We start from the raw sequence: 72,089 nt of genomic DNA, 5'->3' as shown, positions 1-72,089 counted from the left end.
TGTACTCCAATGTCTAGGATATATTCATTCCAGAAAATTATTTCTCAGACTCCCCTCTTCTTAGCTATTTTCACGTTATTTACATCATATTAAAATTTTGATTTTAGAGAAAGAGAGGAAAGGAGAGAGATTGGGAGAGAGATATGGACTTGTTGTTCCACTTATTTATGCATTCATTGGTTGAATTTTTTTAAATATATCTTTATTGATTTCAGAGAGAGGAAGGGACAGGGAGAGAGAGAGATAGAAACATCAATGATGAGAGTTGTTATTGATCAGCTGCCTCCTGCACACTCCCGATTGGGGATCGAGCCCGCAACCCAGGCATGTACCCTGACCAGGAATCGAACCCCGATTGCCTGGATCCTAGGTCGATGCTCAACCGCTGAGCCATGGCAGCCGGGCCATTGGTTGAATCTTGTATGTGCCTTGACCAGGGGTCAGATGACGTTCTAACCAACTGACCTACCGAGCCAGGGCCCTTCATCATATCTTAGTGAAACTATATCCTAAAATGAGATATCTCTGAAACACTTGCAGACTTAGCCTCATCCCTTAGCACAACATGAGAGTTACAAAAATGACCAGGTTCTAGTCCAAGGTACATTCCTTTCTTCTCAGTTTTTTTCCTTCATTTACATGAATTAATTTTCTTGTTAAATTATTCATTACTTAGTCATCTTAGCAAATCCTCCAAAGCATAACTTTATCACATTACTATATAGAACTGCACTTTGATCAATTCATTCTACAAATATCTTCATCCCCAATTTTGAACTTGAATAATCCTAGAACAAGCACTGGCTTTATTTCAAAAATAGGCTAAAAAATCCTATAGATTTTGTTGTAATTTTAAAAAAGCAAGATATTAAGAATAAAAACAGTTTCCTGATGTCTGGGATTCATATTTCTGTGCATTTTAATTTCAGCTAATAGAAACACTCATGTTCATCTGAAGTGTTATAAGTGCTTCAGTAGGGATTTCTTTTAAGTATTTTCATGAAAATTAAATCTGAAGCACTTTTATAACAAACAACATAATAGAGAGCAGGACATTTTGTTCATGCTTGATTAGCTAACACAAATACAGAGAAACCTCCCAAGATACCCACCCCTACAACCCTGTTCAGCTTTTTCCCTCTTTCTCTTTATATGAAAAACCTTCTAAAAATAGCTTGTGGAAGTTTTTTTTATTACTTACATAAAAATTTATCTATTCATCTTATCATTGTTTTACATATAATAATGCCACAGATTAGCAAATTTTCACAACTTTTTAAGAACAACAGTGACTTAAATTGAAAAACAAACAAATAAATAAAAAACACCTTGTATCAAGGATGACAGTCACTAAGGATGCTTTAAAATAGTTGTGGTAACATTGTGTTTTGAGTTAGGAGACTATCACAATTCTTTTCTTTAAAACCCCAACCCCCAAATCTGGAAAACTCTTTAACAATAAAGTAGCTAAAACGATTTTTTAGCAAGTATAAACAAATAGCATTAATCAATGTTAGCCATGAATATTGCTCATAATTTCCCTTAGCCCCTAGCTAAGGCCCTAAAATCACCAATGGTTTTGTACTGTGGGCCATTTATCATGATCTGTACTGCTTTCCTCTAATGTAAATCATTCTAAGGAAGCTAACTTCTTTTTGGACCTCTGTAGAAAGGCTTTCCACTTAGAAACCCCTCTCCCGATACAGCTGCACCCACTTTTCTTACCCTCCATTTTTTCTCACACATTCCACAAGTGTTACCAATAGGCCCTTACTTATTTGGCCTCTTCACTTTGCAGCCCGTAGGGCAGCAATTTCACAGTATAAAAAGATTTTTAAGATAAGACAAACCATATGAATGCTGGTCCTATTCAACTATGCTGAGCAAATAACTAAGCTCAAAGTTTTGATTGTTTTCATCACCAGAAGTTTGTAATGAGGAATGAATCAAGATAACATATGATCACGTGGCCTGCAGGAAGTAGATAAACACTATCTCAACATTTATTAAATTATAAATTGTTACGACCTGATTTATAAGTTTATACTCATTATCTCCTTGGTAACGGTGCAAATTGTCATAAAACATACTTTATCAAAGAGTATAACTCTTACTTTTATTAGACATTGTCTGGGGATAATATTCATTGACATTAATACCATGGTTGCCACAGCCTCCAAATTAGTCCCTCTGTCTGAAGTTAGTTTTCCCCAGAAATAGACTGTGAATGAAATTTGTGTGCAGGTTAATTACTGGAGAGTTCTTTCTGGGACATTACGTGTAATGTTGTGAGGGAAGCTGCATTAGTGCAGGGAAAAGGTAAACTGTGATTCATTTGCAAGACACAATTTCAACAGAGGTCATGACTGACCCTAAGAAGGACTCTGAGGCAGGGATGGACCTTCTTAGTAGTTCTCAGTCAAGGCAAGGAAGCCAGGCCTTTGTACCCTAATATGGACAAGTTGTTGGGTGCAAGCTGCTCTTGGGAATGGGCATGGTCTTGGGTAAGGCAGCTCCTTTCAGGTCAGCCTAATTTAATTCAGCTGTGATCTTTCAGTAGCTAATATGCCTGGTAAATAGAGGAATGAGTGTTTGGGTTCTGAATGGGAAATCCAGGTCTTATGCCAGAGTATACACTGTACCTGCCAAATTGACACATTTCATAGATCCATAATATTTTTAAATGAGACTAAAAAAGACCCCAAAAAACCAAAGCAATCTTGAGAAAGAAGAACTAAGTAAATATATATATAGTGGAGAATGACAGCCTCTTCAATAAATGGTGCTGGGAAAACTGGACGGCCACATGCCAAAGAAAGAAACTAGACTAGTGCCTTACACCATACAAAAATTAACTCAAAATGGATTAAAGATTCAAACATAAAACCTGAAACCATAAAACTCCTAGAAGAAAACACAGGTGTAAGCTCCTTGACATCAGTCTTGGTGATCATTTTTTTTTTTTTTTTTTTTGATTTGACACCAAAAACAAAAGCAACAAAAGCAAAAATAAATAAATGGACTAAATCAAACTAAAAAGCTCTGCACAGCAAAAAAATTATTGACATTATGTTAAGTAAACTATATCTGATATAGAAAGACAAATACCATATCATCTCACTTAGATGTGGAGTTTAAAAGCAAAATGAAACTAAACTAGAAAACCAAGCTCAGAGGCAGAGAGAACAGATTGGTGGTTACCCAAAGGGAGGAGTGGGGTGGAGGCGGGCAAATGGGTGAAGGAAGTCAAAAGGTACAAACTTCCAGTTATGAAATAAATATGTCATGGCCATGTAATATACAGTATGGTGACTATAGTTAAGAATACAGTACTGTACATGTAAACATTGCTAGAAGAGTAAATATTAAAATTGTTCATCACAACAAAAAAAATTTGTCATTATGTATGGTAAAATATGGTAGCTGGACTTATTGTGGTAATCATTTCACACACAAATATCAAATCCTGAAACTAATATGTTATATGTCAATTATACCTCAATTAAATAAAAAGAAGTTGAGAATCTAGAAACTGGTTCTCCTAAAACACTTTTGAATCTTCATTTTTGATTTAAAAATATAAATGAATTTCACATTTGCGTGGCTGTCTGTCTCTATTTATAGAAATGAAGGGGCCATTGCTTATCTTGTTCTGCATTTTGCTGAGCTAATATAAGTATGCACTCTCTTTGAAATCTGTGGGTTCTCACTCCATTTTGAGTTTATTCTTGTATATAATGTAAGAAGGTGGTCTAGTTTGATTTTATGCATGTATCTGTGCAGTTTTCCCAATGCCATTTATTGAATAGACTCTTTATTTCATTGTATGTTCTTGCCTCCTTTTTCAAATACAGGGGTGAGCAAAAGTTGATTTACAGTTGTGAGTATGCAAAACACAGTTTATTCTTGTATTGATATTTATTAATTATTGTATTATTTTTCATAGAAACAATTGTAAATCTACTTTTGCCAACTCCTGCATTAATTGACTACATAGGCTTGGGTTTATTCCTGGGCTCCCTATTCTGTTCTGTTAATGTATATGTCTGTTTTTATGCCAGTATCACGCTGTTTTGAATACTATGACCTTGTTGTATAGTTTGACATCAGGCAGTGTAATTCCTCCAACTTTGTTTTTCTTTCTCAAGATTGCTGTGACTATTTGGGGTATTTTGTGCTTCCATATACATTTTTGGATTATTTGTTCTAGTTCTGTTAAATATGTCGTTGGTATTTTGATAGGAATTGCATTGAATCTATAGATTGCTTTGGGTAGGATGGAATTTTAATGATGTAATTCTTCCTATTCATGGCACGATATATGCTTCCAATTATGTGTACCTTCTTCAATGTCTTGTAATTTTCTGAGTATAGGTCTTTTACCTCATTGCTTACATTTATTCCTAGGTATTTATTAATGCAATTTTCAATGGGATTGTTTTCTTAGTTTCACTTTCTGATAGTTCATTATTGGGGTATAAAAATGAAACTAATATCTGGACATTTATTTTGTATCCTGTTACTTTAGTAAATTTATTTACCAGTTCTACTAATTTTATAGTTCAATTATTTTTAAATTGCTTTTTCTCTTTGATTTTACACTTAATGCTCAATAATATATTAAACGTTAATTGAGTAGATGTTATATTTCAAGAACCATGAAAACTATATGAAAATAGAGTAGTATAGTAGGGGGATAAAGTCACGTGATGATGCCATCGGAATAATTTCCAAACATATGCAGAATTCCTAAAATTTCTAGAGGGTGAAATATTTGAATTCAGTCCTAAAAGTGTGTAAGTTTTAAAGAAGGCAAAAACTGAAAGCAAAAAGAGAAACCAAAGCAAAGACACCATGGCAAGAAATATATAACATGCTTATGCAATGGCAACAGTTTTAGACTGGCTCAATAAGAGGTGAGTTGCACTTACTGTGACACCTAAAAATCTTATGATTCAGGGATCTTCACTGGCACAGGCTCCTTCCAAGGACACAGGAGATAAAACATGTTCCTGTGGTCCTATATTTTAAAAAATTCATATGTTTGATATGTTTTGAGTATAACTGGTTAAGACCAATTTGATTTCTACTGTTACAGTTTATTTCATGACAGGTGGCATTGGAGGGGCTATTATCACCATTTTTGCTATTTGACTAATGGAAACTAGAATGGGAATATATTCTGTTTGTCCATAGTGGGACATATTTATTTGATTTAAAATTATTTCTGCATGTTGTTAAGTTATTGCCTGTCACCTGGGTGTAGGAATGATTTCCAAGGGTCTTTATGCCTAATGCATAAACTCTTATTTAGCCATAACATAAAAGTATGGCATAGATGTTTGGTTATTTTCTGGATTTTGTAATGGCTACAAGAGTACTATGTAAGTACAAATTAACCTACTGTTAATTTTGCTTTTGTCTTGGCAAAATATTTTTACTATTTTGTTTCACTCCTTCTTGAACTAGGATATCTGCTTTGTTCTGGATATACTTGTATTGGGCTAAATGCCTGATGTAGATCAAACTAATAGCAACATTCACTCTTCTTATCAACTATTATTTCCAATAGTTGACAAGAACATAAATGTTCTCTCAAATTTTTAAAATCAGCTCGACCTGGTCCTGAACTGGCAAACCCATTTCCATAGAAACTTACCCAAAATGCATCACTTGTTCAGAGTTCCTTAAGGATTTACCCTGACTAATGTTTAAGAAATAAGAATGATTTTGCATCAGGAAAGTCATCATGGTTAAATAAATTCTATAATGATATCATGTATTCTTTTTTTTGCATTTTAATCATTTTTCAATTATAGTTGACATACGATATTATATTAGTTTTCAGTGTACACCCCAGTGATTAGACATTATATAACTTAATGATCATCTTGATAAATCTCGTACCCATCTGACACCATATATAGTTACTAGAATATTATTGTCTATATTCCCTATGCTGTACTTTACATCCCAATGACTATTCTGTAACTACTAATTTGTATTTAATCCCTTCACATTTTACATCCATTCCCCAGACTGCTTCCATCTGGAAACTGCCAAAATATTCTCTGTATTTATGTCTGTTTTTGTTCTGCTCGTTTGTTTATTTTGTTTTTTTAGATTCATTGACAGATATATACTTATTGCTATTTTATTGGTCATATTTTTTATCTGTCTTTTCTTCGTCTTCTTACAGATACCCTTTACCATTTCATGTAATACTGGTTTGGTAGTGATGAACTCTTTTAGCTTTTCCTTGTCTGGGAAGCTCTTTTTATGTCCTTCAATTCTAAATGATAGGTTTGCTGGGTAGAGCAATCTTGGTTGTAGGACATCACTGAATATTTCTTGCCACTGACTTCTGGTCTGCAAAGTTTCTGTTTAAAAATCAATTGACAGTCTTATAGGAGCTCCCTTGCAGGTAACTAATTGCTTTTCTCTTGTTGCTTTTAAGATTCTCTCTTTGTCTTTAACCTTTAGCATTTTAATTATGATGAATCTTGGTGTGGGCTCTTTGCATTCATCTTGTTTGGAATTCTCTGCACTTCCTGGTCTTGTAGGTCTATATCCTTCATCAGGTTATGGATATTTTATGTCATTATTTTTTCAAACAGGTTTTTGATTTCTAGCTTTCTCTTCTCTTCTGGCATCCCTATGATGTGAATATTGGTAATCTTGAAGTTGTCCCAGAAGCTCCTTACACTATATTTTCTTAGATTTTTTTTCTTTTTGCTGTTCTGATTGGGGTTTTTTGTTTGTTTGTTTGTTTGTTATTGCTTCCTTAAAACAAAATCACTGATTTGGTTCTCCACTTCATCTACTCTACTATATTCCCTGTAAATTATTTTCCATTTCAGTTAGTGTATCCTTCATTTCTGACTGATTCTTTTTTATGGTTTCCATGTACTTTCTCATGCTTTTGAAGTTCTCACTAAGTTTCTTGTGCATCCTTATACCTATTGTTTTGAATTCTATACCTGGTTGGTTGCTTGCTTCCATTTCATTTAGTTCTTTTTCTGGAGATTTCTCCTGTTCTATTATTTAGGAACTGTTTCTTTGTCTCTGCATTTGGGCTGCTTCCCTATGTTTGTTTCTATGTACATTATTAGGATAGGGATTCTATGTCTCCAAGACTAGGTAGAGTGGTTTTTTATAGTAGGTGTCCTGTAGGGTCCAGTGATGAAGCCTCCCCAGCCACCCAAGCGGGGCGCTCCAGGTTTGCCCCTGTGTGGGCAGTGCACATTGTCCTGTTATAGTTAAGCCTTGATTGCTGTTAGTGTCACTGGGATGAACTGACTCCCAGGTTCATTGGCTGCAAGGACCAGCTATGACTACAGCAGAGGATATGCTGTGCAGGAGTCAACCCTGCAGAGATGGACTTACTTCAGTGGGGCTTTGTTATTCACTGAGTCCACCCCTTGAGGGTGTTGCTTGTGGAGATGGTAGGGTAGTAATCTGGCATGGTCTAAAGCTGTTCTTAATTATTTACTTTAAATTGGTTACTAGTTGCATTGTTGCTATGTGGATTTTGCCTCATTGGACTATCACTGAACATTTGGCTGATCAGTATGTGTTACCTGAAGTGCTGCCCTCTTTCAGAAATTCACAGGGGACTGGGAGCTTTGCTTCTTCTTGTTCCCGACTCACATGTAATTCAAGCTGAGTAGAACATTTTTATTGGTAAGAACATTTTCCAAAATTTAATTATCAGCACAGATTCTGTGCCATGCTTCTAAGTATTTATCAACTGCAGAAGACAAGCATATAAGCATATAATTCAAATAAAATTTGACAAATGTCATAATAGTGGAAGGTAGACATGCTAAGTGAAAGCTCAGAGAATGGAATATCTTCCTGAACTGGGACTGCAATGAAAATAGGCTGGTCTCTAGAGATGAATAACTTTGATCAGATAAAGAGTTTGGGAAGGAGCATTCTAGGCTTATGGAACATGGAAAGTGTGGTGAGTCAGAAGAGTCTAAATTTGGAAACAGTTATTTGGTGCACTTAAATATAGAGATGGTGTGGCATATGGAGATTGGAGAGAGGTGAGGGGAAGGATTTGGAATCAATTCATATTATAAAGAGACTCAAGCCTACTAAGGGATATCTTTTTTTTTTTTTAATGCTAGTACAAGCCATTAAAAATTTTAAAATAGAGAAGTTACATAATGATATGTGTGTTTGACGAAGTTCACTCTGGTGACAATGAGGAATATACATCAAAGTGAAAAAAGCTGGAATTACAGAGACCAGTTGAGTCTATTTCTGTAGTCCATGTTTATAAACAAGGGCCTCTCCTAGGCAAAAAAAAAGTGAAAAAAGAAACAAATATATCTAGTGTTCTAATTGGTCTTCTAATCTTATATTTTTACTTTCTTTAACCCAAACTGGTAGGTACTAGATTAATCTTTTCCAAGCAGAACTTGAATTTTGTCATAGCCATGTACAAAAGCATTCATTGATGTTGGAATACTTATCAAGTTAGGTCTTTGCCTTCACAGCAAGTCTTATATCCTGGCTTTTATTTTATTTTTAAGTTTTTGTTTCTTTCTTCCACAGTCAGAAATCTAGTCAAGCAAGTTCTTTTTCTGTGCCCCAAAAATGTATTCACATAAACTTCAGCAAGTTACTTGTTTTCAATTGCTTCATGTTTACAGGGAAATTAGACATACTTATAGAACTGTTATGAAGATTAAATTAGATAATCACTTGTTTATGCCATGAGGGTACTAATCTAATAGCATCCAAAAGAAGTTTTCTATGAGACCTTGCAATGGCCACTACTAAAGCCTAAAAGATTTCATTCTATTTTCTAGGTGATCACAGTTCAAATGCTCATTTTGAAGTAAATTTCTTTTCTTAACATGCTAATACCATGTACAACTTGGGATGTCAGAATGTCAGAAATGATAAGAAGGTCTCCTAAATATCTATTTTGATTGAGTTTATTTTCTGGTAAACTGTGCATAAGAACCCAATTTTATAACCCTTGAGGAAAAGCACTCTGTCCTGTTGAAGGAGGAAAATGAAATTTGTGAATCTGTAGCTCAAGTTAGTAGATGAGGTTGGATGACTAGGATGCTCATGCATTATAAGAGAAAGAAAAAATAAGGATCAGGATATGGCATGGTTTATAGAGAAAATACTCAATGCACACAGCTGCAAATTCAGAAGCAGGGGCAGTAAATCATGTCTTATACCCTGCTGACTCATTAAAGAAGGACTTCTGCTGGAGAAGTGGGTAGAATGCCTAAGGCAAACCACTCCATGTATAAAAATTAAAAGTATTAATTACTTGAACACCATGCTGTGACAAGAAAGTCTCTCTGAAGTAGAATCTGCTCAATGTCTCTATTATTTTTTTAGGACTCCTATAACAAAGTAACACTAACTGGGTAGTTTAAAACAATAGAAATTTACTACCTCACAGTTTTGGAGCTCAGAAGCCCAAAATCAAAGCATAGGTAGGGCTTTGTTCCCTCCAAATCCAATAAGAAAGAATCCTTCCTCGCATCTTCCAGTTTTTTATTGCCCCAAGTGTTCTTTGGCTTGTAGATGCATCACTCCAATTTCTGCTTCCATGTTCACATGACATTCTCCTAGTGTGTCTGTCTTTTTATTTTCCCTGTTCATATAACTGTCATTTTGGATTAAGAGCCCACCCAACTTCAGTATGGCCTCATCTAAACTAATTACATCTGCAATGATGCTATTTCCTAATAAGGTCACATCCTGAGGCATGAGGGGTTAAAATAACATAACTTTTGAGGTTCATGATTCAAGCCATAACAGAGTCCAATCATATAATTTAATTCACAAATTAATACCTGTGTTTTAATTAAATATCTTAAGTTTTTTCTTCAGATATTATTCCTTAATAAGTCCAAGAGAGTCTTTCTTCATTGTGATGAGAGTCCATGAGTATTACCTCATCAGGGTCTCTTTTGGGTAAAGTGAATCCCTCTGAAGTGAAGACTGACCTACCTAATAGCCTAGTAGTTTTCTTTCTTCAGAACCTTGAACTCCCATGAAGGAGGTAAACGGTCATGAAGATTTTTTTTTAAGAACTGAAGTCAGAAATGTGTTAATCAATGTAATGAAATGTATTACCAATTTACAGTGTTTCAAACCACTGAAATTCCAGATCATCACCTAAGAAATGTAAATTAGCACATATGAACCTAAAACTATAATTTTTGGTTAATAAAAATTTGGTTAGTGAAATTTACAATTCCTGAAAAGCTATCTTAAAACAACTGTACTATAGCAAATTGGATAAGTGAATTACTGATTGCTAAATGACTATTGCTTAGGAACTGAATATTTATTTTTAAAACCTGAGAAGAGACAATTATTGCAATTAATTCACATTCAATAACACCTTGTCAACGAGGGTACCTCACTGTTTAATCAATACCATGTCATGGTTTTCATATGGACAGAGACATTTTAGAGCCTACCGAGAAGCAATAGTTGTTATCACTTGGATCATTATTTTAAGATATAAATGCTGTACTTTCCAATCTTAAATACTTAAAGATGTATTCATTGCAACCATTATTTATGACATTGTGTTTTGATTTGACCTTTGATAGACCCTATTTTACACCTTGCTAGCTAATGCAACATTCATCTGAATCTATCAAGTTTTCCTTCAGAAATTCAATATGAAAAGATGCTACTGATTTTGTATAAATATAATGGAGTGTGGTAGAGTTGAACAAGAAACAGGCTACAGTTGCAAAATAATTTTGAATCTTGTTTTAAAGAAAATTACATCATTTCAAAATGGTAGTGTAAATAATTTAAATTTTTATTTATTATATGATTAAGAAAAATGTATTAGTAAAAACATGTAGTCTACTACCCATTTATTGTTCTTCTTGTCCCCCTAACACATAAAACAGTTTTAGTTGTTACATGGTAGAGACTCGAAAAGAGTTTAATTGAATTGAATATCAATTGAAATGACTTTTAACTCTAAATGTGACAATGTCTAGAAATTTGAAAACACATTTTATCTCTAAAATCATTAAATAAAATTAGTTTCTAAGGTTTTTGTTGACTGATTACTTTCATAAAACATATTGCACTTATATAAAGAAGAGATTAGTAGTAAAGTAAAACATTTCTGCTGGTTATTGAATAAATTAGTCAGTTTTTACTCTTCCCCATAGAACACTTTTTGATAATGATTAGTATCTGATGGATAATAAATACAAATTCATAAAATGGCTTATCAAAATTTGTAATATAAAAAAGTTGATAAAAGCCCTAGTGGGAAATCAATAAGGTGTCAGCATAATAAATTTCATTTAGAGTAAAACATTAAACTATGATTATTGAGACTAAATAAATATTTTATTTCCAGAGGAAGAAACAAAAAGACCAGGAGCATTTTTATAAACAGTTAAGAAAAAAACAATTTCAGAAGTCGATATTTAGTTTTAGAAGGGGGTGAAACAAACAACATAATTCTAAACAAATGGGTATCCTGAATAAAAGCTGTAAATGACATACACAGCTTTCTATATTATATTTCACTATTATATTTAACTTTTAAGTTATGTAATGCTTAATATAACTAACATCAGCTTTCACTGGAAAATACATTTATTTCTGTCATTAAATTTCACATAAAACTATCTTTCAGCAATCTAATTTCACTTATAATTATGTAATTATCTAATTTTAATACATTTTGGAAATATTTTCTAAAATTGAACTGTTATAAGAAAGGAAAATAAATATAATATTCCAGCTTTATAACTTTCAATCCAATATTCCTTTGATGTTCTAGACAGAAGCAACCTTGCCGACACTTGCATGATGTTTTAGGTACTGGAAACAAGCAATTTGTTGGCTGGTAAAAAGACCCCTGAACCCATTTAAAACAGAAAAAGAAAGTATTGTAAGACTTACAAAGTGAGCCCATATGTTCTCATCCCAAACCCACTTTCACATCATTTAAAATATCGAGTTGGTTTTCATTTAAGACATGCTGAATAGAGAGTGAGTCAGACAAAAGGATCTCCATCTTTTCTCCACAATTCAACCCCTAATTATTCATATTTGAAATGCCAAAAGATGTTATAAAATGGATGAAACATAAAATTAAAGATAATAAAAGGTAAGGATTATATAATCACTCCCATATAGCCCCAGACTGGCCTGGTTTTGCCAAGATAAGAAATTCTATTAGCATCGTGAGAGGAGGGCACCAAAGTTCCCCAAACTTGAAATATACTGCTATGAGTTTACTAGAGGTTACCACCTATATTCATTCACTCCTTGATGAAAGCAAAAACAATTTTATTGATAAGAAATCATAAAGAAAGCAACGTCAGGCATAGAAATGTTCCCATTCTCATTATTTTATATAACATGATCTCTACCTTCACACAAAATCCTTCCAGATGCCCATCTCATCAAATATATTTCAAAAGCAACAAATAATAAATGAAGATTTATTGTTTATATTACAGGAAAAACTTAAACAGCTTTCTGCATATTGCTAATAATGTATTCATGTATTCCTCATATGTAAGGCAAATCCACTTTCTCAGCTCACACACAGAATGATATTTTGTTATTTATAAATGGATTTATTTAAAAAATATGTTGTCTGCCTAATATGTGTGGAGCACCACTGAATTCAATATATAAAAATCAAAATGTAGACCTTGACTTAAAGACCTTCTAGTCTAATAATTCTGACCTAGTGATTGTTATAGATTCAGATTATTACAATCCTTGATATTTAAGCATATCTTTATTATGGCATTAAAAAATCAGAATAATGTCAGTGCTACTGTGGAGAAGCTAAAAGAGAGAAAATATTATGGTCTTTTTATAAACCTGTCTATTTCTATATTTACAAAGAAGACGCTTGAGCTCTTTTTGCTATATTAAACTTTCATGCGCTTCTAATATAAACAATACTTTATAATAGATAGTACAATAAAAAAGAAACAAAAAAAGTTAAAAAAATATTAAAATCAGCAAAGAAAAATAACATTACCTTCAAAGCATAAGAGCATGATTTAAAGTTAACTTCACAATTTAGCAAGGTTGCAGGATACAAGTTAACTAGCCAAAAAGGGGAAACAATCTAAATATTCATCTAATATAAAATGGATTATAAAATATAATATATCCATACAATGGAAAGTGGCTTACTTAAAAAGAATGAGCTAGTGACATATAAAACAACATAGATGAACCTCAAAATAATTATGCTGAATAAAATAATCCAGACAAAAAGATTACAGGTAGTATAGTTTCTTTTGTATATATTCCTAGAAAATGCAAACCAATATATAGTGACAAGAAGTAAATTGATGGTTGCCTTGAAATGAGTGGGGTATAAAAGGGCAGGAAGGGGGACTGAGCAAACATTTTAGTCTGATAAATTTGTTCACTATCTGGACTGTACTGACAGTTTCCTGGGTGTATAGATACGCCAAGCTTAACAAAATGTGGTTTAATGTATATTATTTGTCAATTCTACCACAATTAAGATGTTCTTGCCTGGCCGGGCATGGCTCAGCGGTTGAGCGTCGACCTGGGATCCAGGTGATCGGGGTTTGATTCCCGGTCAGGGCACATGCCCAGGTTGTGGGCTCGATCAGTGACTCTCTCATCATTGATGTTTCTATCTCTCTCTCCCTCTCCTTTCCTTTCTCTGAAATCAATAAAGATATATTTAAAAAAAGAAAATAAAAAAGATGTTCTTACAAAAAGGTTGAGATCATTTCAAAATATTTTCAGCCCTTAAGGAAGAAAATAGTAAAAAGGAGTACATTTGCTTCTGTTCTAATGAAAGAAACATAAATATAAACAGTTGAATTGTCCCGTTGGGAAGTCCTGTGACAGAAGTGTGAACAAGAGTGCGGATCCCAAACGAAGGAACCTATGCCTGGGAGAGTTACAGAAGGAGCTAACTGTTTTAGTTGGAAATTAGTTATTATTTTGGTTTTACTTCCATATATACCATTCAAATTCTAAAAAATGGCAAGTTGAGGAGAAAGACAGACATAAAAGGCTGAGAATGTATTGCATCTTTTCCGGTAGGCGATGGCCCTTGGGCAATTGGTGCTGCTCCTAGGGGGAGTGTTTGAAATGTAATGGGCCAGGAGGTTTGGCTTTCACAGTGACTGGAGAAGCCCTGTTCACTTACAGTAGGGAGGACTAGAGTTGCCGGGTGTTTTGCAATGCTAGGAAGTGAAAATATTTATCTATCTACTGTTAGGTGATCAGAAACAAAATGCTTTATTTCTTTATCTTCTACATTCCTAATTTATTTAAAATCCTCCTCATAGGATTGCTGTGGAAATTAAATGAAACAATATGTAAAGATTTTAGCAAAATGCCAGATATATTGTTCACTAAATTTAGGCTATTCGTAGCTATCACACAAAATTTGGCTTATTGGAGAAAACAACATAAAAGGTAAAATGATATACACGTCTCACCATGTAACCACCTCTGGCTTGTGAGATGGTATATCATTTCAGACTTTCAAATAGCGATAACTTTGAAAAAAATCCATTCCTTTTCCTTTTTTTAAAGCACATCCGAGGGAAAATAACAACCTGTGATTATGCAAACAAAAAAAATTATTTCACAAATGGGGATGAATTAAAATTTTTCCACCTCCACAACTGTAATTTCAAACATACCTACTCTTACTGATGTATTGGAACATGGAAAATGAAGGTTTTTATGTAATATTCTCTGCTGACATATACATGAATGATTAAGGGAAGAGGGACATATGGTTTATATGCAACATTATAAAATTATCAAATAAGATAATTTATGTTTGCCAAAAAGTATTTTATATCAGTTTGTATGCTATAGGATAAGGAAGAATTTGGTTAACTTTGAAATGATTTATTTTATTTTTATTTTTTTGGGAAATGACTTATTTTATATCAAGAAATTTATGTTAAATGCAAGGGACTGATTCAATTCTAGCAATAGTATTGAAAAAGAAAATCCACAAGACACCGAGCACTGTATGTGGAAGCCGACCTATTGATACCATGATGTAAATTTAGGAAGCAAAATCACAAATCCGATTTTGTTCTATACTGTTAGGTTAGCTTGTCTGCCAGTTGAAACCCAGTACAATCTAAATAATACAGCCACGGGCTTAGATCTTCTAGGACTCTCTAGAGTTTAAAGATAATAGTAGTGCTGTTGAATTAAACAGTAGTAGCGCTGTTGAATTAAATATAGAGTTGCACCACATGCTTGTACAGTTCTATTAACTAATACTTAAGACCTGCCATGGGGTTTGTGCCTAATAGGCACAATATGAATTAAAGTTATCATGTTTATTTGAAAATTACTAAAGGACACTGCAGAATAAAGAATTATGTGTACTTTGAAAACAGAGCAAGACTTGGAAGAGTGTAGGAACACTTCAAAAAAGAGATCTTAAACTCTAGGGTAAAAGAGACTCATCAGTGTAATGCAAGAAAGGGTATGGAAAATGGACATTCTTCCCCTTGAAATTTTCATTTCTAATGTGGCAAAATGCATTAATTAATGTCTTTTTCTTTATATCTACAAACACACAAAGCTTATAAGCTTAAATAAATAAATAAATAATAAATAAATAAATAAATAATAAATAATAAATAATTAATAAATAAATAAAAAATAAACATCCTTTCTAGAGAATGGTCCATTTATTTGAAGTTATTTTTTGGACAGTATAACTGCAATATAACTGCTATACTGTCTTTAAGTTGAATTAGTTTAAGGGCTATCTATTGTCATGATTTAGGCATTTAATCAAACCTTAGGTGAATATTTAATCACATTTAATATAGATGTAATGGTTGATTTAAATTATTAAAAAATTGTAAGTTTATTTTATTTGACCACAAATTATATATTCAGAATATATGTCAACATATGGAGAATTCTGATACAAGTGCTCTGTAAGTTACATAAAAGTTAGCTTTTTACAGGTACAATTTAAATTAACATATTTTATGATTATGTTAAAATTGTATATTTTAATTAAAAGTAAAACAATAAAATAAAAAAAACTAAATAAATACAGGAGTAAAATATACTGATCATTTTAGCACATAGATGACAGTTACTTGAAAGTTTATTAAAATATATATCTCCTACTTTTGTATATAATTTGAAAAATTCTATAATAAGAACTGTGAAAGATTATCGATGGGCTCAAATGAGACAAGTAATATAACTGAAAAGGCTTTTAAATGTAAAGAGGTTTACAGTTAAATTACCGTAATACAGTTACTAGACTATATAAAATACTCTAATTTTTTCTCTGCAATATAAGGTAATGTATTTGTCTCCATACTTTAGCTGGTTTTTCCTGGTAAAATTAAATACTTTCTGTTTTAGATAACATGTGTGCCTTCAAATTATATTTCTAAAGAATAAAAAAGCCATTAATTCTTGATATACTGTATAGGAAAATTGAAAACACTTGTCATCCTTTTCTTTATTCTCAAATAATACTTTTCTAAATTGTCTTATGCATTTGGCAAGGTCATTACTAACATGGAGGGACTTTCAAGAAAAAAAACATTAAACAAATTTAAGTTTATTTTGACTCAGTCTCATTGTTGCTATATTTTCACACAGGAATATTTTTTGCTAATTTTTGTTCTACAATTAAATGATATAATTATTCTACAAATAGGTGACAGTTTTGTTCTGAGGGTATGTTGTATCAATTTAAACTATTAGGTTCATGAATGCATTCATACATACATTGACATCATCAAAAATACTTTGGGTAATTTGACAATGCTCCTAGGGAATGGATAAATTTTGACTTTGCTAGTACTATGAAAATTTAAATGATTTCTTTTTATATCCTAACTCCAAATTTGCTATTTGAGTCTCTGTTACCTCCATAACATTAATTAGATCATGGTCTATAAGACCCATAAAATATGCATAAGTTACCACAGCATATTTTAGAAAAGAAAAGAAGAAGAAGACTTAGATAGCTATAAATATTTATCTTGGACACAATTTCAAAATGTGATAAAACATGTTTGTAAAATATCTCTTAACAAAAAGAAATATAAAAGTAGATTAGTTAAACATGGCAGAAAGCTCATATTTTTTTGGTCAAAATTTAAGAAATAAAAAGTCTAGTAATTAGGTGTATAATTGAGAAAATATAATAACCTTTCTATGCCCAAAATCTGAGATAAAGTTTTTATACTTTTATTAATATTTTTCTTTTTTTTAAAATCTTTCTCCTTGAAAGTATTACAAATTCTCTCACCTTTTTTCCCCATTGCCCCCCTCCACCCAGTTCCCACGCCACTCCAGGCTTTCAGGGCATGTGACATATTATATTGAAATTATTTTAAAAATTGCCAGATTTGATTTTTAAGGATTGTAATTATAGTTACAATCTTAAAACATAGACATTGGTCATTTTTCTTTTCAAGAGAAAGAAAATAAGAAAATGCTATCTGTTGTAGAAACTGGTCAAATAATTTTTTGAAGTGTCAAGCTCTTCATCTAATAAATTTTGGGGCATCACTGTTACCCTTTTTAAAAGGAATAATTTATAGTTTTGCAACCACCATTGAATGAAATTTACCTTATATTGATTTTCCTAGAATATATAAAACTTTTCTTTATAGCATGATTCCATCTCATAACTCTTGAAACTTTTTTAATGTTCAATTTAAATTTCACTAATACAAACAAAATCTTCATGTTCAAATTTCACTGGAAAATAGCAGGCCATACTACACATATTTCTAGAAATATATAAATGTGGAGTAGAAGTAAATGAGAAAATTTAGTTCGGCTTGTTGAACTTTTTCCCTCAATAAAAATAATCTGACAATTGAGTATTACACCTTAAGAAACTCTGGTAAAAAGAATAAATAAGATGGTGAAGTGGAGGTTCTCATACAACAGTGTTGGATGAGTTGGACTGTACACCTTATTAAGAAGGCTATGGTAAGAGCAAAGAACTGTATAAATAAATATCCCAGTCTGTATATCTGGTTTATCTTTTTTTTCCTTCAAGAACAGATATATGAATTGCTCTTTATTCTTTTGCTCAGCAAATATTCATTGAGAGCATACTCTGCTTGGTTCCTTGGGGTAGAGGCCCTGGGAAGAAGGCTGGGAGAGTAGATGAGACAAGCTTGTGGTTGACACAGTGCCTGAGGATGTGTAGGCCTCATAGAATGGCTCTTTAATGAAATCAGACAACTCCAATAAAGGTGCTGTAAATAAACTATGAAAAGGTCAGAAACTCTTTCTTGGCCATTGGCTGCAGTGTTTGGGGAAGGAAGGTATCAAGCGGTTGGGTTGGCTTTGGAGGACCAGTATGCATATTCCCCGCCTGGTGAGGTGACAGGCATGTCATCTATAAATAGTAACTCCATAGGAAACAAAATATAATATTTTTTTGGTAGAATTCATGTATGTCAAGCAGCTCTCTCTCATTTCCCAAGTATATTAATTCAAGAAAGGGATGGCCTCACCAGTGTAAATATGTATTTTAGTCTTAAGAGTAGGCATGTTTTTACTGGATTTATGACACACTATCGTACTTTAGTTAACACTGATCAACTAAGAAATTGAAGTAAATTTAAACCAGCACTAATGATGCCAATCTCATTAAAATATCCAGGAAAAAACTGACAGCTATTTCTACTTAGCTAACCATCACATTCTTGGGAAATTTTGGTACTGACCAGGGAGGCACGACTAAATTACATGACTAAGCAGGTACTGAGATAAACCCACATATAATCTTTAGACTGAAATAGATTATAAATGGAGCAGATGTTCAAGTGAAAAATATCTGAATTAGAGAGTTGTAGAAAAAAGTAGGAAAGCCTAGTAAAATTACAGCCCTTTATCAAACATTTTTAGAATCTGGTAAGGTGACTAAGTAAAGGGAACCACATTCTTTGTGTGTTGGTTGGTAGACTAGGCCCCAGTGTATTTGGACACTTTAATTGTCAAATCACTATGATGTTATGAAAAGTTCTTCCTTTTAGGATATTTTTTTAATGATCCATGATAATGCCGCACTTTTTAAAAATTTCATTACTATAGTGTAATATTCAAAAGGTCAAGGTGAAAATCAGAGTGTGTGTTTTCACTTCTGACTATATTTAAAAACTAAATAAAATATAACTATAATAATCAGGTTTATATTATCTGTATTATTTCAGCCTTGCATTAGAATATAATTGAGAGTTAGTCATATAAGTTATTACAAGATAGAAGTGTGTCTTCATTTATCATTGTCTATTTTTTCTCTCCATGCATATATCTTTTTCCAGAAATTTATCAACCCTCTATTAGAAGCCCTTCAACCAAATTGAATTGAATAAGTCATCTATAAATTTGATGGAAAATGTCATGCAACTAACTGCCTTTTTGCTCTAATGTTGAAAACAATCTTATTTTTGTAACAGCAAGTATATTGGAAATGGTGGCAAAATGAAAGTTTTCTAATATACTGTGTATCTGCAGTGGCTCAAATGCCAATCCTGTATCTTTAGTAATGTGTTGGAATGCACATGTGACTTAAATTAAATATATATTATCAATTTTCATAAAAAGCAATGTTATAATTGCTTTTAGACTTAGATATAGTACTATGTGAGACATGACTCCATCTCAGTCCTCTTTTAATATGATAGTAGTAGTATTTTAATTTTAATTATCTGATATAAATTTTAATAAATTACTTAAATGTGTGAATGGAAAACTCTATGCAATTTTGAGTCACTGTAGTAAAATAATCATTTCAGAAAACAGGAAATAAATCTTAACAACTGTGTAGAAATCTCAACTGTAGAATGTAAAGAGAGAACTCATATCAGTTTTGTGTCCTGAAAAACATGGTTTTTATACCATGAATTTTAGGCAATTAAATGAATCAAACATTAAATGACTGTTCAGTAAGTATTTTACAATTGATTTAGGTTTAAAATTTTCAAGGAAAACATGTAGAAATTAGATGAATGTGTGACAATACATTTCTAGGTTTCAGGGAATTTGTTTGGTCAAAGTTGTATTGGATTTTCCAATTGTTCCTCCTGATATCCATGGTTGATATTGCAATAGATTATAGCATTCTTTCACAAAGAGTACCCATTTGACCTTAGAATCCTTTTCAATGTAGCACTTTGGTAAGGTATTGTGAAACACTGAGAATTGGCATTCAGTATGAAAACCATCTTCCATGCTTAGCCTGGTGCCAAAGAAATATGAATGATAAAGGAGAATACAGTATTCAAGTGTGACCAGAGGTCTTTCAAAGCCTGATTTCATAATGATACAACTTGCAGGCCAGCTTTCTAACTGTTAGTCCTGCTACCTAAGTATATTTCACAATGTGCATGCCACTAGTGAGCAGAGATATTCCTCTAAGAGAGATTAGTCATGGCCTTATTTGGATAGAACACAGAGCTCCCTTCCCATTGAGAGTAGGTATAACATTTGCAACAAATGCACAGGCACATATATGATCACACATACACATTTTTCTTTACTTTATTTCACATTTGCATATAACCTAAACCTTGAATATATTTTCCTTCCCTAATATGTATTAGGCGGAAGCCCCATCCATATTACTCAGAAATACAGTGAATACAATTGAGTCATATGAAATCCACAATAAGCTAGTTCTATGGATTTGGAGGCTGCTGACATTTTAGTTATAGTCACTTTTCAGATTAAAAAAAAGGAAGAAAAAACCTTAGAAAAATAGTTCATGTTTTAAAATAAATGACAAGTAGCTTCCAGGCAGTCTCTCAGGTGCTTATTTAAACAGCAATACTTCACCTTAACCCCACTTAAGAAAACTGGTTAAATGAGAAAGTAAAGGGTCAAATATAGAACTCCTAGGAGGAGAAAAAGAGTCACAAGGAATCAGAGAAGAGCATGTCAAAGGTGCATCAGAAAACACAGCAGAATAAAATATCATGTAATTCAAGGAGCACAGAGTGTTTCAAAAAATAAGGGTGGTCAAGGTAATGATAGAAATTACATGTTTCCTCTTGGAATGTGAAAACAGATTTAAAAATAAATACTTAATATTACTGGAAAATTTTAAAAAATGTCTAAAATTAATCAACAGCATTAAGAAATTCCCCCAAGTTAATAGAATATGGACTAAGGAGAGGAATAAAAAAGATTTTGGCAAAGGTTGTTGTAAAATATGAGTGGTTCCAAGGATACTGCACACTCAAGGCACCAAATATAGAGAAAAAATTAGGGAGGTGGGGTATTAGATATATAAAAGCAGCTATTACATCTGTGGTGTTTAATCTTATCTGTCAATTTAGAAGCCACCTTTGGATGAGATTAACATTTAAATCAGTGAACTTTGAGTAAATAGATGGTTTTCAGTAAGGTGAGTGGGCCTCATCCACTCAGTTGAAGACCTGAATATAATTAAAAGTCTGGTCTCCCCTGAGCAAGAGAAGATTCTCCAGCAGACAGCCTTTGAACTAGACTAAAGCATTGCTTTTCCTGTTTTGTTTTGTTTTTTTGTCTACTGTCCTTCAGACTGAAACTGTGCCAACAGCTCTCCTGATTATTTAGCCTAGCACCTCTCTCTCAGTCTCTGTCTCTGTCTTTCTGTCTCATATATATGTGTGTGTATACACACACACACACACACACACACACATACACACACTGATTTTGGTACCAAGAGGGGTTCTAGAAGAATAGAATCTTATTGATGAAGCTTCTGAATTGGTTCTAGGGATTCTGGAATTGGTTCTCTAATCTGATTGGATTTAAAGACACTACTGTTTCCAGTAGTGACTATTAAAGAGAGCACTAATAGTTCATTACATCATCTGGCTATAGAGATATTCAGGATATCAACACTGAGTACTCCTAATTGACCACTTGCAAGAAGAAAAGATCTGGGTGACCTTCTATATGATACTTTCAAACACTTTTGTCAAACTTAAGAGTATTAAGATATAGGAGGGTTGCTCTTAATGTCACTGGACAAAGCAGAGGGGAAAAAAGAAAAAAAAAGATGAACTTAGGAATTTCAATTCCATTAAGTATTGCATAAATAACCTGAAATCTTCTGTGCCTGCCCTAAAAAAGATCTTTATCTCCTGTATCCACAGGGCTAATATTGATGAAAACCAAACCTAGAATCTCATCCTGCCAGTGGGAAAATTACAATGGAAAGTATATTTACAGTTTCACAGGATGTCTGTTAAAGTGAGAGCAATGATTGGGAAAGAATGAGATCCTGAAACTTGGAATGGGAAAATGTGGGAATAGCTTAATAAAACTGGGGACATTGAGCCCCTAAATTTTGATGATTCTTTGCCAGGAGAAACAATCTCAACTCTTAGTAAAAGCAGCCTCTCTTTTCCTGGTAGAAATAGCCCCTGCACTCTCTTCTGAAAAGATTAACCCTGCATTGCCTGAGGAAACTACAGTGGCCTCCCTGAGGTAGTTGCCTTGAAAGATGTTGATTGTTCTCAAGACTCACCCCATTACCTCTCTTTGCTTCTAGACTTAAGTCATAGCAGGGCCCTAAAGATGAGGGACATAGTGTGATCTATGAGAAAATTTTCTGCACCCCAAAAGAACTGCTTGAATTTTCAAATTTGTACAGACAGAAATCCAAGGAATCTGTTGCAAATGGCTACTAAGGGTGTGGGATAATGGTAAAAACTTAAAGATGAATATGGCGGAATTTATTGCTATGGGTTCACTAAGCAGAGATTCTGTCTTTAATATTATAATTCAGGGAATTAGAAAGGCCTCTACCTGTTTGGTTGGTTGGATGATTAAAACATGAATAAACAATAAACACCTTTTGTGACATAGAAATGTCCATTTTCCCTTGGTTTAATGTAGAGAAAGGGATTCAAAGGCTTATCGACCTTGTATTGTTTAAGTGTATTTATCATTTAAGATCTACTCAACTTCCATGGGTGGATACAGAAGACATACCTTTCACCATGACTATGAGAAATGAATTTGTGAAGAGAGCCACAGCATCACTATGATTGCTCTTCCCTACAAGCCAGAGCTTACAGTGGGAACTGCAGCCTGGACTTGGGAAACTTAAATATAATGGGTATAATTGATTCAAATACAATGGGTGTAACTGAATCCCAAGGTGGCATGGGCTAAGTGTCTACACTCAACTACCAAACTCAAGGTGGGTGTGCTTACCTCAGTGGACAGCAGAGCCAAAGTAGATATCAGAAGTCTGAATCAAACAGATATGTGGCATTGGCAACTTGATCATGCTGTTCAAAGGAATGAAATAGACAGGAAGTTTACTAAATTCTTACTCTATCTGTATAGAGAGAAATGTTCCAGGTCAAGTGAACACCAGTCTTACCTGAGTCATAGAAACAGAGTATTAGCCCCTCAATCAATTCCCAGACTTCAGTTTATAGACCAAGAACCCATTAAATAAAGGGGAGGCTAAGTCCCCTAAAGAATCCTGTTGCACTGTCAAAAATTTATACTGTTTCTCTTTCTCACAGCCTTCCCCAAAGGTATTTATAGCTGTTCACCAGGCTTACCGTTCATGAAGGAAAATAAATTAATCAGATTTTTCAGGGACTATGAGACATTTCCTTTGAACTGACACATTTCAGGAGACCCAAAATGTCACTGTGGTCCACTAGGTAAAAGTAGGGGCTGATGAAAGTCAGGTGATTGATGGAGTTTTAGCTCAGGTGAGTCTCACAGTGGGCCCATTGAGTCACCAAACCCTTCCCGAGGTTACTTCCCCAGTTTAGGAATGCATAATTTGGATAACTATACTCAGTAACTGGCAGAATTCACATGTTGGCTCACTGACCTGTGGAGTGAGGATTATTATGGAGGGAAAGGTCAAGTGGAAGTCACTAAAACTTCCTCTGCCTAGAGAAAATGGCAAATGAAAAACCACACCACATTCCTGGAGGTATTGTGGAGATTAGTGCTATCATCAAAGACTTTAAAAATGCAGAGTAGTGATTCTCACCACATCCCCATTGAACTCAACCATTTGGCTTGTGTGGAAGACAGATGGATCCTGAATAAGGACAGTGGATTAGCATAAACTTAGCCAGGTGTGATGACTTCCACTGCAGCTCCTGAACCAGACGTGGTTTTATTGCTTGAGCAAATTAACACATCCCCTGGTACCTGGTACACAGATAATAACCTGGAAAATGCCTTTTTCTCCACCTGTCAGTAAGGCTCACAAGAAACAGTTTGCTTTTGACTCAAAAGGTCAGCAATACACCTTCATTGTCCTACCTCACAGAGATCTGAATTGCCTTCCTCTACAAGATAACACACTGGTTCACTACATTGATGACATAAATTTAGAGACTTTGGCAAGTCTCTATAGGTGAATCACAATGCAAACCCTTAAGATTTTGGAAGAAATCCCTGCCATCCTCTGCAGAAAAACTACTTTCCCTTTGAGAAACAACTTTTGGCCTTCTATTGGGCCTTAGTAGAGATTACATGCTTAGCCATGGGCCACCAAGTTACTATGCAACCTGAGCTGCCCATCATAAACTGGGTGTTTATTGATCCACCACACCAAAAAGTTGAGTATGCACAGCAGCAGTCATCATCAAATGGAAGTGGTATATGTAGAAGATTGGGCTTGATCAGGCCCTGAACTCACAGTAATTCACTTGAAGAAGTGACCTAAATGTACACAGTCCCCACTTCTGCCACACTGTCTTTTCTTGCCCAACCTGCAACTGTGTCCACATAGGGAGTTTCTTACTATCATTTGACAAGGAGAAAATTTGGGTCCAGTTTATGGATGATTTTGCACAATAGGCCAGCACCACTTGCAAGTGGACAGCTGTGGCACTACAGCCCCTTTCTGGGATCGCTGGGACATCTTTGAAGGACAGGAGTGAAGAAAAGTCCTCCTAGGGGTAAGAACTCAAGAAATGCACTTAGTAGTTCTTTTTACTTGAAAGGAGATATGGTTAGGTGTGCAATTAATTATATACCAATTCATAGATGATGGACAATGGCTTGGTTGGAATGGTTAAGGGCTTGAAGGAATGTGATTAGAAAATAGTTGATGAGGAAGTCTGGGGAAAGGTATATGAATAGACCCCTCTGCATGGGTTAAAAACTGAAAGTATTTGTGTCTCATTTCAATTAACACCACAAGGTGACCTCATCAGAGAAAGGTTTTAATAATTAAATCGATAGGATGACCTATTTTGTAGATACTGATCAGCCTCTTTTCTCAGCCACCTTATCATTGCCCAATGAGCTCAGTAACAAATATGGTAGCTATTAAGCCAACTATATTAATACTTGCTTTGAATGCCAATGATCTAAATGAGCCAATTAAAAGGTAGATTGCCAGATCTACAAGAAACTCACTTTAAATATGATACATATAAATTAAAAGTAAATAAATAAAGAAAAATGCATACCACACTAACATGAATGAAAAGAAAATATCTGCAAGACAAAGAAAGTTATCAAGGACAAATAAAGGGCCTTATATAATGATAAAGGGGTCAATTTTCCAAAAAGGTAAAACAGTCTTTAATATGCATGCAATTAACAACAGAGGGTCAAACTATGGGAGGCAAAAAAACAAATAAAATTGCAAAGAAACATAGGTGAGTCCGTGATCATAGTTAGAGCATTCAACACCCCGCAATCACAAATACACATACTCAGCAGGGAGAATATTAGTAAGGACACAGTTGAACTCAATGCCAACATCAACAATTGGATATAATTGACATCTATAGACTACATCCAACAATAGCTACACATTCTTCTCCAGGTTACATAAACATTGACTAGAAGAGATCCCATTGAGGGCCATAAAACACACATTAACAAATTTAAAAGAACTGAAATCATACAATGTCTGTTCTCAGATGACAATGGAATTAAATAAGAAATCAATAACAGAAAGATAATTGGATAAGTCCCAAAAACATAAAGATTAAATAAACACTTCCAAATAATACATGGCTCAAACAAAAAAAGCTGAGAAACATTTAAAAATATTTTGAACTAAATGGAAATAAAAATTATACCTTATCAAAATTTGTGGGATGCAGCAAAAGCACTGAATTGCATGTATTAGAAAAAAAAATTACAAAATTAAAAATCTAAGTTTTTATCTTAGAAAACTAACAAAGAAGAACAAGTTAAAAGCAAAAGAAAAGAAATAATAAGTATTAGAGCTGATGACAGAAATTGAAAATAGTATCAATAGAGAAAATTGGTGAGGCCGAAAGCTGATTCATTGAAAAGATCAACAAAATCAATAATCCACTAGTCAATAAGCCATGGCTCCTTGTCTAAGTAAAAATAGGCAGGTTTTATATATATTAAAAACACTTTAAAAGTTGATGTAATTTAATATTTATTTTACTGGTTATACTTAATTTTTATTAAAGTTAATAATTCTGTATCTATGTATGTGTTTGAGTATATGTTTTTGTTGGCAAGTACACTTGGTTTTGGGACTGTGGTATTTCTGCAAATGTGTAGGGAGATAATTGAATTCATTATTAGCATTCAGAAGAAACATCATTCTAAATTCTAGCCAGGGGAAATATTTGTGTTATAACTACAAAATGCTAAAACACACTAGTTTTTTTTATGTTCAGGGTAATTCATATTTTTAAAATAGTGATTGTTATTGTCTAAGATAATTAAATTACAGTGTTATTATTAATTGGTGTTTTTAAATCACAATTTTTTTTTAGAAAGGCTGACTGGAATCTTGCTTGCTGACATAAAATGAAGGAAGGTACATGATATGGAAGCTAGCCAAAAAAAGGTTATAAAAAGTTATTCTCTATGGTTAAGTATTAGATTTTTAAGAAAATTTCCCCCTCTGGTGTCATTTTAGAATTTTGGTTTGAGACCATCACTTATTTTTTTTTCTTCTTTCTTCCTTTTTTGCATGTGGTAGTGATAATTTCAAATGAAATTTTTCATTAGTGGAGTATTAAATAATCAAAGATATCATTCTAAACCAGAGCTCAAAACATGTTTGATATGACTATATAATAGAAAAAAGGTAGCTGATATATATGTATATATTGGTAATTGGCAAACTTGTTCACCTAAAAGGGACAAAAGCTCCTATAAGAATATCTGGTTCTATGTATGTGTTAAGCTAGAAAAAGTATTTACAAACTAAACTCTTTGAGAATTGTCAGATACCAGATAATTACACAAACAATTGGGGTTACAAGGTGTAGTAGTACAAAGACAAAAATACAAATTATTTTGCAGATTATAAATAATATGACAGTCAATTAGATTAAATTGATTATATAAAAACAGCTGTCAATCAATGTTGATGACAAAAAGACAAAAGTAACATCAATTGTATTGAAGAGTATTTTAACATACATGAGTTCCTAGTTGTCAACAATAAATGCTATGTATTGATCAACCAAAATTATATAATATCCTGTTTCTGGTTAATATATAATTTATAAGTACTGCATAGAATTATGATTATATGATCAGATCATATTTTAAATATGTACATGTATGCATATAATTACTTATTTATTTATTTATTTAATTTTTAATACTCAACCCAGGATATTTTTTTCCATTGCTTTTTCAAAGAGAGTGGAAGGGAAAGAGACAGAGAGAGAGAGAGAAAGACAGAGAGACACAGAGAGAGAAACATTGATGTGAAGGAGATACATCAATTGGTTGCCTCCCTCACTCACCCTGACCTGGGCTAGGGGATCGAGCCTGCAACTGAGGTACGTGTCCTTGGCCAGAATTGAACCCAGGACCTTTCAGTCCACAGGCAGAGGCTCTAACCACTGAGCAAACAGACTAGGGCATGCATATCATTTTAAAAATAATTACATCTTGAAACACAATGTGTGGTACAAATTGGGCCTGAAAAATGTGGAGAATAGAAAATTAAGACTTTTTTCTAAAAGGAAAATAAGACATTTAGACAGATTTATAAAAATAGGAGAGCCCTAGCCGGGAGGCTCAGTTGGTTTGAGCGTTGTCCCTTACACCAAAAGGTCACAGTTCCTATTTCCTGTCAGGGCACAGACATTGTGGGTTCGATGCACCATCAGAGCACATAGCAGAGGCAATCAATCGATGTTTTTTTCTTTCACATCAATGTTTCTGCCTCTCCCTCTCTCTAACAAAATTAATCTTAAAAAATCAATCAATCAATCAACCAATGTTGAAAAGCAAGATTTTACTGATCTTGTTATGAAAGAGGAGAAATTGGTTTGGATTTTACTAATAAAAAATAGAGATTCTTAAACCACTGAATTCAGATTATATATCTAAGTTTCCCAAGCAAGATCTTGTAGAAAGCAGCCACCAAAACAAAGACTGAGAGTGAACTTTTCCAAAAACTAAAAGAGAATGAGTTAAACAAAAAATCAAGATGTACAAGGATTGACCTTTAGTTTTAATCCAAGAAAGAAATGGAACTAATTGTTCACATTGCTTTTTATTAAGAAAGTCAATTTCATATTTAAGTTTTGAAGGTGATCATTCTTAAAACTAATTCCTAGCACATTTAAATTAAGTTTCATTCTATTTTAAACTATTTTTTAAAATCTTAAATGCTTCATTACAATATTTAAAGTGTTTAACATGAATTGTTCATATCAACTAGTAGAATACATATGCTCCTTAACAATAAAACCTTAAAAAAATAATTGATTAACAACATGGAGATATATTTTTCTTCCACCTAGAAGCCCACAGAGAGGGGCAGCTGTGGAAGCTGGTAGAATGGCTACACAGTCCTTTGACTTTCTCTAGCCAACATAGAATTTATTTTCTGTTGCACTCTCCTGGAGCATGGCTTCCATCCTAAAGTGTAGTTGATAATTAAAGATGGGTGCAGAAGCTCCCATCATCACCTCTGCATTCCAGCTAAAAACACATCTGTGATGCAGTTAGTTGCAAGAGAGCCTGAAAAGAATGCAATACTTTTTAACTCAAGTTATTTCTGCTTCAAACAAAACCATGACTATGTTACTAAAGCTAAAGAGGGGAAGAAAGAGCATCAAGCGTGTTTGGTCATCTGCTGTGACATCAGAACAACTGACCTGAATCCCTTCCTATGTGCAAAATGTCTTCAAACTTTCAGACTTGTTTTCATTAATTCATAAATAAATTTTGAAGATGCTAGTATTTCACTTATGGAGAAATTCAGTTAATTTAAACTCCTTCTATAATAAACAACTATTTAAAAGATGAATGATTCTATTTTTAACATCATAAAGACAGGAATCCAAATTGTTAAAAGCAGATTAGTAGATATGTCAAGATTAAACAGTGATATGATGCTTTTAGTACTGTGTGGGTGTTCTAGCAATCATAATTCACATTTGTTTAAAAAAATTGAGCCCGTTATTGTAAAAATCTATATAACTTTAACAATGTTCTTGATTTAAATATGTACTTTTGAAAAAAAAAAGTTTCACATGGAAATGAACATGTGGGAAAAAATGAAAAAATAAATGAAAATATCGACTTATGAAGGCCAACAAACACAAATATGAAAATGCTTACAAAAACTTAGAAGAAAATTTGCTAAAAATAAGTAAAAGTAGTTAAGATAAATTTTATAAAAAATAAAGCCAAACAGAACATATGAAAACTACTTGAACACAAATATAACAAGAGAAATGCATATTAAGGTACATTAAAAACTATTTTTCACCTGTCAAACCGGCAAAAATCCAAGTTTGAAAATACAATTTGTTGAGGGGCTATGAAAAACTAGACCCTTTTGTACACGGAATTTTGCTTATGGCATTCCAAAACCCATATGGAAAGAGAGTCAACGATATCTAATAATACGATAAGTGCATTTACCCTGTAACCCAGTAATATTATTTATATAAATCTGTACTGAAAATACACCTCCACAAATATGAATAAACAAATAAACACTTTTTTATTTGAATAAATAGATTCAGTAAATTATAGAACAATGGTTTTACTACCCACTAAAAATATAAAACAGGTACCCACATAATAAATTAATTTCCTGAATGTACTATTAAATTCATATTGGAAAAGAAATGCCCAAACAGTGGAGAGATTAGCAATGGGGAATGTCTTCTTTTACAACAACTTTAATTATCCTGTTAACTTTGAAATATATAAATGTGTTAAATAGTTTTAGATCAAATCAAATAAAAAATTAAACCATAAAGGAAACAATGAAACTAAACAAACATAAAATTAATATAACTTGAAAATATAGTATTCTGTACACACTTGGTGTTAGTTTGTTTTCTTTGCTTCATTTTGTTTTTAATGACAAAAACACCTCAAAGAAATGTTTATTTTCACTCAGGGGATTTACATATAATAGAAATATTGATTTTAACATTTTGAAACTATATATTAAACTCTAATAATTAAAGAATAAAAAAAGAAGTAAATAAGTATTTAAGGTTGCTAGTAATTAATATTTTCAGTATAAAAGCCAAGAGCTATATTTTAAAATTGAGAGTAAACATAAATAATAAAAGAAGAAAACTCTATAATATTACATTTGAATTTAAAATATCAGTGCAAATTAACATTTTTATAAATACTGCAAGGACCTGGAAGCAATGACTTTCAGTAACTGTAAGATCTTGATTTCAATCCAAAAAGCAATAGGTATTCTTGGAAACGTGTGTCTTTAGGTCTGGGGCAGTGAGTGTATAGGTGAGCTTAGGCCACTGTGTTGTGTAAGAAAGTGAGAAAATCCTCAATGAATAAACAGTTGTCACTGTGTCTCTCTCCCTCAAAAAATGACCCCACATATTAAATAGCTAAAAGTGATGATTCCGTAGGATATACTCATGAAAGTAAGTCCTGCCTCTAGGCTTGCCAAGTTAGTTCATGATGAATCCTTCTTGCCAATTAAAATATTATTAATTCTGAACAAATACAAACAAAATAAAACAGAAAAAACAACAACAACCCCAAGGACCTGAGATTTCTGATATTAAACAAAGTGACATTCTGGAGGGTATCTGACATTCGTACAGGGAATGTGTTAGGCGGCATCCCTAGATTCTCTCTCTTGATATGCATGCCGTGTATAATCGCCTTCCCCTGAATGAGGCTGAGACCATGAATGCGACGGCATGTCTCTACTATGATAGGGTTATGTTACATAGCAAAGGGGAAGGAATTTTGCATCAGCCATCAAAGTCCTGAATCTGTTGATTTTGAGTTTATTAAGCAAGAGTTTGCCTGGATGGGTCTGGCTTAATCAGGTAAAACTCCTCCAAAAAGGACTAGACCCTCCTTAGAAGGAGTGAGTGATACTCCCCTGGTGGCCCTGAAGAAGCAATCAATGATAATTATTGAACTACGGCAACAAAGCCATGGTTAAATAATGCTGAGCTAAAATAGCCAGACACAAGAGAATAGACACTTATAATTTCATATACACATAATATTAAAATTGATTTATTTAATTAAGCAATTTTTATAGAAGTAAGGATAGTGTTACCTTCGGAGAAGAATGAGGGGTTAGTGATTGAGAAAGAACGTAAAGGAACTTCTGGGGTTTGGATATGTCATATTTCTTGACATGGCAGTATTTATTCAGATAATTCATTGAGCTGTGCTTATATGATTAGGGCATCTTTCTGTATGTGTGTCACATTGATTAAAATATAAGTCTCTCTCAATCATATATCCAGTTCTTTCTTTCCGTTAACATCCAAATTTAAGGAGAAAAAGCACATATTTTCTCTCTGCTTTCAGACCTCTAACTCCTTCACCTGATAATTTCTATTTTATATATTTCATTAACACATTTTTCAAGTTTCTCCTAATTATCTTAATGCATTTTAGAGTGGTTTGGGGAATGCATGAGCACTGGGCAGTGAGCTTAGACTTTTAATCTCAGACTATGTGCCTAGTCTGAGCAGTTTATACAATAAATGCAAATTAAAAAATGACTCTTAAAGGTGCCTATAGACCCAATTCCTCTCTTTCACAACCCATGTTGTTGTTTTTTTGTTGTTTTTTAATGGACATCAAATATGTTGCTATCTACTCTATTTTAGGACTTGCTTTTGCATTTCCTTTTCTAACTTTTCATTCTCACTGTGAGTCTCCAGGCACTAAATTCCTTTACGGCTCTAGTCCTTCCACTAGCTACATCATTTCAACCTGTCTGTTGATATTTTTAGGTCTAGGTAGTCCACCAAAAACTACGAAACTCCATTATAGGAGGAAGTTAAGACTTCAGACCTGACCTGGCTTTGTCAACTAACTATTCTTCCTTAGGTCAGCTGCTTTTAAAGAAGTACGTGTTACAGTCAGAAAGTCAGAAATAAGAGATTAGGTAAATGACACTAGCATGCTTGGGGAAATAGGCTAGCAGATACTTGGTGGGAACTAAAATATCTAGCCAGCAAAGAATTAATTTTGTGAACTCACATTTTTCATGCCTCAGTTAGGATCAATTAGACATAAGCACAGGAGTCAGGCAGAGATTAAAAATCAACGTTATCCCTCCGGTGGAGACCATGGCTTAGGGGAAGCAGTCTCAGTGGCCTTGCTAATATTTAACCTCTTAAATATATAGACTCACTGATGCAGATGGACAACTGCAGGCTTTCCTTATAGAAGCAGCTATCTTACTTAGCCCAGAAAAACAGATCAGGAAACAGCTATACTGAACATGGTTTTCTCTCAAATTCTAAATCACATAAATTATTCTTCTTTTCATCGGAGAAAAGTGAATGAGGGGTGAAAAGGGGGGCCAGGAGTGTTACTAGGTAGACTTTCCTGACACGAAGATGCGGACAAAAGATCCCCACTAACACAGACTGTGGTTCAAAAGGTATTGCTTGAGCCTCTCTGTTTAAGACACACCACAGAGCTTGACGTTTTTTGAGACCTCTGTCCTGTTTTGAAACTCCTTTTTTGCATTCCCTTTAACCCAGTTTCATGGTTCTTAATCTTCCTTTTTCATCCCATCTCTATGTGCTTATCTGGTTTATTTTTCACTTCCTGGATACCATGTGTTTGTGCTTTTCCAATGTGAATCCTAACTTCCTCCTCTCTCCTACCCTTCCCCTCTTTTCCTCTCTTTCTTTTCTTTTGTTCTCTACATGCCCCCATTTGTGACACTTTATTCTTCCTTTATGGCTTTATTTATCACCCCACATAGACCAATAAGGACTTCATCAAACATTTATTGTGCCATTCCAATGAACAAATATGCTAAGTGTCTCAAAGTGATACAAGACACATTTAGTTAAAGCATGTTCTCTTTAATGAGGAAATCTTTAACTTAACAGTTGATAACTTGAAAGCAAAAATATAGTAGTAATTTAGCGCATGTCCTCTGAAGCCTGACCTGCCGGAGTATCAACCCCAGGTCTACCATTCCTGAACTATGAAACTTCTGACATACTACTCATGTTTTTTGTGCCCCAAGTCCTTGATTTCTGAGTGTGTGTGCTCATTCTAGGAGCCCAATAATTATTTAAGGTTTATATTTTAATATTGCATTTTTAGATTACAAACCTTTCAATATACCATATATCATTCATTTTTGTAATAATAATCTGGAAGAAATTATGTTGGTTTTTTTTTTAAATGTAAATGAAATGGAGGTTTACTGAGACTTTTTAAAAGGTTAAGAAAATCATAAAACAAAATTTTATTTTAACTGCCGACTTCTAACTCTCATCCAGCTTTTTCCTCACAGCAGCTGCTCTAAATTTATCTTGAGCTCTGCTCTTTCTCCTATGCTCCAATGCCATCACTGTTACCTGAGCATCTCACTGCACCATGGAATCAATCTCAAGATAAGCAGGTTCTAAACTAAATCATCTACTCCCGAAATCTGTTTCTCTTTTTGAATTCCTCATTTTTGAGTGACAGAAATTTTCCCAGGCAAGACATTTCAAAAAATTGGTATTATTGCCTGTTCCTCTCCATAAATTCCATAGACATCTCCTCTTCTAGACAGCCTCCATCTATGGTTTATATAGTATTCCTTCTATCATATCCCACTTGCCAATCCTACTGCAATAATCTTAATCAGAGTTCTTAACTCTAGTTAATATTAATTAATTAATTTTTCCTGTGGAAAGTCTCTGTGGAGACTAATCTATTCCCCACAGTGCTGGCTTTCAGGCTAAGTACTATTGATCGACACTTAATATCTGTCCAGCTTGCACTTAGGTGCTTCACACACATTATTTTGTTCAATTTTCACAACAATCTCCAAAATATAATACACCAGTCAATCTACCAGATGAAGGAGTTGAAGCTAAGTTTCTTTCATTTAAACAGTAGGAACTGAAACACAGACATGCCTAATTCCAAATGTATGTGTTATCACTCTGATTTATTTTTCCTTTGATCATTTTAATCTCCTGCTCAAAATAACACTAAGGCTCCCTCCCACTGCTTCACAAATTATGCCCAAATTCATTAGAATTAGTTCAATGTTTCTTAATGGGGTTTCAATTTAGCATTTTAACTCCATTTTCTTTCTCTTAATGTTTTTTAATCTTTATCTAAGGGTATTTTTTCCATTGCTTTTCAAGGAGAGGGGGAGGGGGGGTTCTGGGGGAGGGAGAGAAACGTCAATGTGAGACACACATCGATTGGTTGCCCCCTCTTCTCCCATATGCTGGGGATCCAGGCTGCAACGGAGGTACGTATGTGCCCTTGATCAGAATCAAACCCAAAACCCTTTAGTCCTTGGACCAACCTTCTAACTAAGCCAGACTGGTTAGGATGCTTCTTTTTTCTTTTATATGTATTCCACTCATAATCAAACATTAGTCAATCGAAATGAACACATTTCACAATGTCCTGCTTCTAGTCTGGTATACCAACTAGTCCTTCTATTTAGATTGCCTTCCTAGCTGTGTCTTGCCATTCAATTGACTGTCCTTCTAAGGTCTTCCTAAATGTCTCTTTTATAATATAATTGTCCTTGAGTTTTTCCAAGAGAATTATTAATTCTTTCTCTGAACTTTCACAATTTTAATAACTTTCTAATTTGTATTTGAACTTAAAAAAATTATTTACCTTCCTAAAATAGCATATGTCTGTATTTAAATACCTTTGCATCTTCTAGGCTTCTGGATTGCAATCAAGATGAGAAGGACTGCTACCTAAATATTACTTTTAATTTTGTATTAAAATATTAGTAAAATATTATAGTCAGTAGTGATAAAAAAGAACCAAGTATATTCTATTCAGCACGGAGTGACAGGCACCAATGTTCAGTTCATTGATATAATAAACTATAAATGTTAACTCCTCTGACAGAGTATTAGAAAATTGAGCTAAAAGTAGTCAAATAGTTAGTGCTGCTGAAATGTTTTTACTTGCTCCTTAAAATTTCTGCATTTCGCCCAGCCGGGCCTGGCTCAGCAGTTGAGCATCGACCTAGGATCCAGGTGATCGGGGTTCGATTCCTGGTCAGGGCACATGCCCAGGTTGTGGGCTCGATCAATGACTCATCATTGATGTTTCTATCTCTCTCTCCCTCTCCTTTCCTCTCTCTGAAATCAATATATATTTAAAGAAAAAAAAATTTCTGCATTTCATTGTGTTTTATTGGAGGTCAATGGACTTTTTTCTTTTAAAATGCACTTCCACAGATAATTTTCTTTGTTATTGGGCTTCATATTATTTATGGAGGAAAAAAAATCTATAAAAAACAGTATTGAGCTCAGCCAATGTGGTTTAACGTTTGATTATTAACCTAGGATCCAAGAGATTGTGGTTCGATTCCTGGTCCACGTCCCCAACTGGGGATCGAGCCCACAACCCGGGCATGGGCCCTGACAGGGAATCGAACCATGATCTCCTGGATCCTAGGTCGATGCTCAACGGCTAAGACATGCCCAACCCGACCAGAACAAGTCTCTTAAATATTAAAATAAACTGTTTATTATTGCTACCATTTAAGCATTTAGCAAGAAAGCAGAATTTATTTGAGATGACACATGCAATGCTTTAATTAGTGAAAAGTCTAACCTCGCCCATTACTCCCATAATGAATATCTAAAGTTAGAAAGAATTCCTTCACAGTCTAATTTTAGACACAATAATACATTTTTATACTATTATCTTAAAGCATAAGCATCTTATGATTATTTCCTCAATCTATACTTAAACATAAATTTATATGTATGTGGTACTGAAAGAGTAGGAGAGGTCAAGAAGGATTTATCAAGATTCTTTTAAAAATATTTAAGGTATACGAGAAAAAAATATTTTCTTGTTTATTAAACTAATGCTTAGATTCAAATATTTGCTTAGTTTAGTTTGCTCAAATAGCTTAGTTAATTTAATTACCTCTCATATTTATATTGTTACAATATATTTTTGGGGGGTGATTGAGAGCTGGTCTATTCACTCTGGCTCATTTTTTATCAAAAAACTGATTTTTATCAAAAAACAGGTAGTGATAATAATATTCTATATAAGTTTTAATGTGTTTTAGAGTTTGCAAGATATAAGTTATGTGCTTACTTGGGGGTGTGCTGATGACATAGTTGAGGTATTTGAGATTTCAGGTCAGTGTTTACTATTATATAAAATATGCAAGTTCCAAACTAATAAAGAATCAAGAATGTAATATAAATCCTCTAGTACCTCCTGTAGTGCATGGTACATTCTACAAAAAAAAGAAAAAAGTCATATAAATTCATACACAAAGAAAATAAATCAGATGAAGAACCATGCAAAAACAAAGAAAACACACGCAATAAAAGGAAAGCTTTGCTTTTGAATGAATATTTACACAGTGCTCAATATATCAGGTTCCCTTTGAAGGATATACAATAATTAACTCAATTAGTCATTTTTTGAGGAAGGTACTATTAAGTGAAATGCAGATGTGCCCCAGAGAGTTTGTGTAATTAACTCAAGCCATCTACTCCCTCATTCAATGTATTAATGGAAACTTTCTGAGCAAGTAGGATGTTAGTTGAAACAAAATTTTAATTGGGAATTTTTTACTGAATATCAGACTTTTGAGCCTACAATACACCCAAACAGAAAAAAAGCAAAAAAAAAAATGTCTTGTTCAAACACCAGTATATATGAGTTACCCTTCCTTGATATGAGAATTCTTAGAGCAAGTGTAAGCTCAGAGCTCAGATCCAACTGACTGAGGTATATCTCTTTCATATTACCACTATTAATTTTAGAGACACATTTCTGTAAAGGCTCATATTTCTGTATTATAGTCTTCACCAACTGTAATTATATAGCTCTAGCATTTGGTTATTATTAACTATAGTAGTGGTACACTCTTCAAAATATGAAACATAGCTGCTGATAAGTTTTTTATTCTCTTATAATTGGTGATTCAAGTGCACAGATTTGGAGTAAGAAAAAAAATGTGCAAGTTTAACAATCCCTTGGTAAGTTCTTTTCTCCCCCTTTATTGAGTTATAATTTGTATACAAAAAGACAAAACAAAACCTGCACACAATTAGCACATTTAATTCGCTGAGTTTAGACATAGGTATATACTTGTGTTATCATTGACACAATCCAGGTTACAAACATATCCATCATCTCCAAAATTTCCCTTGTATCCCTTCCTTTTGTGTGTGTGGTAGGAACATGTAGCATGAGATCTATCCTCTTACATTTTTAAGCACACAATACCTTATTGTTGAATAGGGGCACTATGTTGTACTCCCAGGTTTCTAGAACTCACTTGTCTTGTATAACTAACTTTATATCCATTAGACAACTCCCCATATCATCCCTCTCCTCATCCATGGTGACCTTCCTTCTGCTATCTACTTCTATACTTTTGATTCTTTTAGATGCCTCATAAGAGGATTTATGTAGTATTTATCCTTTTGTGACTTACTTATTTCACTTATCTAATGTCTCCAGTTTCTTCCATGGTGTCACTAATGGTAGGGTTTACTTTTTTTATAAAGCTGAGTAACATTCCATTGTATGTGTATATTGGATTTTCTTTATCCCAGAAGTGGAAATTCTGAATCCTATGGTAGCTCTACTTAAGTTTCAGATGAAACTCTATATCGTTTTCATAGGGGCAGTACGACTTTACATTTCTACCAGCACTATGCAAGAGTTTCCATTCCTCAGAATTTACCACTTATCTAATAACCTAATGTGAGGTCATATCTTATTGTGGTTTTTCATTTGCATTTCATTGATGATTAGCGATGTTGAGTATCTTTTCATTTATCTCATGGCCATTTATATTTCTTCTCTGGAGAAATGTCTATTCAAGACTTTTGCCCAATTTTTAATTAGGTTATATATTTTTTGTTATTGAATTTTATGAGTTCCCTATGTATTTTGGAAATCAACCCCTTATCAGATAGATGGTTTGCAAATACTTTCTTCCATCCCATAGGTAGTCTTTTTAGCTCTGTTTGTTGTTTCTTTTTATTTCAGAACTTTTTAGTTTGATATAGTCCCACTAATCTATTTTTGTTTTGTTGCTTATGCTGTTGGTGTCATATTTGTGACTAATTTCAAGAGGTAACCCCTGTCTTCTTCCAGAATTTTCAGATCTTACATTCAAATATTTAGTTAATTTTAAGTTATTTTTTGGTTTATGGTGAATGATAAGGATCTAATATCCCTAACTCTTTTTTTTTCTCTCTCCTTGGTTACTTCCTGTATATTTCAACAGTATATTCTTTGGAGCAATCTGGGTTTTGTTATTAGAGCATTTCCTTCTGTTTTGTGTTATTACTTTAGTTAGTGTTCATTCCCATTCTGTGAGTTATAAATGTTTCACTATTTTTCAGAAGACAAAATTATGAAATATGGAGAAATTTGATTAGTAACGTAGTACAGGTATTATAATACACTGTCTAGAATACAATACATTCTCAAAGAAAGGAACAACACATTCTGAATTGGGAGAATTGTATCAGGGAAACTTTATTGAAATCCAAAATGTTTTGTGTCCACAAAGATAAAACTTTTCAGGTGGCCATTGGAGGAAAATCAATGCAATGGAAAGAGTGGTAAGAACAGTGACAAAGATGTGAAATCACAAGAATATTCATTAAGAAAGCATCTTGAGAGTGGCATGAGGATGAGAAAATCATTGTGAATTAAATAGATTAATTAAAAAGAAATGGGCCTCAAAGTGTCTTTCAAATTGTATGTCACCATTTGAATTTCATTTTCTCGATGAATGATCCACTATCAGATATTAGCCTAATTAATACGTATGTGGCTTTATGTGATTACCTCAACCAAAACAAATGGTGGTAAAAAATGAGGAAGAGTGAAAAAATATAGCAGGATATAAGAAACATATAGAGCTGATGAAACTTTTTCACTTGAACGTTGTGGGCTGAGAGAGACTGAAGCCATTCCATTTTCTAAATATGGGAGCTTGAAAAGAGAAAGACTCTGAGGGAGGAATTTAATACATTTAATTTCAGCATGTTGAAATATATTGATTGATCTGTGTTGCACATTCATTGGAAAACTCAGCAAAGGAGCTTAAGTGACCAACAAAACTTTGGGAGGTATCATGCCTATGTGGGAGTTAAAGCCTTCATATTAGATGAGTTTCCCAAGGAAAACATATAGAGATGTGAGATTAAATGCTGGAGCTACTCATATTAAAAGATTCTGAGATGAATTTTACACAAGATATCTGGGATAGAAATGTCAGAGAAATAAAAGGAGAATCAAAAGAAAGCAAGGAGAAAATGGAATCAAAGGGATATTTTTCAAGGTAAACAAACAAAAGATGTTTGGCAATGTTTTATTTTTGCAGGAAAAATAAAAAACAGGCATCTAGTTATTTAGCAGCACAGATGACCATGGTAATATTTGTCAATGGAAATTCAATGCTGGGAACATTGCCACAGTATAATAGGTAGAAGTTCAAGTGAAGAAAGAAAGACAATGAATAGCTTATGAAAACTATCACTTGAAGGATCTTGGCTTTTTAGATGAGAGATGGGTTGTCACTAGTCAGAGGACACTGATTAACGGAGACTTTTTCTTCTCTTTAAATATGGAAGAGTATAATAAAGTATTTACTGTAAAGAAACTTTAGAGTTTAAGAGACTCAGGACCCAGGAAAAGACATACTAACCAGTAGATCAAATCCTTTAGGGAAGAAAAGATGACATGCATAAGAGCACAGAGGAAAAGATTTGTCTGGGAAGAGAGGTGATCCTAAAGAAACACCTTACCGCTGAGACTACAGAAGTCTATGCTGGACAGTTCACCAGTTAGCCTGCAGTATAGGAAAATGCACTGTTGAGGCAGGATAAAGAACTTTTTATAAAATTTAAAGATTATTTTGATAGTAGAGCACAATACACTGATACTCCAACAGACTGCATGCTCCAATAGATTAAAAGCAAATCCTGTTACTTATAGCTCTGAATAGAGCAAGGTGCCATACAGGGCCACACAATCTGGGACAGGGTAATAGCAATCGGGGGCTGTAAGGGACAGTTTATGTATGACAAGTGAGGTGGGGTTAACTAGATTGCAATGGCTTCCCATAGTTTGGCTAATCTGAATAATTTGTCAGGCTCTGGAGCATAGTTGTCTGGTACCTAGCCCGGGGCAATTAGGGATGGTGTATAGTTGTCAGAACTGTGAGAGCCTGTAAGGGAAGTGGTTGAGTGTGGCCTTAATCAGCTGCTCAAGAAGGAGAACTGACTAGCCTTTAATGAGGGTTGTAAAACAAGGTCAAGACAGCACTTCAAACAAACAAAAACCCTTTATCATACATATGAAGAAAAGTAAGATTAGAGAATGTATCTGACATCTGTCATAGATAAGTTGACACAAGCTTATAATTGACTTTACTTTCAGGCACTGTTTTGAGAATAATGCATGTGTTATTTTAATCTTTACTACAACATGAAGTAAATACTATATCTTAGATTTACAGATTAACAATCTGAGGTACAGAGACGTTAAGTGATATGCTCAAAGTTCTAAAAGTCCTGTGTCGGAAAAAAAGGAGCCAAGACTGTGTTAAACCCTAGATTTCAGGTTCTTCATGCCTTCTCTTAACTATAGCCATTAAATGTTGATTGTCTTGCTACGATAGAATTTATGAAGACTATACAGGTGTAATTACATCTACGCACGGATCTGTGTCATTTCTCCCAGAAATGTTGAATAACCCAAGAATGAGAAAGAAATAATTGAGGTTTATAGGACAATCATTGGTAGGAAAAAGAATGTGTGTATTGTGAGTTAGGGTAAGGTGCAGGAGTAGGAATAATAATATTAAAATCTCACCTTAATTCCTATGCAAAGTGATTACAGAATATGGCTTTCCTTCTGCAACCAGCAAAATTAATAATTCTTCATCCTCATGTTAGGTATATTTGCCTATCACTGGTGCAGTTGATTAGTTTCTGGTCTTCTCCTTCAAGGGCAGATTTATTTCCATAGGACAGAGAGCAGATAATTATGCAAGATCTCCTTTCCCAAGTAAAAATGTGTGAGGATTAGAGAGAGGGTCAGGCACGCTAGTTTAGTAGAAGACCATACAGGGAGACAGAAGTATTAGAAAGCAATCATCTTCCCCATCTCCACCCCCTTGCAATTTTGAGATCAAGTGAAGTAATTAATTCAGGACTATAGCTTATTGGAGAAGGAAGTGAGGTCATACTTGAAATGTGGATTGAGAAAACAAGATAAACTTGAGGGCCTGGAAGTCACTGGTAGTGGTGATGGTGGTGGGGTCATAGGAATATGTTTGTTGTAAAACCAGAAGGTGAAAGCTGGTGATGGAGATAGGATGAGAAGCCTTTTTATTAGAGGAAAGGGTAGTTTTTGGTTTTGTTTGTGTTTTGTGTTTTTTTTTTAATTGATAATAAGAATGTGAGCAGGAAAGACAAGTGTCATCCTGTGGGCTAAACCCAGATGGTTGGCATGGCTACTTAAAATATTATCTTGAGAGAATTAAAAAGCCATTTTCAGGTTGTGTTTAAAGAATGCTAACACATTTTTGTGGTCAGGCATAGTTATGGAAGGGGAAGTAGAGATTTGTATGCTGAATGTTTGCTATTCAATGTAAAAGCAGGAGTAAGGTTTGAAGTGAAATGTAGATGATTGTCTTTTGGCGAAAGGAGGAATACAAATATCATTATTTGTTAATGATATTCATTTTAATAAATTTTCTCAGAATATTTGCAAAAAGAGTATAATAGATCATTTTAAACCAAAGACAAAATCCACAGTAAGTGCATAGAGCATTTTAGTTAGTTAAAAAAATAATAATTTTTCCAGATGGATAAGACTGACCAAAAGACATTAAGAGGCACTAGGACAACACAGATATCTTTTACTCTTTGCTCCTGAGATAGAATGTATTATTGTCAAAATATTTACTGCCCCTTCCTACTGATCCATGCTTACTGGAGACTTACATTTCATCTGCTATTATGACTGGCTTTTTGTAACTAACTATGAATAAAAACATTGCCATGTGTGTCTCCTCTTGTGCATGTCACTCTTCCAGGAAATAGCATGTTCCAGATAGGGGCAGTACCTTCAACAGGGACTTAAAGATACAAGAAAGTAGAGTCACAATTCTACCACAACAGATATCAATATTTGTCACTTTTTAAAAATGTTCTTATTGATTTCTGAGAGAGAGAGGGAGAGATAGAAGCATCAGTGATGAGAGGGACTCATTGATGGACTACCTCTTATGTGCCCTCTGCTGGGGCATTGAGCCCACAACCTGGGCATGTGCCCTGACCAGGGAGCGAACCCATGGTCTCCTGGTTCATAGGCCAACACTAAACCACTCAGTCACTCCAGTCGGGCTAAATTTGTCACTTTTAAGTCAGTTGTTTGTTATTTCAGCATTATTTAGATTAAGATATCAGACACAGTGCCTATACCTGAGTTTGAGAAGTTTAAATGTTGCTTTTTCCTACACACAGAGAAGTAAAATGTAGTTAAATTGATTATAACTCATGCTTTGATACAAGTGTTGTAAAGATAATGAATGCTAATGAGAACTAAAATATTCATTCCTCAGTGACCATCAGGAGTCTAATTCTAGTCATTATGTGGCTAATAATATTAATGTGGAAAGTTAACCTGAAGAACCTATTAAGCATATTGAAAACTCAGCAATAGTTTCTAAGTAGATGAATAGCATAATGTGCTAATTCATCAAGACTTTCATTCTGGAAAGTTTAATTAAGAATTCTTTTCTTTAAAATACACACAATTCAGTTTACTCTTACATTTTCTGAAGCATAATGCAAATGAACTTTTTGTGAAGCAAGATCTAATAAATTACTTTATAAGTGTTTCTTTGCTTTTCACACCTAACAAGATGCTTCTGTTTAGAAAAGTCCATTATACTCAAAAGAAATAATTGTCATTCATGATTAGAGTATGCTTAAAGTTTATAAAATTCTCAGTTGGTCCCCAAATCACACTCCATGTTGCCTCTTCAAAATACAAAAAAAGTGGATGAAAGATGTAAAGTACATACATAAGTGGAAGTAATGGAAGAGACAGAAAAGAACATGAAGTAGAAAAACAGAACAATACAAAAGCAATAGAGTGTGGATATTGAGTAAATTAAACTTTTCTTCATTGCCTAATCCCTGACTTAATGACTTCTTTGTTGAATATATTTTAAAGGGCTACTTGGATTACCTTTTCCAGTTAATCCCCACCTCCTCTCTATTTAAATCATGCACAGATGGCAACCCATGCAGAGTACCCAGGTCTTTTCTAGAAAAGAAGGAATTTTCTACAAGTATGATTGTTTTATAACAAATAAATTTATCTTTTTTAATGCTTTTCATATTTCATTTTTGCTTGTGTATTTATGTTTTTTAACTGAACTGCTCAGCTAAATCATAACAGATGTTTCTTACGTATGATTATATTCTCAGTGTTTAGCACAGTGTGTAATACACGGTAGAGGTTTATTAAAGGTTTCTGAGACTTTCTAAAATGTCTCTGCTTTTTGGGACATCAAAATTTATAGGATTCATTTGACTTTATTTTGTTTCGCTTATGAAAGCTTTGGATGAGTTTGAAGTGGTAAATAAGTCAATAATTGGGGATTTCAAACTCTGTCAAACATATGTCTACAATTATTTATAAATTTTCAATGTAAATATGAAGACCCAAGTATTTTTTCATGGATTGCTTTTCCCCTGATCAGTATATCTGATTAATTTTATCACTGGTATATCCTAATTTTCAATTCATTATTCCATAAACTAGCTTCAAATCTTTGAAAAGAAACTCTGAGTTTCTTTGTGTTTGTTTGTGTTTTTTCATGTGTTTTGTTTTTTGTTTTAAACCCTCACCCAAGGAGTGAGGATATGTTTTCCACTGATTTTTTTAGAGAGAGTAGAAAGGAAGGGGAAAAGAGAGACTGCATCATCAATGTGAGAGAGACACATCAATTGGTTGCTTCCCACCTGGGCCCTGACCGGGGAGGGAGTTGAACCTGCAATCCAGGTACATGCCCTTGATTGGGAATCAAACCCATGACCTTCCGGTGCACAGGCTGACACTCTGACCATGGAGCCACACTGGCCAGGGCTAATTAGGAGCTTTTAACAAATAAGTGCATTGAGTAAGATACATTTTGTTTGCTAATTTGCTTGCTTGTTAATTTTTCATGGGGAGAATAAAATCACCCTTTGTTTTCATAATAAAAATAATTTTATATGGAAAAAGATGAAATTTAGGGATTTTCTTGTCTTCCCAACACTAATGCATAGAACTTTTAAGTCTAAAATTAACAATTATAATAGAAGACCGAACTATTTAAGTATCACCATACTGAAATATCTGTCAACAGGCAATATAATGAGAGTATCATAAGTATGTGCCACAAAAACACTCTACAAAAGAATCTTGTAAAAGACATTACCCAAACAACTAAATACAGAATAGATAATTTCTGATAGTGTGAAGACCAAAATAACTGTTTTTGAGAATGGTGGAAGGATTGAACATGGTGAAGTTTAAAGATTTTTCATGATATGTTTTACAAAACATAGAAATAAATTCTAAATAAAGCCCAGAATTATGGAATAAGAAATATTCTTCAAATGATCCCCTGGGAGCCTGATTTGAACAACACCAGAAGATGTAGTAAAGTTTTTTTTTGAAAGATATAGAAAGTAGGCCTTATTGATTCCAATTACATGGTAGATCGGATCAAGTGAGCAAGATGGAGGAATAAAGTTTTTCTATTTTTTATGTCATTTCACTCCACACACACACACACACACACACACACACACACACACACACACACAAAACAAAAACAAACAAACAAAACCCACCTGTATTTATACATATGCACACACAGCTCCACACACAAATGTTATGTGTAGATAAACTTACAACTAAGCACGGATGTGTTTATTTGAATGTGCAAATACAAATACCCATGTGTGTGTGTATATGAATGTCCAAATACATGACTTATTTATATGTATGGGTATGATCTCTAAGTGGAGCAAATATCCTGAATAATAAAAGATAAAAGCAACATATAGATTTTGTTATATATTGCTATTTTAGTCCACTTTCCCAATTCAAATCTTTTTCCAAGGGGCATTTTCAGGTAAATTAACAGCTCTGTTATAGAGCTTTGCACACATTAAGCTCTTCCAAAGCATAAATATAAAATTTTAAATTTAAATTTAGTAAGATGTCTAAACCCTCCTTTAATTTGTTCGGATCCTTCCTTGTCTTTGTAGTGATATATTCCATTGTCTTCCTGTGGCACTCCTTGTTTTCTATAATCACAATTTACTAAAAGTTTAAAATGCTGACATTTTTAGTGTCCTATTTGAAGAATATGATTAAATATTTTAAAATTATATTGAATATTGTGGAACTACAATTTAAAGGGCTTGCTGCCAAAAAGTCCAGTACATTTAAGCACGCTCGTTCTGATTGTAAATGTATCTTTGAAAGGCTCACACATTTTAAAAATCCAATTAATGATGAGCAACATAGAGAGAAGGTATTATTACCATGTGGAAATATTGAAATATTGTTTAACATTCAACATCAGCTATGTAACAACAATTTGTATTTCAGTAACTATAATTATACATTAGGTTTATATTACAACCTGTTGCAAATTATTTCTGTCTTTAGTGTCTTAACTGGGGGCTTTTTAAAACACAAGCTTTGCCCTATCATATTTTTAATTTTTATTATAAAAAAGTAATTTTATCTTCAGTATTGAACTTTTAAATCTAAAATTATAATAGCCTTTTCAGTAATTTCTGGTGCTTCATTTTGACAAAGAATTTTCAAAAAGCTTTATTTCAATTTCAACTCGTTACAACAAAACAAAGGAAAGAAAAACAAAAACTCAAATCACTCTTGCAATTAACCTGACTTTCTCTTTGGAGAATCTGATGTCACCAATAGAAAAACTAGTATTTATCTGTTTGCAAGTTCTCCTGTATATGGAGCCAACAAATTAACAATCATGTGCAGAGGAAAACTTGGATTTGAAAATTAATAAAAATAATTTAGAAGAAGGGTCACTTTGTTTAAATAAATGGCCTGGCTTCATGAAATGATATTGTAAATGCACCTTCTGCATCTGCATATGTATAACATCAGCTTTGAAGAAGCCAGTTTTCTTTTTTATTTAATTAAAAAATTTTAATGTTGACATTATTGCAGGTGTCCCCCTTTGTCCACCTCCACCCGCTTTCCCCTCCCTCTCGGCCTTCACCAAACTATTGTCTGTGTCCATGGGGTCTGCATACATGTTCTTTAGTCAGTCTCCTTAATTAACTACAGACTTTTAAAGTAAATGCTGATATTTCTTTAACATAAATGCTTCTTCTGATTGTATTCAGTTGGTGATATCACCAAGTTCCCTATTGTGGCTGAAATAAACTTTCTTGAAAAGTGGAATTTAGTACACGCATTTTGTAATTAAACGTGCATTTTTGTTTTTAGTTCACTGATGCAGAAAACAGTTATAAAAATTTATGCTTATAGCACAGTATGTGCATAAAGCACTAAACACAAATATTCAGACTACTCTCTACCCCGACACTAGTTTTTAGTTTCAATTTCCTGCACAAGTTTGTCGTACAGCTAAATTATCATTCACATAGCTCCTGCACTGCCTAGTGACTGGAGGCCACATCTATCAAGGTGCGTAGGAGTTGCTAGTGGAAGTGGTCGGCCCCGGCAGGGTGGAGTATTTTATCACTGCCATTGTTTAGAATTCTTGGGTCATGATGGCGATAAAAAGCAGAAAGACAGACTGAGTTTTCATCAGTTTTATTATTGTTTTTAAAATCTCTGCGTATAATGCATCCCATTATTGCCTGCCCCAGGAACAATCTGTACCTACCCCTTCTGAGTCCCGTTGTATGATACAAGCCCCTGCATCTTACAGAAGTGTCACCTTGTAGCCAGCAAGGGGCAGAAGTGTTGGATGAAGAATTCTCCTGCGGGAAGCAGATAACATTTCATGGCTGCTGCTCTTGAAAAACGATAGATACTATATTTAAGACAAAGGTTGTTTGTTAAGGTGTACTTGGGGGAAAGGTTGAGCAAGGAGAGCCATGTTTTTGCTTGTATGGTGGTCTTTCAAATAACAAAATGAAAACTCTATTCACTGCTCATGCACTTCACGGTTTCTAAATAGAGCCACAGCCGAAGTTGGAAATACAAAGTGGGCACAGGCAACACCTCTCCAGACTTCAATGTGACTGTTACAAAGATTAATTTTTTAAACAAATAGAAAATCCATGAAAAAGATAAATAAGACAAGACCTCCAGACTGCATTCTGATTAAAAAAATAAATTGAGGATCCTTGAGCATGCTCGCAGTGTGACCCTGAGCTTGAAGAGTGAATAAGAACAGCTATTTTTCAGACAGCTGATAAGATTCCAGAGAAAAACTGTGTAATGGTGAACTGGTGACTCTGTTAGACTATACTGAACAAAAAGACGTAAGACTTAAAATTGCCCTCCTCTGAGCTCCATTACAGCCAACACATTCTGAACCGACAGGACAAAGATCTGTTCAAATCTACCACTCACGGTCCCTTGGGCAGCTTTGGGGCTTTTGCCTTTATTAGCCTCACCCTTGCCTTGGTCACAGAAACTATGATCTAAAGCCTCTCTCTCTCCCCCTCTCATGCACACACATCTACTTATTCTATTTGTCATCTATCTGTGTACCTATCTATCTGTTTATCTTATGCTTTTTTCTCTCTGAGTTATTGTTTGATAATTAATCTATAGGCACCACTTCACTGAACCCAATACTTTGTACTGGATCAGGTTTTTCTGTCTTGTTTACTTTCTCAAGGCATAAATCAGAACTGTCCTAAGCAAGCCCGATCCCATAGTCACCTTAGAGTTAGCAATGTGAGTTCTTCAACTCGGTCTATCTTCTACTTGAATTGTATCATTTTGACAATGTCAAAACACTCCCATTTGATGATTCAGAGTTGATCAATTCTAAATTGGTCTTTTGGACCACCAGTTGGTACCCTAAAAAATTATATATTGGGGATTTGAAATATTGTATTTTGTTGACTTTTTGAGCAAGCCTAGCTACAAATAAGACATACATCCTTGTTTATGTTTTTCTTTGTTGTTGTTTTTAAATATATCTTTATTGACTTCAGAGAAAGGAAGGGAGAGGGAGAGAGAGAGATAGAAACATCAATGATGAGAGAGTCATTGACCAGCTGCTTCCTGCACGCCCCCTGCTGGGGATCGAGCCCTGCACCTGAGCAAGTGCCCTGACCAGGAATCCAACAGCGATCTCCTGGATCCTAGGTCGATGCTGAACCCCTGAGCCATGCCCAGCCAGGCCATCTTTGTTTATATTGAAGAGAAATCAAAAAGAGAGGTTTACACTAAATAGTGATTGAAATAACTTAGTTTATTTCTCCTCTCAAAGTCCTCTTTCCTCCTACTTTCTATCAATTGTTTAAATGGTAGGTTCCACTTCATTCTTAATTTACTTATCTGTCCTTTAATAATAAATAATGCAAGAATAAACTTTGTGTTCTGCCTACTCACAACAGTAAACCTATTTTTCCCTACCCTGTAAGTACAAACATTTAGGATAACTATAGCTATTAGGCAGATACTCCAAGACAGAACAGCTGACTGAGTTCTCAAAGCTGCCCAAGGTCTCAGTCAATTAGCAGAGGGAGTAAAGTTTAGACCTTTAATTCAGCTGCTCACAGGATTTTCTATGCTTTTTAATAGCAAGTGCATCCTCATTAGTATTTATTTCTAGCATTAGAGAGACAAAATCTATACAGATGTTAGAAAGCAAGTTATAGCCTGAGTTAAAAGAAAGGAATACCAATGTTGAAAGGTGTAAACAAGTATAAAATGACATTATTTAAGGTATTAGGACCTTGAGTAACAGAATGAAAACAAGTACTTAGGTTATGTCAGCAAAAACCCACAACTTCTTAATGATGATGACTTCTTAACGGTGATGAGTGTATAACTCTCTCCAGGGAAGAAATGAAGTTTTCATCTACAAACTGTGCAGCTGAACAGAACAAAGGATAAACCAAATGAACCATTAGGCAATATCCTTTTGGGATTAATATGCACTGGCAAGTAAGATGCAGTAGTCTCAAATACAAAATGGAAAATAAATTTATGGCACTATTTTTTCTATGCTATAATTTTATCTGAAAAATGAAATTGTCATTCACTTTTCTGAATGATAACAAAACATACCTAACTAAAATTCCTTCTTTAACCACATTTAAATGAAAAACTCAGTCAGCTGTTCTGTCTTGGAGTATCTGCCTAATAGCTATAGTTATCCTAAATGTTTGTACTTACAGGGTAGGGAAAAATAGGTTTACTGTTGTGAGTAGGCAGAACACAAAGTTTATTCTTGCATTATTTATTGTATTATTTTCCATATGAACAACTGTAAACCTACTTTTGCCCCACCCTGTATTTTAACAGTTTCCTCCACATTCTCAGCTGAGATAACAAATGCTGAAAAGCCACCACATTTGCTGGAGGGGGACCTGGAAGTCCTGATCCATGTTAATTAAAAATGTATCCCATGCCAATCATTAATATTCAGTCACATGAAAAGTAATACCATCTATAAATTATTTTATAGTACTTAAAATAATAATAGATTATGTCAAGGTTTCCAGCAGCTTGTTGATCTCAGTAAAGCACTTTAATTATGTTTTTGACTATGAACAATAGGAAATCTTCAGGGTCATGATATAAAATGAGGTTATTTTCTTTCTAGAGAAAAAAGGTTTTTGAGAATCAACGTTAGAGTTAGGCAGGAACAGAGCAACATATAATTTCACAGAATTCTATTATCCGTTTGACACTTAGGGGAAAATATACTAGAAATGGTTTCCTGCCAAATACAGCACATATGCATCGCAAGGTTTTGTTTAGAAAAATATCTTTGATTAGATTGAGACCAATGTTCCCAAGAAACACGCATGACAAGGGTACTATCAGAATTATTTTCTTCATACAGGCATGTCTGTTAAGGGTAAAAAAAAAGATAAAAAAACAACAGAAAACATGTGGACTTTACCTTTATTTTGTGTGATGCTTTACCATTGAAGAATTTACATCACCTTTAGAAGAAAAGACTAAATGGTAAGCCCTTTTAAAAGTCTTAGTCAGCTAAGAAACATTGTTTCAGCTTTAGGTGTAACTTCACCTTAAGGGTTTCAGTAGGTATGTCTGAAAGATGATTTAGTGAAAGGAAGCTCACTGCTCAAAACATGTTTTAACAAAACAGCTGAAATCAATAACTGGACGAGCTATTTATTGTTATTCAGAACATGCTCCTGGAAATTGACAAATGTTAAAAAAAAACAACATGAAGAAACCTAAAATAAGATCGTCTGGTGAAGGTCACCATGCTGACGAGGGCTTATTACATATTGGAACTGTCTCTTCCATTTTTCTGAACATTCTTTACATTTATAAGTAAAACAAAATTATGCTGAACATGCAAGAAAATATTAGTGAAGTAAACTTTTGTGGAGGAGTAATTTTTGTGTAAAAATAGGATTGATTGAAAACTGGAAGGTAAGTGAGCTTATGGTATTTATTTCCTAATAGCTTTATTTATTAAGCATGAATTTAAACATTACACTTGTTTATATAGGGTGTCCTCAAAAAATGTATACAGATTTTAACAGTTTATAACTCAGTTAATTTTCACTCCTTTTCAGGTTTAACTGATTTGAAATAATGAGTGAAGCCAGACTAAGCTTTGAACAAAGAAAATTTATCCGAAAGTGCCACTAGACTTTTTTTTATGGGGATACATAAAAAGTAAGGCTTACAGTACAGAACCAGCAACAGTCAATGAATTGAGGGCACACAAATACCAAACGAAATGCTTCTTGATGTTTGCGATTCCATTGCTTTCAGTTATCAGCAGGGCCTGGACCAGAATTGTCATCAGTTTGAAAATAGGCATTGACAAAAAATTATTCATTTCTGTAGATTCTTTTGAATTTTGAAAATGAACTGTATTTTAATAAACACTGACTTTAAAATCATTCAAAGTGCATAGACTTTTGGGGGGGGCACTCTGTATACGTCAGTAAAATACTATGTAATTATAAGAATCAACCTAATTTTTAAAATTTATCTTTATTGTTGAAAGTGTTACAGATGTCCCCCTTTTTTTCTCCCATCGACCTCCTCTGCCCTTTCCACAGGACTTCACCGCACCAAAGTCTGTGTCCCTGGGTTATGCTTGTATGCATATAAGTTCTTTGGTTAATCTCTTCCCGCCTTCCCTCCCCACTTTCCTCTGAGAATCAGTCTGTTTCATGCATCCATGTTTCTGGCTCTATTTGGTTTGTCAGTTTATTTTTACATTAGATTACAACTAGAAGTGAGATCATGTGATATTTGTCTTTCTATGAATGGCTTATTTTGCTTAGCATAATACACTCCAGATCACTTCATTTTGTCTCAAAGGGTAAGAGATACGTCTTTTTTACAGCTGCATAGTATTCCATGGTGTAAATATCCCACAACTTTTTTATCCACTCATCTACTGATGGGCACTTGGGCTGTTTCTAGATCTTGGCAATTGTAAATTGGGCTGCTATGAACATAAGGGAGCATATATTCTTTCTGATTGGTGTTTCGGGTTCCTTAGGATATACTCCTAGAAGTGGGATCACTGGGTCAAATGGCAGCTCCATTTTTAATTCTTTGAGGAAACTCCATACTGACTGCACGAGTCTGCTCCACCAGCAGTGTGCTAGGGCTCCCTTTACTCCACATATTAGCCAGCACTTGTCATTCATTGATTTGCTGATGGTAACAAATCTGACAGGTGTGAAGTGACACCTCATTGTGGTTTTAATTTGCATCTCTGATCATTAGTAATGGTGAGCATTTTTTCACATGTCTGTGGGCCATCTGTATGTCCTCCTTGGAGACGTATCTATTTAGGTCCTCTACCCGTTTTTAATTGGATTGTTTATCTTCCTTTTGTTGAGTTGTTATAAGTACTTTATATATTTTGAAAATTAACCAATTATCAGATTTATCACTGGCAAACATGTTCTCCCGTACGGCGGGTTCCCTTTCGTTTTGATGCTGGTACCTTTGCAGTATAGGAGTTTTTATTTTGATATAGTCTCATTCATTTATTTTCTTCTTTAGTTCTCTTGTCCTAGGCATTGTATCAGTGAAAATTCTGCTTTGTGAGATGTCTGAGATTTTGCTGCCTATGTTTCTTCTAGAATTTTTGTGGTTTCATGACTTACATTTAAGTCTTTTATCCATTTTGAGTTTATTCTTGTGCATGGTGTAAGTTGGTGGTCTAGTTCTATTTTTTTTGCATGTACCCATCAAATTTTCCCAACACCATTTATTGAAGAGACTGTGTTTACTCCAGTATATGCTCTTGCCTCCTTTGTCAAATATTAATTGAACATAAGGGTTGGGTCGATTTCTGGGTTCCCTGTTCTGTTCCATTGATCTATGTGCCTGTTCGTGTGATAGTACAAGGCAGGCTGTTTTGATTACAGGGGCTTTGTAGTATAGTTGATATGCAGTATAGTGCTCCTTCCAACTTTGTTTATCTTTTCAAGACTGCTGTGGCGATTTGGGGTCTTTTTGGGTTCCATATAAATTTTTGAATTATTTGTTCTAGATCTGTGAAATATGCCATTGATATAGTAATAGGAATTGCATTCAATCTATAGATCGCTTTGGGTAGTATGGACATTTTAATGATGTTAATTTCATCAGTCCATGGACACGATATATTCTTCCACTTGTTTATATTTTCCTTTATTTCTTTTTTCAATATCCTGTAGATTTCCAAATACAGGTAAAACTCCTTGGTTAAGTTTATTCCTAAGTGTCTTAATTTTTTTGTTGGAATGGTAAATGGGGTTGTTTAGTTAGTTCCTCTTTCTGAGAGTTCATTGTTGGTGTATACAAACGCCATCAATTTGGGTGTTAATTTTGTGTCCTGATACGTTGCCAAAATTCTTTCTTAAATCTAGTAGTTTTTTGGTGGAGTCTTTAGGATTTTTTTATGTACAATATCAATGTCATCTGTGAATAATGACAGTGTTACATCCTTCTTTCCAATTTGGAAAGTACTATGTTAAATAAAAGTAGTGAAAATGGGCACCCCTATCTTTTTCCTATTCTTAGGGGAAAAGGTTTTAGTTTTTGTCCATTGACTATGATGTTGGCTGTAGGTATGTCATATGTGGCTTTTATTATGTTGAGGTATGATCCCTCTATTCCCACTTTGCTGAGTGTTTTTTATCAAAAACCGGTGTTGAATTTTGTTTAATGTTTTTCTGCATCTATTGATATGATCATTTGATTTCTGTCTTTCAGTTTGTTTACGTGATGTATCAGCTTTATTGATTTGTACCAGCCTTGCATCCCTGCAATAAATCCCACTTGATCATGGTGTATGACCTTTTTAATATATTTCTGGATCCAATTTGCTAATATTTTGTTGAGGATTTTAGCATCTATGTTCATCAGGGATATTGGCTTATAATTCTCTTTTTTTGTAGCGTCTTTATCTGGTTTTGGAATTAGAATATGCTGGTTTGTGAAAAGAACTTGGGAGTGTTCTTTCCTCTTGAATTTTTTGGAATAGTTTGAGGAGGATAGGTGTCAGTTGTTCTTGGAATATTTGGTAAAACTCTGCTGTGAAGCCATCTGGGACAGAATTTTTGCTTGCTGAGAGTTTTTTTTTATTACCACCTCATTTCCATCAGTTGTTATTGGCCTATTCAGAATTGCTGATTCTTCCCAGTCCAGTTTTGGAAGCTTGTATTTTTCTAGGAATTTGTTTATTTCTTCCAGATTGTCCAATTGTTGGCATATAGTTGTTCATACTATTTTCGTACAATCCTTTGTATATCTGTCGTATCAATCGTCACTTCACCTCTTTCATTTCTGATTTTATTTATTTGGGTCCTCTCTTTTTGTTCCTTGATGAGTCTGGCTAGAGGTTCATCAATCTTGTTTATCTTTTCAAAGAACCAGCTCTTGGTTTCATTGATCTTTTGCATTGTTTTTTAGTCTCAATGTCATTTTTCCCACTCTGGTCTTTATTATTTTCTTTATTTTACTTACTCTGGGCTTTTCTAATTGTTCTCTTTCTAATTATGTAAGTTGTAGGGTTAGATAGTTTATTAGAAATTTTTCTTTTTTCTTGAGGTAAGCCTGTAGTAGTACTATGACCTTCCCTCTCAAGACTGCTTTTGCTGTGTCCCATAGATTTTGGGTTGTGGTGTGTTCATTTCATTTATTTCTAGGAAGTTTTTATTTATTCCTTGATCTCATCGGTAACCCATTCATTGTTTAATAACATGCTATTTAGCCTCCTTGTGTTTGAATGTTCTGGGGTGTTTTTATTGTAGTTGATCTCTAGTTTCATACCATTGTGATCAGGGAAGATGCTTGATATAATTTTAATTTTCTTGAATTTGTAGAGACTTAGTTTGTGTCCAAATATGTGGCCTCTCTTTGAGAATGTCTCATGTGTACTTGAGAAGAATGTATATTCTGAATCTTTGGGGTGAGATGTTTTGTAAATATCAATTAAATCCATTTGATTTAGTGTGCCGTTTAGGATTGCTGTTTCTTTGTTGATTTTTTGTTTAGATCTATCCAGTGATGTCAGTGGGGTGTTAAAGCCCCCTGCTATGATTGGATTGCTGTCTCTCTCACTCTCTTCAAGTCCTCCAGAAATTTATTTTATATATATTTGGGCGCTCCAGTACTGGGTGCATATATGTCCACCAGGGTTATATCCTCTTGTTGTATTGATACCTTTAGTATTATGAAGCGGCCTTGAAGTCTATTTTGTCAGATATGTGTATTGCTACCCCAGCTTTTTTTTCATTTCCATTTGCTTTGAAAAATTTTTTCCATCCCTTCACTTTCATCCTGTGTGAGTTTTCTGTTCTGAGGTGGGTCTCTTGTAGACAGCATATATATAGGTCATGTTTTCTTATCTATTCAGATACCCTATATTTTGATTTTAGCATTTAAGACATTTCCATTTAAGGTTATTATTGATAGGTACTTATTTGTTGTTACTTTTATTCTTTATGCCTGTATTCCTCTCTTTATATTTCTTCTTCTTACAACAGTCTCTTTAGCATTTCTTACAGTGCTGGTTTGGTGTTAATAAACTCCTTTAGCCATTTTTTGTCTGTGAAACTCTTTATTTCACTTTCAATTTTGAATGATAGCCTTACTGGATAGAGTAGTCTTGGATTCAGTCCCTTGCTTTTCTTTACTTTGTATATATCATGTCACTCCCTTCTGGCCTGAAGTGTTTCTATTGAGAAATCAGCTGACAGCCTAACGGGAGGTCCTTTGTAGGTAACTTTCTGTCTTTCTTGCCACCTTTAAGATTCTTTGTTTTTAACATTTGCTATTTTAATTATGATATACCTAGATGTGGGTCTTTTGGGGTTCTTCTTGATTGAAACTCTGTTTCCTGGACTTGTGTGACTTTTTCTTTCACCAGGTCAAGGAAGTTTTCTGTCATTATTTCTTCAAACAGGTTCTCTATTTCTTGCTCAGATTCTTCTCCTTTTGGGCCGATATGATGCAGATATTGTTATGTTTCATGTTGTCCAAAAGCTTCCTTAAACTCTCCTCCTGCTTTTTAATTTTTTTCCCCAATTGCTGTTCTGAATGTGTGTTTTTTTCTACCTTGTCTTCTAATTTGCTGATTGGGTTCTCAGCTTCTTCTAGTCTACTGTTGAATCCTTCCAGGGTATTCCTTATTTCAGCTATGTCATTCTTCATTTCTACTTGATTCTTATTCACGGTTTCAATCTCTTTTTTTATGCTGGTTTAGTTCTCATTAAGTTTCTTATAATTCGCATTAAGTTGCTTGTAGTTCTCACCAAGTTGTTTCAGCACCCTTATAATCATTACTTTGAGTTGTTTATCTGACAAATTGCCTCCATTTCATTTAGTCCCTTTTCTGGCAATTCCTCCTATTCTTTCATTTGGAAGTTGTTTCTTTGTCTCCCCATTTTAGTAGTCTGATAGTCCCGGATGCCAGGTGATGCTGGCCTGATCACTATGGCAGGTTTCATGTGCCCAGGGATTTCAGGTGGCAGAGAGATCCAGTCTTCCAGGGGCACTGGATCAGGCTCACTGGGTTGTGATGGCAGGTTGGGTCACAGTGGCAGAGCCAAGTGCACCATGTCAAGGCAATGGGGCCAATTGTCCAGGGGTGCCGGGTTGGGTGTTCCTGCACAGGGCAGCAGGTCCCTGGGTCTGGCCAGGCCTCTGTCAAGGCAGTGGGTGGGGCCAGGCATGCCCTTCATTGAGGGAGCAGTGCAGTTAAGCTGCTTCTCAAGGGTGCAAGCCAGTCCAGGCATGCCATTCATGAAAGAGGCAGGGTAGGCCTGGTGCTTAAGAATCATCCTATCGAAGTAGATTCTATTTATAACAATTATAAGTTATAGAACACTATTTATATAGTCTGTTATACAAGCACATATTTAAAGCTGTATTTTTGTTCAAAAGTATTGTAAATCTCTGCTGAGAAGTTATTTCCATGGTGAAATTCCTATTTGATGCAATTCAGTTTAACATATTTCTTGATTACCCAAAATAATATTTACATTTTTGTTGTTAAATATAGTGTCCATAGGGTGAAAAATAGTTTCATAATTCAGGATTTGTTGCATATATAATTTTAGAATATGTTTTGCCCTTCCACCATCCCCCATATTTCCAACTCCGGTAACTACTTATATGAACTAAATATAAATGATGCTAAAAATGTAATAATCATGATCATTAAAATCATAGTCAGAATCTGTATAGGATACACACTAGATATCTATTAATTTGTGTTGGCATAAAACAATGAGATGCAAACCAGAACCCATTAGATAGTTCTGGAATGTGTCAATTTTAAGAATTATTCAATGTTTGAAGAATCAACAGTTCCAAAGGTCAGTTTTGGCATAAACATAAGATATATTTAGATCAAGCTATAGAGCTGATAATTCGCTCTGTTATACTTTAATCCCCATATACGTTCAAAGCCTGCAAGCAGGCAGGGCAGGATTTACTCAAGTTTCACTTTACACTTAGCTTTCCCACTCAGTAGAATTAAGTGAAACTCCCAAAAGATAACAACAAGCTGAGATGAGCTCATCTAAATGCAACCCAGTCATTCAGGTTTAGATAATAGCCACTGCCAAGATAATTTATGGTTTTCAACATTTGTTAGCATTGGTAACCAACCAGGAGCTAGCAACTGTATTAAGTCAGGAGCTGATACAAGTGCAAAGTAATTTGCACAGACTGAAAAAGAAGAGTCACAATGAACTTAATAATGTAAGTTTTATTTGAACTTTGCCATCACCCTAGTTTACAGAAGTTAATTCCTACCCACAGTTTCAAAAGACAAAGATTAATTGACCCTCCTTATCTGAGTGTTCTTCTATTAGAAATGTTCTTTTCTCACCTAAATCTTCCATCATAGATGGTGGTCGCTCAATAAAAAGATGTGCCCCGAACCATTGCTTCCATTTTTCAGAAGAGCAATATGTGGCTACAGGTTACTGCTTTTGTAAAGCTATTACTTTTACTGTCAACATGATTGCTGCCCTAAGATGTCTCATTAGGTGGAATAAATTGAAGCAAACAAACACAACAGTTGACCAAACACCCTCCTCCCCCCCAAAATATCTGCTATGGTAATAAAAAGTAAATAAATAAAAAACTTCCATTATCAGGCATTTTGAAGGAAACTAGAGAATAGGAATTAACTCTAAGTGTCCCTCCCAGAAATGTGTTATTGGGCCCGGCCGGGCATGGCTCAGCGGTTGAGCGTTGACCTGGGATCCAGGCGATTGGGGTTCGATTCCCAGTCAGGGCACATGCCCTGGTTGTGGGTTCGACCAATGACTCTCTCATCATTGGTGTTTCTATCTCTCTCTCCCTCTCCTTTCCTCTCTCTGAAATCAATAAAGATATTTAAAAAAAGAAAAAAAAAAGAAATGTGTTATTGGGTAAGACTAGGAGAGTAACAAGACTTTCACTATTACTCAAAAAATAAGGAGCTCTTTTAGTATACACTGCATTATAACACAAAAGTATGAAGAAAACTATTTGAAGATGTAAAGAAAAAACAAATATTCCATATCTAAGAAAAGCAATCGATTTATTTACGAAAGCTAGTTAAGCATATAATTTGCCCATGTGACAGATTTATTTAAATTCTAATTTCTGAGGGACCATAGATGAAAGATTGAATGGAGCCAACGCTGAAGTTTTCACTTGTGCTGTCATTTATAATTAGGACTTTAAGTTTCTAGCTTGATTTCTTATTGAGGAATAGTCAAATCTCTTAAACCATGAAGCCAAAGAGAATGACTAATTTCTATAAAATATTTTGTGAATGAAAACTGGCCAAGAACACCTGTCTCTTAAGCTCATCCTGATCAATATTATCATTAACTCCTACTTATTTTTTAGGACTACTCACATAATAGCCAACAATTAGCTCTGTATTATACAGATTATATGTATATTTAAGGATATTTAGATACACAAGTAATTTTATTCAACATCTACCTGTTTATCATTTAGACTCATACTTCTTCAACATTTTGAGGAAAAAGTGTATTTATCTTGTATAATTCTACTTATTGATCAATACATAAATGTTAAAGGTTGAACAGATTCTTCACCCACAAAAAAGATGTGTTGAAGTCTTAATAACCAGTATTAGCATGTGATCAGTACTTTAGACTGTGATCTTATTTGAGAGAAGTGTTTATTTAGTTGTCATTAGTTAAGATGAGGTCAAATTGGAGTAGAATGGGCTTCTAGTTCCAAATTACTGGTGTCTGTATAATAATATGGCCTTGTGAAGACACAGCAGATAAAGAGAACACCATATGATTATGGAGACAGAGGTTGGAGTTAAACAGCTACAAGCCAAGAAATGCCAGGGACTGCAATTGCCAATGATACCAAATTTAAGACAAAGGCATGGCATAGATTCTTCCCTAGAGTACAGTTCAGCTGACAATTTGATTTTGGACTTCTAGTCTTGAGAACTATGCAATACGTTTTTGTTTTTTTTAAAGCCACCTAGTTTGTGGTACTTTGTTGAGCAGCCCCAAGAAACTAACAAAATAAACTAGACAAAATAAAATTTTTGTTTATTATAGAAACCATTAAATGTAGATGTTCTTCATCTCTCTCTTCTCCCATTAATTATGCCCAACACTTTCCAGTGTTATGGGAATAAAGTATTGCTGACTTCCCAGATCCAGCCTAATAATGTAAGAGCCAAGCCATGTTTTATGGCTGGAGAAAATATCTGGTTCTTCTTATTCTAAAACACAAAACATAAGCCTGAAACACAAAACTTGAAAGAAAACTCTAAACATGGACTGAACATTTCAGTAACTGGCAAACCATTGTCATGCCTAAGTGCTGTAAATGTGCCTGAGTAGAAAAGAAAAATGGAGAAATTAACACAGGTTGTAGAAGGTACAATTTTTAAAGGCTACTTTTGATTCACATATGGTTCAGGCAAACTACTGACCTAAATAAATCATTAGACTTAGTAAAAGCTGAGATTTCATTGTATAACCCCATACCTAGAGGAAAGCTAGTAGAAAGCAGTTGGATAAAGAGGTAGACTACAGAAAGGGATTCAATGAGATAATGTAGACCTATAAACTGGGTTAACTCAAAAAGAGAGGCTAGAAAATACATCTTTTCTGTCATGTTGATCAGAGAACAAGTTAGTAACACAGTTTAATTCTAAACTCTATTGCTGGCTAATTTTTGCATTACTCTTTACTTCTTAACCCCTCCATGGCTAACATTGAAAATGTTCTAACCTAAGCCCACAGAGGAAAACTATTATTAGATTCAGTTGGCAGGACACAGGTCTATTAACTTAGGAAATGGAGAGACCATTCACTAGCTAGGAACTAGCATTTAGTTTTCAATTTGTGCTTCATCACGTATGGACCACCTAGCCAGTCTTAGTCTTGTTGATGATGGATTCTCACCAGGGTAAGAACACTTGAAAATCAGAACACCAACTGATTTTTTCCCCCAAATATATCTTTATTGATTTCAGAGAGAGGAAGGGAGAGGGAGAGAGAGAGACAGAAACATCAATGATGAGAGAACCATTGATCGGCTGCAGCCCGCAACCCGGGCATGTGCCCTGGCCGGGAATTGAACCCCGATCGCCTGGATCCTGGGTCAACGCTGAACCACTGAGCCACGCCCAGCAGGACCAACTGATTTATTAATGTGGTTAACATATATTCATTCCCTGTCCTCTATTTCCTTAATTTCTCTAACTCTACTCTTTGTGATACAGTTCACTTTGACTTTTCATCTTGTGTGTCTTAAAATTCTACTAACACCATCACTATAATTAACACAAGAGATATTATAAACATACTTTCATGGTGAATCTATGCCAAACATTGTGTTAGGTACTTTGTAAAGCATCAATTCCAAATTTTGACAGTTTTAAAGACTCTTTTTTTCCTTTCTATCTTTATTTTTGTTTCCTAGATTTTTATTTGCTTTCCTGATTTTGGAATCTTTTGATGTTCTTACTATTTACAGCTCTTACTTTATTTGTATGATAGTTCTGTTATTTGCTATCTTGCCTTTGTCTTTTGGCCTTAGTCAGAAGTCTCACTCAAAGTAGTCTTCCGTTGAATTTTTCGTTGTAGTCTGTGAATAATTGCTTAAGGAAAGTTCTAGAGGCTAATTAAATTTGACATTAATTGCTTTCTAACTTTGTGAGTTGCTATAAATGAAAGTGAGCATCTTACAAACTAATGAATTTTTCTTTAGGGTGAAAAGTTATTTAAAATCCTTGGATTCACATTGTGTTTTTTTCTACAGATTTAGACATCATACAGTGTAATAGAAAAATTAAAAAAACATACAAGCAGAACTAAATATAAATTATTGGCCACTGTCATAAAAGGAAAAACCCTAAGTAAATGCAAAAAAACAAACAAACAAAAAACCAAACACAACAACCAAAAATCCCACCATCTCTTCAATGAATCATTCAGTAAACATGCATTTAAAAACAAAACAAGACTGTTATAGGTCAAACACTTCCCTTAGTGCTATAAATTCAAAGAGATGTATAAGCTTTGACTTTGGAAAATTTGCTATGTGATGAAATTTATATATATGAGACAATAATAAACTATATTAAGGTAAAATTGGTTGCGCATACTGACTACAAAAACATTAGATTTTCAGAAAATGAAAATATCAAGTGTGAATAAGAATGGATTTGGAGTTAGGTGGTTGTACCAACCCTCCTACACATGACTGTTATAAAAACCGAATGAATTATTTTCCAAAAGCAACGATTTAAAGGCACTGGAAAACATCCAAACACAGACAGAAGCCCAGAGTTTACTTTTGAAAAGCAACAACTAGAAGGGGTAAGACCATTAGTTTGTTGCTTTCTGGTTATGATGGAAGAAAATAATAACAAAAGCTGCAGGTTTACTGGTGCTGTGAGAGAAATATTGGAATGAGACCAAAAATATGATTATATATAAACTCTGCCTAAATCCAGGAATGGCAGCTAAATTATGCAGACACAAGAGAGAGCCCGAGGCTCTCTTCTAATTTTACCTGGTAAATAAATGCAAATATCACCTCCTAAATTTTATAGATGAGAGAAGTTATCATGATAAAAGCTGTTTGTTCCTACTTTCTAAATTAAGTATATTTCCCAACCTTACACAAAGCACATTTTGGAGAGCAAAATGGTGACCCCTCACAAACTTGACATCTCAGGAGACAGCCAAAAACTGGCAGAACAGCTGAAAATTTGGAAGTGTTAGAAATAAAGAGTGACAGAGAGAGAAAGCCCCAAAATACGAGTAAAATATTTACTGAAGTCCCTGACGACCAAATTGTGCAAACACAGCAGAGGAAGTTCAATTAAAAGCCACAGAATTGCATCCTGCCTGGGTGGCTCAGTTGGTTGGAGCATTGTCCTATGCACCAAAAGGTTTGCAGGTTCAATTCCCGTCAGGGCACATACCTAGGTTGTGGGTTTGATCCCCAGTCAGGGAGCATACAGGAGGCAACTGATGGTCTCACATCAATGTTTCTCTCTCTCTCTCTCTCTCTCTCTCAAAATCATTAAAAAACATATCCTCTGGTAAGGATAAAAAAAAAGTTAAAAAAAAAAGCCACAGAGTAGATAAGACAAAACAAAGACATTAGAAGCTACATAACATGATGAACAAAAAGTTTGTAGCTTGAGTCTTGGCAAGTTCATTATCTACTAGAACAAAGACACAAATAAATAAATAATCACCAGAATAAATACAGAATGACTGCAAGGTTATTATCTACAATGGCCAGTTTTTGTATTTCAGGACAAATATCCTCAGATATTTATGTTATATTAACTTGGTTCTCAAAATAACTTTATGAGATTAGTACTATCATTTTTATCCACATTTTGCAGATGTGGAAATGGGAAAATCAAAATTTTTCCTCCCCTAAAAATTGCTAATAAAATGTGTACTACTAAGATGGGAAAATTTAAAAACAATCATAATGAATAGAGCTCTGCCTGAAGCAAATTATCAGCACATATAAATATATATATTTTGGGCCAATAACATGAGTAACAATTTTCATAGCTCTAAAACAAGAGTATATTAACATTGGTAATATATTTGTGATTAGAGAAGATAAACTGAGACATATCAGATATATAGCTATGTCTATATCTTTATATAACTTACTTTTTTGGTTTTTATATTTCTACTGATTTAAGAGAGAGGAAGGAAGAGGGTGAGAGAGATAGAAACATCAGTATTACTGGGGATCAAGCCAGCAACTCAGGCATGTGTTCTGTCAGGTAATTGAACCATGATCTCCTGGTTCATGGGTCAACACTGAATCACTGAGCCATGCCAGCTGGGCTCACCTTACTTAATTTTAATTTTTATTTTTCTATATCTTTCAATTATTATGATTATAATTTATAAAATATAAATCATGAAAAAATATTTCTACTTAAATGTGGGATCTGTAAGCATGCAGGATATTAACCATGTCTTTATATCTGTTTTAATAGTTCTTATGCTGATGGTCAAACCACATTCATTCAGAAGTAGAGAGAATTTCTATAAGATCAAAACAAATAAAATTAACAATTAGTTTTTTCATAAATATAATTTTCAACTCTTGATTTTGAATAAGAATCATTAGTAATAATGTTAAAATTAAATTTACTATCCTTACTCCAAAATTTTCTAATTCAATAGATCTGGGTGGGCATTAGAAGCTGTATTTTTAACAAACTATCTCATATGGACTGAACCTCAATTAATAGTAAATAATGTCTATGTACCAATTACTCTTTAATGCCTTAATTTTATTTACTTTCAGATCTTATTTAAGACTCAGATGTAATCATGGGCATTTTCAGAACCACTTTAGAACAAGATCTTCAAGTCAAAATCATCTGAACTACTATTAAAATTATTCAGACTTGGTTATCAATTTCTGACAAAATGTGAATTCTAGCAGCAGTGTTTGCCTTTCTACTCTGAATCTCAACCCTAAGATTATCACAGGAGGGAGAGGGAACTTGATTGGATTCATGACTAAAAACAAAATACTGTTCTATGGCAAAAAAACAAACAAACAACTAAACAAATAAATAAATAAAATTAAAAACTAAAAAACACTGTTAGAAATCCTAGGGGAGTCCATTTTGAGAGGGAAATGACAGCTTAGTGCAGTGTCAGTAAACACAGGTAAGCATAGATTTGGAAAGAATTTATAAATTGTCTTGTGACATTTTGCCTCCCCCACATTATTAACATATATAATGAAAGCAGATGGCTTAACACCAGATTCTGGGGAAGTTGTGGATGAGGGGCAATAAACAAGATTTCAGGGGTGCCCTCTTCCCAACTGCATCCTATCTCTACATCTAGGTATACATTTTTTAGCCAAAATTGTTCATAGACCCAGGAAATATACATTTAAGGGGAGAGTGGGATGATAAGCTGTTTAAGGAGTACCATCACTATTAAAGAAATACAGCAAATGGAAAAAATCCATATCAATAAGTGCCACAAGTTGAAAGAAAAATATAAGAATAAACATTTTGGAACACAAACTTTAGTGCACTTGTATGTGGAAATAATAGGTCATTCAGATGACATTATTAAAATATATAGAATATATGAATAACACAATTAATAAGCTTTAACAAACTTAATCCAACAGTATTTAAAAATATATCTTCACCATGATGACCTAAAGGAAAAATTATCAGATTATTTTGACAGATGCTAGAAATCATTAGATAAAATAAAATATTTAAAAAAACTATTAAAAGTAAATATAAGAAAATGTCCTTAAGATAAAAGTTATATGTAAAAATACTCCTAGTAAGAAACATGTTTGTGGAGAAATTTTAAGCATCCTTTTAAAGACATATATAGACAAAGGAAGCCCTTCATCACTGTTGCTGTTCAAAAGTTGTAGCCCAGCTGGTGTTGCTCAGTGGTTGAGCATCAACCGATGCACCAAGAGGTCATCAGTTCAATCCCTCATCAGGGCACAAGCCTGGGTTGCAGGCTTAATCCTATGGGGGGTGTACAGGAGGCAGTCAATTGATGTTCTCTCTCATTATTGTTTCTTTCTCTCCCACTCTCTTCCTCTCTCTCTAAAAAATCAATAAAAAAAAATTTGTAGAGATCCTGACCAATATATTAAGATAAAAAATAAAAATGAATGTGTAAAGAATGCAATGAAACAGGGCAGTGTCATTAGTTACAAAAATACAATTATACTAAAACCCAGGAAAATTAATAAACAAAATGTTTGAAATAGAAGAGATTTCAGCAATTTCAACATGCAAAAATCCTCAGCTTTCAGATATACCAGCAATAACCAATTAGAAAATGTGAAAAGAAATCAAATATACATGTGAAAAGAGGTATATTGAATACTACAGAGTATCTATATCACTTAAAAGGGGTTGCATCATGACCATTCATGATATTGAGTCATAATCACAGAAGAATGAATATCTCACAGTTTTTGTTTGTTTGTTTTTTCTTATTCTTGAGGTCCTTAAAGAGAAAAGTAAAATTATAGCTGAAAATATTAAAAATCAACTCCATATCTACTAAAGTAGAAGATCCAAGCCCCGTAATCTTTAATGGATATTTGAACAATTATGTAATTACCATCGTAGAAATAATCACAGCACTTTCAATTAAAAAGTATACTTTCCTCACCATGCAAATCTTGATATCTAAACACCACTCTCTAATAAAAAGAATCAGGAAGAAATATTTATGATCCATACTGATATAAAGAAATGATTGGATAAATTAATAAATGGAATAAAAGAGACAACTCTTTCTTACAGAAGAATTTCAAGTTATACATGTACTCCGTCTTCTAGGAGATGGAGCTTAATCCCTCTCCTCTTCCCCCTTAAGCATAGCTTGCTTTTAGTAATTTATTTCCCAAGAAGTATATAAGAAAGAAGAAAAATAACTTTACAGTAAAGAAACCTGGTAGACACTACCTTGACCAAGTGGCCAAGGTTAATATCACTGTGATGAGTTATGTTGATTGCAGATATCCTCTGATGTGTTATGATGCAAAGGATATTTCATTTCTGTAATATTCATGTGTGTTTTTAAATTCCAGTGTAATCTTGAGAAAAACACCAGACAAACCCAAATTAAGAAACACTCCAAAATAATTCATGGCCCATACATCTCAAAACCATCAAGGACATAAAAAATGAGTCAAGATGTAAAATGAACAGTCCAGAAGTGACTAAAGAGACTTGACTAAATGTAACATGACATCCTAGATTGGATCTTACGTTAGATTAAAGGCATGTGAAAAAAGTAGTGAATGTGAATAAAGTATAAAGTGGAATTGATAGCATTGTACTAAATGTTAATTTCTTACTTTTGATAAATGTTCCATGGTAAACCTAAGATGAAAGCATTAGAGGAAACTAGGTGGAGGTCTATGGAATCCTTCTCTACCATCTTGGCAACTTTTCTATAGATCTAAAGTTATTACAAAATAACAAGTTTATTAAAAAATGCATTCCAACACTCACACACAATGCTCAGAGGAGTTGGTTTAGGATTTCCTGACTTCCTATTAACCCTTAGTCACTGTCAAAGAAAAAAATGCACTGGACAGAGTAAAACAAGTAAGAAAGACACTATTCAAGACTACAGTAACAGGAGGTAAAGGTTTAACTCAACTCCTCTGGAACAAAAGGTAGGAAAGTGTTTAAGTGCCAAAGTGAGTTTATAGAAATTTACTGGCAGGTATAGGTGTAAGCTGGGTGGATGATCAGTGTGATGAGGTCTCCTGTGTTTGCTAACGGCCATCCATTGAAGTTAGGCTCCTACTCTCCCAGAAAGCCTGGGAGATAGGGGCATGAACTTTCTGGATCATCACATTTCAAAGGGATGGCTTCCATTTCCTTGAGGAAGTCATCCTTAGATTGAAAACTGGAATGAAGCTGAGAGAAGATGTACATCTTAAAGGGGGCAGAGAAAGATCTTGCAATTACAAGATTTCTTAAGTAAGTGCTCTGATGAAAGTGAGGTCAGGGGCTTATAGTCGGGAAAACTTCTGTCTTAACGTTCAGAGAAGCTGAGGGAATGCTAAAATCCTCTTGGTCTGCCCTGTTCTTTATTTCCTTGTAGAGAGCTTTCCTGTCCTGTAAGACTCACATCTCTCTTTGCTCCCTTACTAACTCCTGCCTAGGGGAGAAAGACTGTCAAATTAGACTCACCCGTTTGGGAAATAGACCTAGCAATGAGTCCTCAGTATCTTCTGTGTACTTTTTCGAGCTCTGCCTTCTTGCTTAGTGCCCACATCCTGCTCTGTTCTCTATTAGCAGTTAGCTCTGCAGATGCAGGCCTATGGTTTCCAGATGTGGAATTAAAAAAAAATAAAAATGTACTCACATTTGTTGTCTCCCTCCAGATTTTTACCATTGTTTATTCCCATGCCACTGATATTCTGTTTGGTTATATACTTGCTTTCGCCAATGGAACACTAGAAAGAAGGGGCTGGCTTTAGGAAGGATCGTGTGATTCTACTTGCCTTTGTTGTACTTCTAACATGAAAACAGCATGCTCTGGGGGCCACAATTCCTAGAATGAGAGACGAGTGAAACGGAACTCTACCTGCCTGGCAATCTAAAGCAGAGCCACTCCAGCTAACCCACACACCCACGAGGAAGAGAAATGAACCCTCTGTTAATTAAGCCACCAAGACTTTGGGCTTCTTTGTTTTACAGCATTATTACAAGAGCCATGCCAAGACTGAGTGACTAAGAATATCACTTCTGGGGAGGGGAGTGAAAGTGAAGTCCCTTAGGTGTAGATTTAAAGCCAAGTCACTTAATTCACATTTTACTCTTAATAATCCTAAAATGATTTTTATCTGTTACATTATTTTATTTCTCACTTGATTCAATGTTATTTCCATTCCAGACAAATGGAACAAATTCACTAGTGGAACAATTTAGGAGAAAAAGGACTTAAAAAACAAATAATTTTAAAATAAAAATATAGGGGTCCCCCCAAAATGTGTACACACACATAATAATTGTAAAGGCAGTGTTTAAAATAAATTTTATTTTATTTTCATTGAACAGCTATCAGCTGTTCAAGTGTGTATACATTTTTTTTTTGGGGGGGGAAGACACTTTTTAAAAAATAAGTTCCACTCTTACCCAAACTATTTTAGAAAATGCAAAAGAGGAAACACTTTCTAGCATGTCCCTTGGAGAAGGATAATCTTTAGACCAAAGTTTATAAATAAACAGCAGAAACTTAAAAAGTCAACCTCATTTATCATTTTAAGTAAAGACTGATATAAAAGGACATAAACTGGTACATAGTTAGAGAAAAATACCAGGTCAAATTCAATGCCCATTGATGATTAAAACTCTTAACAAAGTTAGAAAGTACTTCCTTACTTTGATAAAGATATCTATGAAAGCTTACAGTAAACATCATGATTAATGATAGAATGTTTACAACTTTCTCGGTGTAACCTCTAGATATTGAATATATTGACCATTTTGCTGGAGTTCTTAGCTGGTACAATAAGAACAATAAATGAATAAACGACATAAGGATAGGAAAATAAGAAATATAATTAATTAATTCTCATTAATGAAAATTAGTATTAATAAGCATATTAAAAACATTTTCTGGATAAAAAGTTAACAAAATAATCTATCATATTTCTATATATCAAGAAAAATAACTTGGAAAATATATTTTAAATAATTATGAAAAACAGTCATTAATAAAAAAGCATTAGGAAGATTTTAGCATGTGTATATAAAGTATTAGAATTAATAAGTGATTTACCAGGTTGCTGGACCAAGCTCTCTCTATAAAAATCAATTATATTTCTATATCCCAGCAAGAATAAACTGGAAAATAAAAATTTAAATATATTATGACAATATGCACATTGGATTAATAGTTAGAAAGTTTTAAAATAGGAATTAAAACATATAAAGTATGTTTTCTGCTGAATTTTCTGAAACCTAGTAGACATCTCTCAGCGCTAACCTGAATGAAAGATGATTGTTTTCATGAAGAAATAATTTACCTTTAGAAAATGTAAGACCTTGAGTTTCCTACCCTTTCAGCTTCAATTCATTTTCTTAATAGCATTTTAAAGCAGTTATTTATCTAGATGTGTGTAGCAACATTAACTACTATGAACTGAGTAAGCTACATCTCTGCCTCTCCATAATTACACATCAGATGTCTGAATTCCAGAAGCTATATTTCAGTTTCAAATAACCTAAATGAAATGTTGACTAGGTACATGCATTTTGCTGTTGGGGTGTATGTTTCTTGCTCTCTTTTGCCATGAGATTTATTCCATCTCACAAACGATCTCAGAGAAAAGGAGAATAGAAACTGGCAGATACAGCATAATAAAATTGATCAAGTATTAGGCAAATGATCATTTCATAAAAATAAAATTCTAACAATTCTGTTGTGTTACTGCTCACAATATGTATCAAAATTTCACAACATTAATTTTTCATCCTGGGAAAATAAAAGCTGATTGGGAAATTTTAAATTAAGAAGAGAAATATATCCCACTAGCGCTCACTGGCCAGACAACTGGTTAAAAGTTTCAAGAACTTTGTGAGTTTGGATGTAACTTCCACCAGAATGAGAGTCTTAAAGTATTCTATCTTTAAACTATAAGTAACCCCTCTCCTTCCATGGCATTTTCCCTCACCTATGGTAATTTATATTGGTCCATTAATGCAAATATTTTATTCCAAATTATGTAATAGGCTGTAGTAAACGCAGTTTTGAGGGACCATTTAAAATATTTGATCCAGTGGAATAAATGGCTTCTTTCTGAATATTTGGGTAGGGGCTAGGAGAGCAGATGTTCAACACAGGAGACCAGGTACACCAGTATTATCAGTGTAGATATTACAGCTAAAATTCTCTGAAATTTCATATTATAACCCCTACATGTTTTCTTATGATTATATATGATGGAATATATGTATTCCATTATATACATATGTATGGGTGTATGTGTGTGTATATACATGTACATGTACATATACATATACATATACACATACATACACATATACACATACATATACATATACACATACACATACACATACATATACATATACATATACATATACATATACATATACATATACATATACATACACATATTCCCTGCCCTCAATGTTGAGCCTCCAATTTAAAAACTCAGTCACTAGTTTGTCATTTTCTTCTCAAGGTTAATGTATAGCAGAAACATTCATATAAAAAAAATCCTGTCTTATCATAGAGTGTGTTTGATCCCTACATTTCAGCTTAGTTCTTGGAGTCTGACTTTTTTAAGCTTAAATATCATAACATGTTGGATACCAGAAGAAGCTGTAACAAAACTAGTCTTGTTCAAAACTTAGTCTTGTTTCAAATGTCAGGAGAAAAGTGTGTGTGCTCTACATGACACTTCTAGTGTGATTCTGACTTCACAATCTCACAGGAATAAATGCTGGACTAATAAGACCTTGTATCTCCTAAGATCACTGTCCCTAAAACCAAAAATTTTAAGGACTCTTTATTGTAAATCTGTTTTGAAATTTAAAATAAGAAAAAAATTTCACATTGCTATTGATGCATTGAATTTACATTACTAAGCACTATTATTAACTTCTAATTCTGCAGCATCTACTTTCAGAATAACAAATTGGTCAGTTTATGCCAAGAAAACTGCAGGTGCGTTGCTTTATGTTTCTGTAACAGAGAGGCATATTATGCCTCTTGTTTTCTTTTGTTTACATTATTGAATTGTTCAAATAATATTACTAAATTTCAAGCTTAATTTGCCCTGAAAGTACAAAAATGACTAGAAGTCCCAAAGCACTGTGTTGTACTCTGTTTTTTTGTATGTGTTGTATTAAAATCCCACCATTTTCTAGCAGTTCAATTAAACCTCCAATGTTCTGTTGTTTTTCTTTCTTTCTTTTTTAAGATAATCAAACAATTGAAAAACAGTAAAAATGCATAGCTCCTTCACTATCTGTTATTTCCACTTCTTAATAACAACATTCATTAGAAATATATTACTTAATTTTAATAATTTACCAGATTGCTAGAATAATGAAAGTCAATTTTAATTTTTCTTTACTTATAAAGTGGTGTACTTTAATTAATCACTCAACATTATCACTTTATAAAGGAAATGGATTTTATAAATTGTGTATACATGTATATAAATACGTAAATGTGTATATGAATACACACACACATACAACAGAATATATCTATGCTCATTCATTTACTTTCAGTCTTTTGCACTCTAACTTTCATCCTTCCAATAACATAAACCAAGTTTTTGCTTTTATTGTCTAAACTGAAAATTTTTTTTAAAAAAATATATCTTTATTGATTTCAGAGAGAGGAAAGGAGAGGGAGAGAGAGACAGAAACATCAATGATGAGAGAGTCATTGATCGAGCCCGCAACCAGGCATGTGCCCTGACCGGGAATCAAACCCCGAGCGCCTGGATCCTAGGCCGACTCTCAACCGCTGAGCCACGCCCGGCCAGGCTAAACTGAAATTTTTTAACAATTTAATTCACTGTGATCACTGATACATTTAGCATTAATTCTATCATATTATTTTATATTTATTGTATAGCCCTTTCATTTCAAATTTTTGTAAAATTGATCATATTTTAGTTGTTCATTTGTTAATCTTTAGAAGTATTTCCTACTTTCATAATGGTTAACTAAACTTTTAACAAGATACTGTATATCTGTACTTGTATAATTCTCTACCCAAAATATAATGAGATTCACATATTCACAATATGTACACTATTAGAAGGATATATAGTTTATTTTGTATATAAATATATGCATTACAATGAGACTCTGCTGGTTTCTATGTGTGGTGACT

Source organism: Miniopterus natalensis, chromosome 2 (genome assembly GCF_054644295.1).
Source record: "Miniopterus natalensis isolate mMinNat1 chromosome 2, mMinNat1.hap1, whole genome shotgun sequence".
NCBI lineage: Eukaryota > Metazoa > Chordata > Mammalia > Chiroptera > Miniopteridae > Miniopterus > Miniopterus natalensis.
This window is presented reverse-complemented; position numbering follows the sequence as displayed.